This window comes from Pithys albifrons, chromosome Z (genome assembly GCF_047495875.1).
Source record: "Pithys albifrons albifrons isolate INPA30051 chromosome Z, PitAlb_v1, whole genome shotgun sequence".
In the NCBI taxonomy this organism is placed as follows: Eukaryota; Metazoa; Chordata; class Aves; order Passeriformes; family Thamnophilidae; genus Pithys; species Pithys albifrons.
This window is the reverse complement of record NC_092497.1, coordinates 56,665,649-56,737,737: the sequence shown is the minus strand read 5'-3', so window position 1 is coordinate 56,737,737 and position 72,089 is coordinate 56,665,649. Positions and strand designations below refer to the sequence as shown.

The following is a 72,089-nucleotide window of genomic DNA, read 5'->3' as shown; positions in this document are numbered from 1 at the left end:
TCTTTGATATTTTCTAAAAATGCCTTCACATATTGAAAAGATAGCCAGATTATTTTCTCAAAAATTTGTTTCCAAAGCACAGAAGCTAATTGGTTTTAGTTGTTTGATCGAGTTTGAAGTTTGTTTTTCTCTTTGGTTTTGTTTTTTGAGGGTTTTTTGGGTATGTTCAATATTTTATAATTTTAATGTACTTTTATAATAATAATGTAACCTCTTCTTTTGGACATGTACAGATACTGGTTCCTAAACTGTTACATACTATTCCTTTATATCAGGGGATTGCAAAGGTTACTGACGTCAAGAGTATTTTAATGAAATACATCATTGCAAGAAGAATTGTTGCAATATCCTCTATACTAATATGTTTCTTCACAACTCTTATAAAAAGATACAAATAAAGCACTGATATTATAAAAACATTAATTTTATGGGTTTTTAAATATTTAACAAACTAATTTATTCTTTATTTTCTTAATCATATAGAAATAACAGAAAACTTTCAGATGTAAAATCACTTTTGCAGTTTTGATTCAAGTACCAACACTGAAGCTATTTATTTGAAGCAAATTTTAAAAATCAAGCACAAACTGAAAAAGTATTTTAGCAAATGCAGTAGCAGTATATGTGAAAGATGATCCACCTGATAATTTATAATATTTTTCATGCTTAACGAACACAATGCAGCACATTCTTATATTTAAACATATATTCTTATTGTAATGCAGTAATGTAGCTGTAGAATACACAACTTGGACTGACACCCGATACAGTTAAAGTGTTTGAAATTTTAACCCATAACTAGAAATATGTGCATTTTCTATTTCAGTTTGTATACAGTTTTGTATTTCAATAATTATTCCATTCTTTTGTTTCTCAATAGAAGCTAAATAAATTTATTTCAACATGAACTAAAGCTTATGGATCATGAAATGTAGAGTTGCTGTTTGTATTTTCTCCTGGCCTTTAACAAGACATTAAACATATGCTTTAAACAGCCCTGTAAAGCTGAGCAGTAAAAATAGGTCTCAGTAGAGTCTAAGATTTGTTGATGATTTTACAATGAAAAGTAGATGCTCTTGTAAAAAGATCTGAGTTCCAGGCTTTTTGGTGTTTCCAGAAAATGTTCTCCTTCCCATTCACAGCAAATCTGTCCTTTCTGTGACAGCCTAGCCTTAAGAAAAAAAGAACAAAGCTGCTTCTGCTCTGGTATGATATCTCAGACACATGCAACTACTGAAGCAGTAAAAAGTGAAGGTAGAAAGAGGCAAATACAGGCATATTTTCCTTGCCTCCAAAAAGCACGATTCAGAAAGTTGCTCTGTCTACTTTGTCTCTCCTGTTTCACTGGTTATTCCATATCAGTGGATTGTTCATTCCTGAATTTGGTAAGCCCATATGTTTTTCAGGCAAGTCTAGCAATCAATTAAAATTTTATGTTAACTAGAAAACTACTTCCTTTGAAGTCTGATATCTTAATCTGTGTGTGTTATGGCAAGTGGCGGACAACTGTTTACTGTAGATTTCCATCACATATATAACTTTATAGACATTGACTGAGGGGTACATTTCTCTAAGATCATAATGACTACTTTTTTCTGAGTATAATGATAAATATTATTGCGGCTTGTTTCTTTGATTATATTAAAAAAAAAAAAAGAGAGAACTAACAGCTTTGCTAGTTTCCAATGATTTACCATCCTCTGTGTGGCTCAGAGTTCAAAATTTTTAAGTTCTCACTTCCAAAAACTGCCTCTTCGATTTTACCACCCTACTTCATCTACTTGATGATGAAGTTACAGCTTTAGCTCCTTCACAAATCCCAGGGAAATGATTACTTTCCAAAACTCATTCACCGAAGTTCCTTCGGCAGCAGCTATTAAAACCTGAGCAGACAGCATGCACCTGGGTATTTTGCATGCAAAGTGGATAACAGACTGTTCAAACCCACTTTCTCTTCCTAGGGGGTAAACCAATCCTGTGGCAGAGAGACACAAGGAGTAAAGCTCTCCAGCCATGATGTGCTCCCATGCCATGTGGATAAGGTAAAGAGCATCCAATCACAGAATCACAGACAGAGAGTTGAAAGGGACCCACAAGGATCATTGAGTCCAACTCAAGTCAATGGCCCACACAGGGGATTGAACCCATGACCTTGGCATTATTACAACCAACTTTTAACCAACTGAGCTAATCTCAGGGCCAATATATCTTCCTATAGAAATTATTGTATGAAAGAGAGTCAATAAAACTGCATTGCAATCATAGAACAGAAAAACTGTCATAACAAGTCAAGTTGAACCACCTTAGAAAGCCTCATCTCTGATTCTCTTCAGGTGTATTACTACAAGAATTGTGTGCATTTCTTCTATAAACTATGAAATCTTACTTCGCAGATTTGTCAAGAGCTGGTGACATTTATATCTAAAAAAATTAACAAAAAATAAAATGAAAGATGAGTTCCTATTGAGTTTTAGAACATTTTAAACTGACTTCAACAACTGCAAAAATATCCTAGAAGATAAACTCCATCATTTAGATATGACTCTTATCTCTCACTTTCTCAAATGAGCTTCCTATTCATATGAAAGCTTTTGTGGGAACTTAAAAGACCTCTGATAGATTAGGGGACTTTTATAGTGTAAAAATTGTAAGCCATCAAAAAGAAAAAAATCCCACATATTAAAAGCTCTGCAGGCACCTACAAATTTCCCCATGTTTGACAGTTTACAAAGGCTTTCTCAAAACAGGTAAGCACTTCAGTGCAGTGTTAGTTGAAAGCAGTATTTCAGCAGTAGTCTGTTCCAATATTATTATGTTCTTCTAGAGGAATTTCTGACAGGTAAGGTGTTCGTCTGTAGTAAGTCCTGGTTGTAACAAATATTGTGGTATTTCTTAGTGGCCAGATGAGAAATCCAATGCTTGGTCTTTGTCTCTTGTGCCTTCAGCTTGCAAGAACTTTTCTGAAATTTCACTAAGTTTCATATGTAAGTTTTGACTGGCAGTTCTTTAACTAATGTCTTTCTATTGATAAGGAATAAACATAAATCAAACAGAATAGAATTTTTGGTTCATGATTCATATTTAAGAAAGGAAATGGTTTCTGTCTGAAAGTTTCATATGAGAGATATTTATCAAGGGTAAACAGAGATATTTTATTGAAATAAAAATGTTTTAGGAAACCATCACAGTCAAATGCTCTAAGAAGTCAGCAGTTTAGGATTTTAATAAATACCTAATCTAAGTTTGGGGGTTTTATTTTAATAAAAGTAATGTTGAGTGCTTTCCAATGTATCTGTTAAAGGTAATGTTCAGGGACATTTAACTAAGAGTTCTCTTGATCAACCTGATAGAATTTTCTTTCCCTTAGCATTAGCATTTTGCTCTTAGTAGCTTTATTTCTCTGAATAATTTGTCCTTTTAATATTGCAGACACTTACAAAAAAGATGGTTTTAGAGCAGAAGAAGCATCTTTAGTCTCACACGGTTGCAAGTTTCCAGTTGGCAAACTGTATTAGGTTTGGATAAACAGCAGCAAAATCAGACAGCCCCATAAATATTTGGAATATTATACAACTATCCTTATCACTACTGCTATCCTTACTCAGTGTTATTTAATGAATATAATGGGATCTGTGTACATACAGACTATGTGCTTTACTGTTTTCAATTAAGTCCAGAATATACTCAATATATTTCACATACATCCTCAGTATAAGATTTTTCTAATGCTGGTGCCTTAAAATACTTTATATTCTCAGCATCCCCATAGCTTTAAGTAACATAAAAATTAGAGTGCTCATTTTATGCTGAAACATTTTTTATATATATGGAAGTGTTCAAAAAATTACATTTTCAGAAGTGCAGAAATGTTGATATTTATTACATTTGTTTCAACTTTAACATATCTTCTATAAAGCATCTAAAACAACTGGAAACTCATAATGTTGTTGATATTCACAGGCATCATGAAATCTGTATTCCAAAATGTTATCATAGCAAGCTGATGCATAACACAGAGCTTTGCTTTCATATTTTCAATAAGTTCCTTCTATGTGAATAAATGATGCTTCCTAAGACATCTATAATATAACCAGTACTACTTTAACTAAAATGAAATTACCCTCTTAATGTTTTGAACTCCTTGATAGAATAACATAAACCATAAAGAGCATAGAAAATCAGTAAAGCATGAGTGGGAAAGAGCATGTGACATATCTCACTTATATCCTGCAGATATGAAATAGCTGCGGGTTTGGGCAGATTTTTGGGCTGCCTTTGATTATATCAAATGAATAGGAAATGATGGCCACAGACTCCGACATGTTATTTTAGAAACTTCCATTTATCTGTTCAGGCCAGCTCTCTGCAGTAGAAAATAATATTATTCAAATTTTCCTCTTAATTCTCTTTTCTCTCATCCTGTTATTTAACTACATTGATTAAATCAATATAATAACAATATACTCTGTATAATAACAATTTCTAGAGATTACACTGTGTATAAAGCAACAGCATATGTCCTTTGTTAATCTACAACAATCATTAACATTAGAATTTTTTACTTTATGATCAGAAATGTAAGAAAATATTGTGTTAATGGTTCATAAACTAAAATGGAAATGTTATTAATTAAACATTTAATATAGAAATTATTATAAACCCCATCTAGTTATGCTACTCTCCTGATATCAAAAAGGCCAGAAAAAATCCTCTAACACCCCCTTTTCAGTATTAGAAAGAAAAATATTCTTTATTTACAGCATGATTTGTGTGTAGGAATAGTTTCCAAAGTACACATACCACGTTACAGAGCTACTATAGTTTTATACTATAATATCTGACATTACGTCATATGTTAGACCAGCTTCCCAAAATTGTCCATCCCATGGGACCTCTCTCAGGCATGTCTCCTGGATTTCAGTCGGTGGTCATATAAAATCCCTCAGTCCTCCCATCTTCATCTTCATCGTGGTCCTCTGCTCTGCTTGGACCAGTTTTTGAGGCTTCTGAATCCTCTTGGGTAGTTTTGACTGGGTTATATCAAGGAATGGGTTTGTTATGTTCTTCTAGTTACATTCTCTACAAACAAGATGTTCTCTGCCTCGCTAAAAAAATCTGTCTCTTGAAATCCTTGACAAGGAATATTAAACAATATTTCAAAAATTTGGTAGAAAGGGTGGTTAGCTAAAAATTCTATTCTAAGGTGTTAAAAAGCTGTATTAAAATCTATATAACATGCATTTAAGGCATCACTCCTTTTAAATTCCCTGTGCTGGCTTTTATTTTGCTTTTTAGTCAAGTCTGTATTTATTGTTTCCAATAGCAATTCCAATGATAGCAGCTTATCATTCAAATAGACAGGATACTCAAGCTGTGTTCAAATTTGCATTTATCAAAGCAATTTTGCTGAATTTGGCAGTTACTAAAGAACTCATGTTTATGCAAAAACCCCCCGAACCATGACCAGCTCCACCCATTCTGCTTGTCTGCCTTTTTTCTGCTGTGTTTTGGACCATGACATATTGCAAGTAATTGATAGGTTTTAATAGCTTATTTCATTGTTTCCAGCAAAGACAAAGCAAAATAAACCTCTTTCTCCCAAATTCCTAGAGAAAATACCATATAGCACACACCTCACACATTTTTAATGGCAGTTGAGAAGAAAAGAATCCTGCCCCTCTGTTCAGCCCTGGTGAGGCCTCCTTTGGACATGTGCAGTTTTCAGTACAAGAGAGACATGGAGCTCCTGGAGCAGGTCCAGTGGAGAGCCACTAAGCTGGTCAAGGCCTGGAGAATATCTCTTATGAGGAAAGGCTGAGGGAACTGGGCCTGTTCAGCCTAGAGAAGAGTTGACTCAAGAGAGACCTTGTTAACGTGTATGAATATCTTGGGGATATTCATACACATTATCTTGGGGAGGGTGCCAAGAGGATGGGCCAGGCTCTGCTCTGTGATTCCAACCATTAGAACAAGAGGCAATGGGTAGAATCTGATGCATAGGAAGTTCCACCAGAGTATGAGGAAACATTTTGACTGTGCAGTGACCATACACTGGAACAGATTGTCCAGAGAGGCTGTGGAGTCTCCCTCCCTGGAGATATTCAGGAACCTTCTGGATGCAATCCTGTGCCATGTGCTCTGGGCTGACTGTGCCTGAGCAGGGAGGTTGGACCAGACAACCCACTGTGGTCCCTTCTGACTTTACCCACTCTGTGATTCAATCATATTTCTGCTTCAAGAAATATCTGACTTACTTTCTTTTACTCAGCAACTCATACAGTGGGTATGTTGTAACAAGGCAATGTAATTCAATTTGCTATTTAAAGTACAATTCAGGAAAGATTAATCCAAGTAAACTGACTTTTGGAGTGTGCTTCTGTCATATAAAGCTGGAAAACTGTGACATAAGTTTTGTTTGAGAACTTAAATTGAGCTAGACACTTTAGTAAAAAATTTTATTTTCTTCTTAAAGTTAGGAGAGTTGTAATGTATGAGGGGATTCTGTCTGGTTTTGGAACTAAGGCAAAGAGCTAAGTACAGAGAATTAATGTGTAAAACTAATATTTAAGTATTTATGAATCCATAAGTAAAATTTGGTTATATAAAAGAAAAAAAAATCTTGCTCTCAAGAGAAACTCAATCACATCTTTTAAAGTTATGGTTTATTTATACTTCTTTGTGGAAAAGTTAGATATTGCCAACAATAAAAATCACAGTACATTAAAGAACACTAAAAGTTATATAGAGTAGATATGTATTCAGAGCAAGTGAAGTGAAAATCATTGGCTGGTAAATGCCTATCACTAGTCTTATGCAACTATAAACTTAGTGGTAAGTTATACAGAAAATTATTAAAGGAAACTATTTGAAGACTATCTTGGAGGGAAAATAACCCTCTCTTTTTTCTGTTTATTGAAATTCATTACATGGCAGTAGAAACAGTCTTTGTCCTAGAAGTTTAGCCTAGAATTTTGGTTTTAATTTAAAGATTTTATTTTTTGAGTAACACATTAATAAAAGTAGGCAGACAAATACAGTGAACATATTATTTTCAGAATAGTCTATGTTATCAGAAGCAGAACCAAGTTACTGAATAACTAAAACAAGGCAGAACAGAAGGAAGTAAGATGTGTTTTGAGACCTAAGCACTGCTGTGGACGCTTTAGCATTTGGCCACATCTGCAGCCATGATGAGTTATGCTCTGACTCTCAGGAACATGAGCTACAAGGTGCTTTTGAGCCAATGTGCTACAATATCACACACAGGTCAGGTATTTCCACCTGGAATTGACCTCAGGACATCTCCAGCCCAGCCCTGACTATAGCAGGATCAGCTCTGAGGGCACAGTTGGTCCTGGGGAGAGCAAAGACAAATTCTTGCTTCCTCCAAGCAGGGCCAAGTCCTCTCAAACTTGTGCTCTCTGAGGACTTGAGCTTATGGCAACAAGATTTTGACAGCTAACGTTTGGAACAAATATCTGAAGATACCAGGTGTTTGCTCCTACCCTCTACCCATTACCTTTTTGATAGATAGTATTGGGACTTTCAGCAGTACTTAATTGAGCAGTGCCAGGTAGTTCTCAAATAATAAAACTCAAAAAGCTATTCTACCATAATGTCAAAATCTTCACAGGGACTTGTAGGGGACCAGAAACTCTCTTCTAGAACCTTCTCAGGCCCAGTTCAGGAGTTAGAAAGACTCAAAACTGAATCCAACAGACAGCTTGCTATTCTCCTTAGCAAGTAAAATATATTTGAGTGAAAGGATGAAGGCTGTGCAGTGCTAGAGTGACTAAAAGCAGCGCAGGCTGTGTTTATTAACCATATTTGCAAAGGAAATTCCAAAGGAAGGGAGGGAAAGGAAATTTGCAAGGGAAAACCCTTCTAAATGACTGCCATGAATCTGAAAAATCAGAGTGAAAGTGAAGGCTTGTGTCTTTATCAGGGCTTGGTTTTGCCCTTCTGTGTTTTAGTGGTGTGCTACTTTTAATGAATCTGACTTCTTTTTATTCCCTTTTTCTTCCTGCCTTCTATCGCTCAAACTGGTCCCCATGAAAATGAAGATGGAAATCATTATTTTTTTTCCAGTGATCTATTATAAATATGTTTAACTAGAATTTTCTACTTCCAATTCCTTTAACAGTTTTTTGTTTGTTTTTACATAAACATATGTTTAGTGAAACAGAAGATAGTTAAAGCATTTTAAGAAAGTCATCCCAAGTTCCAGTAGAGATACTGCATTAATTCTGCTAATAAAATGTTTACATTAAATAAAATTTAGTTCTGAATGGTTAAATGATTAACCAGTCCCAGCCCATGTTTGTGGTGCCAGCTGCTGGGGTGCGAGTGTCAGTGTCCTCCCCAAATGTGGTGTTCGTGGGTGCACGTGTCATCAGCAGCAAACTTCGAGCAGGAACAGCCAGCAACTCAGGGACCCATAGGGCAGGTGAGGGGATGGAGACAAGTACAAATAAATGAAAATATGAGAGTTTGAGAGAGTTCTTTGGAAACTAGTGGACTGGCAGAGTTAGTGGACCCAACCTGAACACTCAGTGTAACAAGAAAAGGGAGAAAGTTACTTTTACCCCTTTAAATAGGCTTCTCCTAGGACATTGTTTCCATTTCTCGTATCTACATTTTCAGATGAAACAGAAAAACAAAGAGAGTTAAAAAAACAACCCCCGCAAATGTAGTAAAAGAATTGGGGAAAAAACACATACAAATTAAACAAAAAAACCCCAGAGAGATTAAACTTTAGTCTACTTAATTTCTGTAAAAATGGTTTAAAAGTATCTTTATGTCACATATGGAAAAGACCATTGATTCTGTGGAGCTTTTCGGTTTTTCAGGTAAATTCACAGTAACATGAAGTGTTTGGAAAGTGAAATTAGGCAGAATCAACCATGAACACTGGTGCCATTTCCTGGAAGTGCCATCTGGCTCTGGAAAAATGCATCAGGAGAGTGACAGAACCTCCACTACCTACTAATTCAGGGGGAAAAAAATGAAATAGCTAAATAAAAGATTAAAACCACTTGGAAAAAAGAAAGCAAGACTGGAAAGAAAAAAAGAAAATCTAGTCTTACAGTAAGCATTAAGTGCTGGGTGTGATCTGTAGTCAGTGTTGTCTGTAGTGTATCTGTGAAGCAGTTTCAGCTTCCTAAGGAGGTGGTCGATGTCCCGACTTGTCAGTGTTTAAAAGACATTTGCATAATGCCTTTAATACCACACTTTCATTTTGGTCAGCCTTGAATTGATCGGGCAGTTGGACCAGCCTGTCATTACAAGTCCTTTGCAAATGAACTATTCTAATCTATTTTAAGGCCTCATCCAATGCTGCTAATATTGTGTATTACTGTACATCCAAGATATGCTATGTTCTTGGCCAAAATTCATGGCTAATACATCAGAAATAAACTATTCTACTGCCATACCAGATTGCATTCAAAGAGTACAGTCTTTTATCACATTCATGAATTTTCTTTGAATATCTTGTTGGGTATGGGCCTTTGCAAAAAGCCTGATGTTTATTTCAGACCACAGCACATTGAATAATTAAAATACCTAAAATTTGCTTCCACTTCTTAAGAATCTTCTTTACTCAACAATAATTACATTGGAAGTATGGATCCAAAAGAAAATAATTTAAAACTCCATGTTTACACAAAGTTATAACTTGAAATTATTTTGGAACTGGAAAGCTGTTGAGATTTTCATCATGCATAAAAGCTAAAATGCCAGGACTAGGAAGTCTAACAGTTTACAGGAATACAACTCTCTTCAAAGGTCTGCTCACCTGCTGTGCTCACAAAAGTCACCATGGCTACTGTGCAGTATTTTCCCAATTTCTTCAGGAAAACCTTCATACATACATACAAATATACATAATGACAGCTTTGGCAGCTTTATAGGAATGCGCACTCCTAGTTTGGCCAAACAAAAAGAGCAATTCCATATTCAGTGGAACTTATACATTCTAGTTTCCAATGTACCACACCTGCACATTTGGTGTTCTATTTAATAGACTAAGTTTGTTGTTTTGCTTCTTCTCTAGGTTATCCTCTATTTGGCTACCTCTTATTTTCTTCTATTTCTAATGCATAGGAAGGTAATGACTTTGACAACTCCCTCTCTGTGTGTCACACCTAGATGAAATGGGCCAGCATCTTTCACTGTTAAGAGAGGTTAGCAGAAAGAATTTCGTACTCATGCAGATAAAGTGGCCATGGCACTTATTCCCTCAGAAAACCAGGCTAAAAGCAGGAACTTATCCACAATAACATTTCTATTGAAATACAGTGCAATCAAACTGAGAGACAAAGAAAACCAGAGATGTTATTTTTGCAGTTTATGTTTCATTCTACTGGGAATGACTTTTTGCATCAAGCAACTGCGTGACAGACATTATGCAACTTTATGGTAATTGCTATTAAAATAAAAGATGTCTGGAAAAGGTGCAATTTACACACAATTAATAGCACTTACAAATAGCATTCTATCAAGCATAAAACCAATCTTTAAAGTCCATCCAGTGACACTGTGTATTTGTCATATATATGTGTACTTCTATGTATTGTATTATTTTCAAATATATTTTCGAATACTATAGGTTTTGGTAATGTAGATCCAAAGACAAAATACTTCCCATTATGATGATACATCAGTACTTCAGATTTATGTTAAATTCCTAATTTTGAATATTACCTCATAGAAGCTCACACTCAGAACCTCAAATCCAATTTCAAGTGTTTGATGAAGTTTAAAGTACATAATATAACAAAAAAAAAAAATAATTAAAAAATGGTTCTTCAGCAGAGGAATAAATGGCTATTATCTGCACGGCTGAACTGAATAGAAGGTCTTGTCCATTTCTTTCCTCAAATGTTTCTCATTCTGTCCAGCTGAATCATCCTCATATTAAATGCTCTGACAGGAACAGGAAGTATGAATTTGGCAGAATATTGATATTTTTCATTCTTCATTATTCACAAAACAGGTAGGAATTTTACTAAATGTGGAACACAGGAGTGACATGTCTCCTGATTAATAAAATAGTGCCAGGACACTGGGCAGGCTATGGGAGACCTCTTTGTGCCTTACTGTATATGAAATGAAGCATCAGTTTATTCGTTTGACCAGAAATAGAAATGAGTAGAAATTACAGCTCAGTGAAATACATAGGTTGCTTATGTAGTCTTAATTCCTGTTGCACATTCACATAGAAAGCTACTGAATTAATGCCATAGTGTGCATGTATGTGTGTGTTTAAGTAACATAATTAAGAATGGGAAGAGGGGGAATGGCTATGTATGAATAAGCAAAGTAGCTGGGAAACTATTTTATCATGTCCTCTCAACCACTATATGAATTATTTTCTCATTAAATTGCACATTTCGTGAGTGTGGATCGTTGATAAATATTACTGTCCTGTTCACCCCTAAATGCTCACAAAACTACCCTTTTCTGAGACACACAAAGAAATTACTTGTTATATTGTTTAAAACAGCTCAGAGACAGAGAAGAATGTTAAGACACTAGGGTTTTTTTATTAATACAGTAATATTTATCATACCTTTCCAATTTTGAACATGTGCAGACATAAAGAAGCATTTTCTGCCTTGTACGTACGGCCAAACTTCGCAAGCGAAGATTTGGGACGGGCTATCCCCCCCCACGTGGGGTGTGCCCTTCGAGCCTGCGCAGTGCATTTTTCAAGGTGAGGCTCAGCGTGCGCAGAACCCAAGGTCCATTTGCCACGGCGGAGCAAGCTTGGACGGTGACAGTGAAGTCCTCAGGACTGTCTACAGCACCCGGTACTAACTGGGGCTGACCCTGCTGAGCATCTGAGATCTGACGGCAGTGAGGGAGGCATTTAACTGCCCGGTGCGGTCTCCACTGAGACTCGAACTGACGACCTGGTGATCAGAGTCCGGAGTGCTCACCATTACGCTACGGTACCGCCCATTTTTTGCCTTACTAATGTAACAAACCACAATGGTGAAGAGCAAAGACTCTTAGACCAATGTTTGTTTTCTAATATATAGCAGATTACTAAACATGCATTCCAAAGTAACTGGAGTATGACATGCAGCCCCATTAGACATGTGCAATAAATAGAAGGCATTATAAAAGGAGATTTACAGAATCTATTAGTGTTTCCTTCTGGAAAGAAATATAAAATGAAGTCCTAAAGGGGACATATGATAAGGAATTGAATACTAAAAAAGATTGCTTATGCAGGACTTTGTTCCCTAGGGGTCCAACTTAAAAGTAGATCAAACTGAGGACAATGAAGAGCAGATATATAAAGTGCTTAAACCTTGAGAAAGCATGAAAGGCCCTTGTATGGATGGATGGTTTATAATCTGAGCAGCTGCTTTACAAAACGAACAAGGAGAAAGATATGGAAAATAGTAAGAAATAAGATACATTATTTTATTCACCATGAAAAATTCAGCAAAAAGGACTACTGCCTAATGAAACAAAGATAATTCAGAAGAAAAAAGTGATTTATCTTGCTAAACCAATTGCAGCAATTGACAAAAATCTGTCCATTTTTCTTAGTCTGTAAACTTGCTGCAGGAATTGCCCATAAGTCTTGTCATTACTTTTGACAAGTATCTGCCTGCAGAAATTACAGACCCTGTGATCAAAGCATAAATACAATTTACTGCATGAAGAGTTCAGAATCTGCATCTCACCTATGCAGTCCACAATGTTCATTTCAGAGATCAAAAATATTTAAGAAGGTGAGACTCTTTAGGTGTCTGAATGTAAGAATCAGAAAAAAAATGAAAACTGATGAAAAATGTCCAAAGCACAAATATTCCTGTCCTTCCTCTTTGTTTTGATCAGATGCTTCTGACTTATAAAAAACACTGATAATAACGGAAACTCGTGTGAGGTAAAGTTATATCATGAATAGTATAATTTCATGTCTGACCCCCAAAGGATTAATGTTTTACAGATTTTGGATCTGAACCTACAAGCTGTGCTGCAGACTGGTGTAACATGCAAGCATAAAAAATCTGTCTGTAAACTCATAGGTAAACTTGACCTGGAGAAATTGGGCTGCTACACAGATGTGTACTTATTTTTTCATGCAAAAGAATATGAAATTCTTGCCTGATATCTTCAGAGATTAACTCTGCTAGCTGGAAACATTCCCATTCCAAATTGTTCTCTGTCTCCTCAATTTTTCATGGACAGCAATCAGATAACACTCCTGCTCCTGTCTGGAGTAGATCAAACTAACATCCTTCAATCCATCCATCCATCCATCCATCCATCCATCCATCCATCCATCCATCCATCCACCCACCCATCCATCCACCCACCCACCCATCCATCCATCCATCCATCCATCCACTCACCCACCCGTCTGTCCGTCCGTCCGTCCGTCCATCCATCCATCCGTCTGTCCGTCCATCCATCCCTCCATCCCTCCATCCATCCATCCATCCATCCATCCATCCATCCATCCATCCATCCATCCATCCATCCACTCACCCACCCGTCCGTCCGTCCATCCATCCATCCATCCATCCATCCATCCATCCATCCATCCATCCGTCCATCCTCCTCTGCCCCTACTTAATCATAAATAATAAACAACAGGCTTCCCAGGGCAGTGCCACAGCACCAAGACTGACAGAGTTCAAGAAGCATTTATTTGGACAACACTCTCAGGCATGACATGACCCTTGAGGTTGGTTCTGTGCATGGCCAGGAGCTGAACGCAGTGATCCTGATGGGTCCCTTCCAACTCAGCATCTTCTGTGATTCTATGTTTCCATATGAAGTGACGAACCACTCCGTGTCAGAGGGAAATAAAACAAAGTGAGCAGAAATAATATCACATCTCTGAAATCTGGGTATTTGCCCATGCCTTCTATAAATAGAGTCTGCTGAAGTTTTGAACAGGCTTTCAGGTCTTCAACCTATTTCAAAATGAGTTTACAGCAGTTTTTTCCCTCTTGGTTGATAAGCTAGCACCCAGAAGAGCTAATTTACAAAACTTTGCAGAAATGTATACTATTGAAATTTTAAGCATCTGAAGGCTGGAAGAAAGCTTGTACTTGCAATTTAGGCAATCAGCTACCCTTTCAAACTGATGAATGTTTACTCCTCTTCAGTAAAACCCTAATGATTTTTAAACTATGAAATTATATATATTTCTTAGCTTCCTACTCCATTCTTTACCACATCAGTACACAGAGTTGCTGTTTATGAAGGGGTTTCTTTCTGGTGTGTGGTTTCAGTGTTTTTTCATTAGGAGAATGCTTGCCTCATCCTCAAGATGAAATAAACATTTGTTAGAGCACATCCCAGGACATTACAAAGTTAAGTCTACATTCACTCCTATAATCTTCAAGATTTTGCAATAGGGACAGACAGTAGTTCACTGATGCTGAACACTTCTGATCTATTTATCAATAGCTTCTGTCCTGGCACCTTCATTTCTGCTACCTGACTATTAACTAAATTATTGTGTCAGTTCTCAACTGTTATTGTGAAACTATTGCATACCCTAAAGTCATAGATTTGTTAAGGCTGGAAAAGACCTTTAAGGTCATGAAGTTCAACCATCAACCCAGCACCACCACCACCACTGTGCTCACCATTAAAGCATATTCTCAGGTGCCATAACCACACATAGTTTGAACACTTCCAGAACAGTGACCCTACCACTTCCCTGGACAGCTTGTTTCAACTCTTGACAACCCCTTCAGTGAAAAAAAAATTCCTAACATCAAATCTAAACCTCTCTGGTGTAACTTGAGGCCATTTCCTCTCATCCTGTCACTTGTTACCTGAGAGGAGACCAATCCCCACCCAGATACAACCTCCTTTCAGGTAGTGGTAGAAATCAATATGGTCACCCCTGAGCTCCCTTTTCTCCAGGCTAAACAATTCCAGCTCCATCATCTGTCCCTCATCAATCTTGTGCTCCAGTCACTTCACCAGCCTCATTGCCCTTCTCTGGACACACTCCAGCAACTCAATATCCTTCCTAAATTGAGTGGTCCAGAACTGGACACAGCACTTGAAGTGTGGCCTCACCAGTGCCCAGTACAGGGGGACAAACCCTGTCCTGCAGGCTACACCATTGTTGATCCAAGTCAGGTGTCACTGGCCTTCTTGGTCACCTGGGCACACACGGGCACATGTTCAGGTGCTGCCAACCAGCAACCTCAGGCCCTTTTCCAACAGGTAACTTTCCAGCCACTCTTCCCCCAGTCTGTAGCACTGCAGGGCACTGTTGTGCCCCAAGGGCAGGAGTTGGTGTTTGGTCATGTTGAACCTCATCCAGGGGCCTCAGGCCACTGATCCAGCCTGTCCAATCCTGTAGAACCTTCCTGCCCTCCAGCAGATCAACACTCCCTCTCAGCTTGGGGTTGCCTGTGAACTTGCTGAGGATGCAATCCTGAAATGACAGGAGGAAAAAAAGGGAGAAGCTCATTAGGACATAGTCCAAGGAATCAGCACAATGAACTAGCAAAGCCACTTTGCCATCTTTAGAGTGTTTAATTAATAGCTCACTGGTCTATGTCACAGGCAGTGTATGACCAGCCTTTCTCAGCAACATCACTCAGGTTCAATTTTCATATACTAGACAACCTTTGGCAGCAGTAAGTTCTTTCAGGTGACATTCAAAGTGTTAGAAGTACTGAAAAGCCTCAGTACTTGAATCTGGGGTGACAATTAATGAATCAAAAGATACCAGGACTTTCAGAAGTCTGGAACTGATAAATATGATCATCTTTTTGTGGCACATAAGGGAAGGAATACCTGTTTCTTTCCCAGCCTCTAAGTTGCATTCTATTTTGCCTATCTCTTTAGACCAACCATAGCACATACTTTTTCAACATTTCTGCAAGAAGTGTTTCATGTAATTGCTGTAACAGGTTTATGTGTGTGCCGGACATAAAATGGCAGCAGAATTTTTGTCCGTATTGTTGAGTAAGCAATACATAAGCACAGTCAGAGAGCCAAATATTTTCAAGAATAATGCAATTGTCTTTGTCTAAGAAGGGTGAGAAGTTGTGCTAATATAGAAGAGGGGTGTGCCCTTTGAGGGAAAAAGGGAGGGAAAGATAATGGATGAAAAACATGAGTTAAGCAGGATCTCCAAAAAGTGCTGGGAAATGCCACTAAATGCGGAAGCACAAATGATACGTTACAAAGTGATTTCTTGTCTGCAAAATTAATCATAGGGCCAAGGATAGAGGACAAAACCATAAGAAAGGGTATGCTCTTTCTGTATGTAAACACACATACACACAGAGCAAGAAATGCCATACCATATATTTCACATCCTGGGGGTTTCCAGCATCTGTACCCTCCTCCATTTTTCAATTACTAACCCAACGATCACAGCTGAGGTGGCTGTGTGGCCAGTAGCAGGGGAGAGAAACGAGGAAACTGTTTTGCTGTGTTTTTCTGTAATGAGTTTGTCACCTCATCCCCCATCACAGATGAAGCAAAGAGAAAGAGAAGTGAAAGTTAACACCAAAAATTCCAGACATGTCTGCTGCCAAGCACATATTTTTGTTGCTTATTCAGCTCTATTTTAGTATTTTGCACTTAATGCTTCACTTTTCATCTGGAAGCCTGTTTAAACTCTTTCAGGGCTATCTATGAATAGGTCCACAGCTATGTTTTTGGAACAAAAGCCACTATTACTGGTTTTAATAGAAAGTTCTTTTGCTGTGGTTGCATAATCTTATTAAACCTTTGCTTTACTTGTTTCTTAAAAATTTGACCATCAATAACACAACAGCTGATTTTTTCTGAAAATACATCAACTATTTAAGTGACTAAATAGGAATGAAGATTTTTCCAGCTGTGCTTAGCAAAACAATGTCTAGGTTTATTGTAACCACAGCATCAACTTTCTGCAATCAAAACCTCAGACTGGCCTTCAGTAACTGAATGTCATGAAAATCTATTCTAGGCTTGTACTTAAAAGAAACAGACCTGTGGAGTTGGGGGAAAATAAAACTGCTAACCAGGTTATACAAGGGCATTTTTGCTCTTCAGAATTTTCCAATACAATAAGAATTGTTGTTCTGTCAAATTAGGACAAAACTGAAATAGACATTTTTCAGATGCCAATATGCTCTAAGTTTATTTTTTCAAAATTCACTGAAATTTAACATTTCATTACTTTAAAGTTCATTTGAATATTTGACTCAGTATTTCAAATGAAATTTCAAATGTAGTTAAGACCTAAAATGGAATAGCAAATGCCTATTTGGCACTGGAAATTTTGCTTCATATCAGAAATTGGAAAAAGTGTAATTTTTGTGCTTGTAAAGAAAATAAGAGGTATAAAACATTTATAAAAGCAGAAAACATTTTTTTTCTGAAATAAGCATTTTTGATGTAATATTTTAGATTCAATGGGTTATATTTTTGGCTAGCACATTTCCAAACTAATACTATTACTCTGCAATGACAAGTTCTTATTTCTGACACTTGGATCCTCCATAATCATCCCTATATTCATTGAATATTTATTTTCTATCAAATTAGGGTATTTTCTTTTTTTCATACAAAACTTTGACACATGTAAAACATCTATTTGAAAAACAATCACACTGTTCTGGCCCGTTCTCATTCCTAACTATGCCTTAAAATTGTGTGGAGATTATAAAGTAAGCTGAATTCCCTCAGTGACCAGAGAGAGCACAATATTTCAGGTAAGACCCAGCATGTAAACACATTTCTAGAGAATAATTAATATAATATAATCTTGGTTGATTTAAAAGCTACAGGACATGACTGATAAGTGTCAGGTTTGTCTTGAAATTTACTAAATGAAATATTCTGAAAATATGTTCATAGCCAAATGCCTTCACTTCATGCAAAGACTTTAATTTCTTTCAAAACTGTAAATAATAATTTGTATGGACTTTCAACAGTCTCTAAGTATAGATCCTTTATTTCATCCCTCTTGACTTCATAATAGCATAAATATATAAAATATGTGAAGATTCAGAGACTTTGGCACAACATATTCACACCTGAGACAGTTCCCAGATTTATAAATCTGCACCAAGAACATACAGAAAACTTCTGATCTTGCTGACATGTCACACAATCATAAAAATTCTTAAAATCTATTCTTAATATTCTAATGAAAATACAAAGAATTCAGGTGCTCTTTTAAAAAACTGTTCACCTGCATAGAAGTACATTAAACCAATTCACTGCTGGAATTATTGTGAAACACTTTGTAAATACCCAGCCACTGAGGGTACCTTTATTACACAGAAACATATGAGGACTGCTCATGGCTGGCATTATTTTTTTTCCTAAACCAGCAACAACTTCTTTTGAGACAGCTGACAATGGCCTGACAGGTGAGAGACTTCGTTTTGGAAACTGCTCTTTCAGAGGCCTCTGTGTCACAAAATTGATGTTCTTCTGAAAGAAGCAGCTGACCTAAATACTGGCGTTTCTTGCAACTTTGAATCCTACGATCACAAAATGCCTTGTGTTTTTTCTTTTTCTCAAAGGACAAAATGAGCAGCCTCCCATTCTCAGCACCTGGATCCTGTTTGAAAGGAAGACATTAAAGTGCAGCTGCACTTATGCTTCATGTACCACTAAAAAACCAAAAATTTCAAAAGCTCCCACCTAGATTCAGGCAAGTCTGCGTCTCCCATGCACTCAAGAACTGGTCTAACCATGTTTCCTACAGATAGAGAGGTCGAAATTAAGGAGGTTAAAAGGAAGCATGAAACATATGATCACAGTCTTTATTGTGGTCTATTTGAGGACAAAAAGAAGTTCACATTTTTATTACACTACAGAGCCTGTTAGCTCTCAGAAATTAACAGAAATGGTTTCTTGTGTGCAACACTGAATATGACATAACAGATTTAGAGCCTGAAAAATACCTATGTTTCCCAGTGTCTGCTCATGGATACCCCTTTTAGATATTAGCTTAGGATCATGGAAGACAGTCAAGAATAAACAGGTCAAAAGACATCAGTCATTAAGGAGCAGAAGGAGCTGAAGACCAGCTAAACGTTGAGAAGTGAGGGCATAAGAGAGAAACAGAAACCATGGTTTAGAAATGGATTAACAATGAATATTAGTGCTAAAAAGAAACGGGCTTCCCTAAGTTCTGACTTCAAAGCAGTAATGAAACTCAAAAAGCTGGACCATAAATGCAAAGTACAATCAATAACACTGCTATGCTAATTTCATTTTTATTTCCTTGTTCCTTCCTTTCTGTTGTCTTGATCCTTCCAGGCTCGGGGAAGAGAGGGCTGAGGGTGATCCGACAGCAGCCTACAGCTTCCTCAGGTAGCGGGATCAGAGGGGCTGACAGGGCATGAGGAAAGGGAATGCAGCTGCATCAGGGGAGGTTCAGATTGAACATTAGCCAAAGGTCCACTGGGACAGTGGTCCATCACTAGAAGAGGCTTCCCATGGAAGAGGTCACAGCACTTGGTCATACTGTTTAGTTTTAGGTGGCTCTGTGAAGAGCAGGGAGTGGCACTCGATGATCCATCCCCGTGGATCACTTCCAACCTGAGATATTCTGTGATTTTGTGATACATCAGATCCTAATCCTTACCTTTTTCTGAAGGTTTAGTTGCATTTCATTTTACAAACAAAGAAAAGTTCATTCATTTGCAGATTACAGAGTAGCCACAGAAGTAGTTATCACCTGCATATCAGAATGGCATGTTTAGAAATTATATTCTGGTGTCAAACATAATCAAGAATATTAAAATAATTGCTAACTTCCTGCATTACAAAATAGCATGTTTTAACTTAGACATTGAATAAGAATGCTGGTGTACACTAGTTGTATAGAGCACTAGCTGTATCAAAGTATGATTTATTATTTTGCTCAGTGAATTTCTACCTCTGCCTTGGGCTGCACAACTACCAGTACACTCCACTTAGTCAACTTTTACAAACTTCTACAAAAGCGGCAGAATTGCACTTATAAAAGCAGTTCACACAAGAACAGGTGGAGGAGATCAGGTGAACAAACAAGTTGCAAACAACTGCAAAACTGGAATGTATTTGTCCTGACTGAAAAGAGGTATTGGTCAATGGGGTCTCTCAATTGCAAAAGAAAGACTTTGGTGAAGAAATAGATAGTTTTAAAAGATGTATCTTACCAGATTAAACAGAAAAATGAACAAAGTTTTCAACAAAAAAATTAGATCGCAAAGAATCAGGAAATTATAAACAATAGCATATTATTTAAAAGCTAAGGACAAATGCTTTTAAATAAGAATGCAGAACCCCCTACTAGTATCTAAATACAATGACATGGTCATTCAGATTTGGACACTACTAGAAGGAAAGGACTTTGCAAATATGTACTCCATAATTGTGACTGTAAAAACTTTTTTATGAGATGTAGGATCTCAGATGCTCAAATACTGCATGTAAGTTTCTTTTTTTCTGTACTTAAGGCTACAGAAGGCCTAATCTCATCGTGATCCCAATTGAAACTTGATTCCATCTTTCCTAGACTGATCTAGAATGTCAGCAAGATTAATTTCCTTTCAGTTCTTTGCATCCATTTTGATCTACTTGGATGTGAATGAATGATGAAAAAGCACCTACAACACTATTTCCATTAACTGAGTTTACTATCACAGTGGAAAGAAAAGAAATGAGTACAATGTATTCTAGTCTTCAAAAATACTGGTGTTATTTTAAAATAAAAAGCATTATCACACAATAAAGAACTGTAACATATGTGAATAAAAAGCTTTTTTAAAGCAGCAGAGGGTGAAAAATATTTTACTTCAAGGCCACATTTCTGATACATGTAGTCTGTTGGATTTTACATAGTTCTCTTTATTTCACAAACACAACAATCATCTTGTTGGGTGTTTTTCATATGGATGGATGAATAAATGGATTGATTACAGATCCACTGTTACAACATGAAGAAAGGTTTAACAGGTTGAAACAGAAAGTAAAATGAGAGACAGACTACTGCATTACTTACAGCCACTTGTAACTCTGTTATGGCAAGATTCAGGCATGGAAAGAAGGCATCATGTCAGCAGTTGGAAAAAGAGCATCATGTTAAGTTTTAGTGCTAAAAAATCTCTTAGTCAAAAATATCTACTCATTTCTGTAAATGTTCTAGGTCAAACCCCACACTATATTATTTAGTGCAAATTCACAACTAAACCCTCATTTCCAAAGTTTTTCTTCGCCTTCATGCCACATTTCAAAACTGCAAGCTGAGCTACAGGAATTTCCATGTTGAAATTGCAATAAAACTGAAAAATTACATAATATGGAAAATGAATGCATTTTCATATTAATAAAAATTACTTCAGGGAAGAATTGTGCATAGAAATCTTTGTCTACAAAAATAAATATTTGAATATGATCATTCCCTTAAATTGCTTTAGGTATGCCACACTCTAATGTAAGTTTCTATCTCAGTAACCATAAGACATATGTAGTACATTGCCTATTCTTATTTTTCATATGGCACAAAAAAAGAATTGTCAGTTGACTGAAAAAGATCCCAAAATAGGTTTCCTGAGAGATAACAGACTACTGGACCAATGTCAAACAACACATCAGTGTGTTTTCATCCTTTAGTTGTTGAAATGCAAGTCTAAAAAAGCCCAAAACCTCAGCTTGTTTGAAAAAAGAGGAAATAAAGAACTATTAAATATTTTCCATTAACTGATAATACATGAGTCATTTGATACAAAAAAATTGGCCTTGTTATAGAATACTTTCTTTACAATAAGAAAGTATTTATTTAGAAGAAGACACATCACACTTTATTGGTCTAGAAAGCACTAATGAATGCCAAAGTTCCCCAAAATTCAGATATATTGTGCATTGAAGTCTTACTGTATAAGACATGGAGTGGTTATTTTTAATCACGATTCCAAAATAACTCAAGCAGAGTTTCAATAGTCAAGAATACAAATACTCAAGTACAACCGAAGTGCTGCCTCCAGCTTTGTGGTCCCCATCACACAAAGGACATGGACCTGTTGGAGCAAGTCCAGAGGTGGCCACCAAGGTGATTAGAGAGATGGAGCAGCTCTCCTATGAGGAAAGGGTGAGAGAATTGGGATTGTTCAGCCTGGAGAAGAGAAGGCTTCAAGGAGATCTAATTGTGGCCTTACAGTACCTGAAAGGAGCCCACAAGAAAGATAGAGAAGAACTATTTACAAGGGCATGTAGTAACAGGAGAAGGTGGAACAGCTTCAAACTGAAAGAGAGTAGGTTTAGATTAGATATTAGGAAGAAATTTTTGACTCTGAGGGTGGTGAGGCCCTGGCATAGGTTGCCCAGAGAAGCTGTGGGTGTCCCATCCCTGGAACTGTTCAAGACCAGGCTAGAGGGGGCTTGGAGCAACCTGGGATAGTGAAAGGTGTCCCAGCCTATGACAGGGGCTTGGAACTGTGTGACTATGTAATCTGAGTAGAAACACAGATCCCTTCCGACCTGAGCCATTCTATGATTCCATGTTTTGAATAAATCAGCCAATCAAAATAGCATTATCTCTTGGATAAAGGTAACTTCAGGTAAGAACAGTAATGTAATTCAGTAAGTAAAATGTATCATCTAAGTTTAATGGAAATTATTGTTCTCATCCGTACCAAAATATATTGTGACATGTTCCTAGTATCCACTTATTCTGTTATATAGCAAATTCTAGTGTGACTTGGGAAACCTCATTCTTATAGTCTAATACTTGCTGCATCCTACTTGATTTCATCCTTGAAAGCTTGAAGAAAAACTCCTTTCTTTCCCCTGAATATTTATTTTATGCCATTGTCAGCAAAAGTTAACATTATAATTGGGTTTGGGAACCAACATCAAGTTGTAGCCATCTGTCAGAGACTCCCAGAATAATCAGAATTTACACTCGGCATGGGAATCAAGTCTCCAAACAGAAGAGCGAGCTATTAGGAGCCCTACAGTTACATCTGGGACTCTTGGGAGGGTTTGGTGCTCCTCATTTCTCCCTCCAGGTCCCGGTGAACTCCCTGAAACAGAGAGCTCTGGACTTAACGCTTAGCGCTGACACCCTGTGGCCAAGGAAATGACTAAGGATGATCCCTAAAATTTCTATGCTATTACACATCAGAAATATGGGAAATCAAGGAATAATTTTTAATACAAAGAGGGAGGAAGTATTTATTCCCCTGGAGAATTAAACCACGTTTACTTAAAGGAAAGGAAGGAAAAGACTTAGCCAAGGAAACCTTGGATACCAAATAACAAACATAAATTGTTAAACATTGCTGTGACTCAAACCAAGTATTAGTAAACATGCATTGTATTTATTCCACAAAGTTTGGTTGATCTGAAAAGTGGACCTGTGTATACACATCCTTTTTTAAGGATTCAAATTCCTTTCAGAAGGATTAAATCACCAGTGATATTAATTTCTTGCTATTTTCTGCTGCTGCAGCAGCCTAAAAGACAAGCAGAGTTGAAATTAATTGAGTTTAGTTGTACCTTCTGCTGCTTAGGAATCCAAATTTTTTTCAGGACCTCTGACAGTGAGAAGTCTAATGCCACTTCTGGGTTTGTTGTAAGCACTTTTCACTTGCAGCCACTCTAAGTTGTCATGTCTGTGCCAACACTCAAACCAGTTTGACCAACAAGGATTACACTCAGACATGCAAATGGGACTCTGGTGCATTGATTTCCCCTTATCTTTACCCCAGAAACTGGTAGTTATGCCTGGGGTTGATATTTTGAAGCTGTTTCCCCCTGGTCACCACCTGGTCTCCTAACTTGACTTTTAACCCATGCCATGGGTTACACAGATGTGGGCAGGCTCAGCAGCCTCCTCTGGTATTCACCACTAACAAACTTCCCATTAGTCACTATTTTAGGCACTAATGGCATAGTTATTCCTCATTCAGAATAAATTCTTCTCATATTTCATTATTTATCAATGAGTAACTACACTGGTGAGACATACATTCAACAGAATTTGCTTTAGCAGAGGAAGACCAAGCCCAACTGCCTAATTTGTGTTACGTGGTAACATGGGATGTTTCTTACTCTGGTTCAGAAAAGATATTTTACTTAAAACTCACCCTTAAACAAAGTATTTACATTCTTTTACTTCTCATTCATTAATTTAAAAAAACCCAACTTCTGCAATTACTTCTCTTGAGTGGAAGATGAGAAGAGTTTAGACTAGCAAAGAATTTATAATTTGCCCTACCTGATGCAAAGTTTACCACAATTGGTAGTGGACTCTTATAGCCACAAACTGAAGACAGTGGTGTTTCCTGCCTATTATCTTGTCTGCTTCACTTACTTAATTTCTCAGCTCTTGGTTTGTCAGATTTATTTGTAAGCAAACCAGTTAATAATGGTTGGGAAGGAAACAAATCAGGTACCTCTGAACAGAGCACACAGCTGTACCACAACAAGACAGATTGCAGACATCTATCTACCAAAAACTGTAGGAAATCATATCCTCAGACAGAACTTAAAATTTACAGCTGCATATAAATAGTTCCTTCAACCTTTTGCTCTTCCAACCACTAAATTTCTGCTGTCATCCTCAACCAATGACTATTGAATTCTAGATAATTCATGCAGTTCACAGATGAAGATTTTTAAGTTTATTCAAAGCAGATCAATTCAAAATTAGTTTCTCTTAGACAATGAATTAAATTGAAACCTGTGGAAAACATACTCAAAAGACTGGTTTTTCTCCTCAAACATATAATCTCATATGCCCTACCCTCAAAGAAATCCTTCTTCCTTCAGAAAAAAATATTTAATAAAGTATCCCCTTCCAAAACAATTGCAGATTTAATTTAACAGTTCCTAAGTTCATTCTGTTTTTCCCTTGTGATTACTAGCTCAGCTCTCCACAGACAAATAACTTTTCTTTAATCACAGCAGAAGAAAGTTGCCCCCTTGTGCATAAGCACTGCAATACAGCCCTTAATTACAAAATCATAAAGTATTTTTCCCAAAGGACCCTGCTTCATTCAGCATACCAGACAGAGTACAATCAGGGAATGAACCAGGGATGCATGATGAGTAAAGATCTATGGGCTTTATTTCAAGATTAAAAAGAAGAAGAAAGGGAAATAAAATTGAACAATACTGAAACTGATTCCACTCCAAGCTCTGCCAATGAGTTTCCAGGTGATATTAAACAAATGTTTTAACTCAAAATTCATCCAGTTTGTCCTTCACTATGTAGTTCTCATTTGCTGATCAACCAAATAAAGATTCTGGCTCTGATCTATTAAAGTTCTTACAACACAAAAAGGAATCAAACAGCACGTATTCATAACACGTGAAATGCTTCAACATCCTAAAAAATAATTTCTATCTGTTTTAACTGAAGAAAACTTAGTAACTTCACAGTTTCAGTAACTCAACTGTAAAATGGGAATGAGAACTTCTGCTGTTTCTCTGAAAATTGATTCAGTTTATTCATTTGAAGGCCTAAGACACAACTGGAATAGATGTCTTGGAAGAAAGCTCAGAGAAAAGTAGTCACTCTTTATATAGAAGAATGTTTGAATTCAGAAATATGGCCTAAATCACGCAAATGTGTGAGGAAAACAGTACAATTAAAGGTTTATTTATTAATTGTCTTAACCCTGTAGTAAAGAGTTTGGGGGTTTTTTGTGAAAAAAAGAGTCAATAATAAAATATACAGTCAATAATAATGACAATATCTTTATAGACAAAAATTAAAATAAGGTTGTTTAGAAAATATGTATGACACTTTCTAACATTAAGCACTTGATCTTTCATTGCAACTTCAACTATTTTAACTGCTTTGCATGCAAAGTGGACATACACAACATGTGAGAGAACCTAAAACAGGTCAGAGAACTTCTGATTGAAATACTGCCTATAAAAATATTGACAGTGAGTTCTCAACTCAGCAATCAACTAAGCACTGAAAAAGTTTATATTTAAAATGTAAGATAAAAAAAAAAGTCTTAAAACCCTGACCATTGTTACTCTAAGTAAATGAAAAATGGGGAAAAAAACCCAGGAAAACCAAACTTCTGATCATGGAGAAGAAAAAAAAAACACTTCAGGTAACACTAAAGATTACTTGAAACAGATATGGAATTCATGTGAAGATTTCCATCTGCCTTAAACACAGATTCATAGCAAACAAGAACCTCCAAGCAAATTCTTTTATTTTTTAAGATACCACAAAATTTGATTGTTTAAAGAAACCTGTTAAAATTTTCACTTCAATATAAAGGAAAGCACTGAAGCATCTAACCTTCTAAGTACCTGTTGAGGAACATACGCAGTTGAAATGGTTCACAAGTTTTTGATATGAAAGTCATTTCCAAGCTCTTCATGTGCTGCAAGGGATCACTTAAATACATCTACTTCAGAGTAAGCCAGAACTCTATGGTCTGTCTAGTTTCACTTAGTACTATTATTAAGCACACAAAATCTATTGACATAAACAGGGTATAGTGTCCACTTGCATACTTTCCACAGGGATTGGCATTGCAGTAGCCTGGTATAGTTACCTGTTTTTTCCAAACTGGAATTCTACTACTGCAATTTAAAATGCTTCAAGCTGAGCAGAGACATTAGACATTCAATTAAATCCAGTTGACCTCTATGGAAATTAAGCATTTGATTGTTTTGGTAACTTTATTTTAAATAAGTGTAGTAAGAGCATTGCAAGACAGAACTGTGAGTAGTGCAGTTATTCTGGAGTCAAATATGTACACAGCTTGCTAACAAACAGTGTGTCCTTAGTACCCAGTGTTGAGAATGCAGAAGAATCTATCTCAATCAGAGCTCCTTGAGAGGGAATTAAATACATTGTAATGAGGTATAACCTAGACTGCTTCTTCACATCAAATCTAGATTTGAAATGAAAATGTGTTATCTGCCACCTGTCTGAGCTGACATCTATGTAAAATGAGCTTGGTTACACAGATGCAGTCACCTTAAAAAAAATAATCTGTCACAAATACGAGATATGACTTACACAACTGTCCTGTTAGTACATGATTGAGCGACTGTGTCTAGGTCAGTCTGATGCTTTAGTTCAAAGGGTTTATTTAGGCTACACAGTTTCATCTATACGCATAAAACATTCCCACATGGCAAGATATCAATAAATCTTCAGTCATACCTACACTAATAAACCACAGAGGGACCACTAAATCAAGATTTAAGACATGAAACAGGCATGACTTAAGGCAAAACTTGCAAGATCTGCTCTAAGCTTGGCAAGTCTGTTCTGGGCCCCTTCTCACTACCAGCTCATGTTCCCCTCTCTCATCTATCAGGTTTCTTTAAGCTCTGACTTTTACCTTCAATGTCCGCACAAACCTCACTGAGCCACTATGGTGCACCAACCTGTGATTGACAAGGTGAAGGTAGATGAGATAGTTTTGCCAAGTAGAACTTCAAAAGATACCTAGTAAAGCACAGGAGGGTCTGCAACAACTTGGTCATTAAAAAAAAAAAAAAGGAAAAATAATAAGCTGCTGAGTAGTTTCCAGTTGGCAGTTTTTGAGCCTACATCCAATATTGTTAAAAAAATCACAGGTTTACAGGCTGATTCCTTCAACTTCTTTCGCCATAAATTTCTGGGTGCAGGAGGGGTTACATTCCTGGTGCTATGTTTCATTCAGTGACCTCCATTTTCTGAGCTTTTGTTGCAATTCTGCAGCAGGCAACACTAACCTCTGAGGGATGAGCTGCACACCAGTTCAGTATTGCAGAGTTACTGCAGTTACAATGAAGATCTATGGCACTACCTGAAATACTTACTATAAGTGCCACAAAATTCAGGACGCGTAACAGCTCCTGCCAGCCCACAGATGAGAAATCAGAGACTGACATAGAGAGCCTGCAGTCCCAATCAAAAGAACAGTGATGTGACAGCTGAGTCTCGGCAGAACTGATTCATGCACATTCACATTAAGCCTATTGGCTGGAAACAACATTGATGTGTATCAGAACTTCAGCAGTTTTCTCCTTCGATATGCTGGCACTTATTCCAAACATGGAGCATCAACTGCAACTTTGTCAGCAGCACTGCCTTACCTCGGTTGCTCCAGTGGCTAACATTGCTCCAATTCCAATCACCAAAGCTATTGGAAATACCTGGATCCTTAACTTGTGACGTATCATAGAATCATAGAATGGATTGCGTTGGAAAAGACTTCCAAGATCATCAAGTCCAACCCTTGGTCCAACTCCAGTCCCTTTACCAGATCATGCCACTCAGTGCCACAGCCAAGCTCAGTTTCAAAACCTCCAGGGATGGGGAATCCAACCCCTCTCTGGGCAGCCCATTCCAATACCTGATTACTCTCTCTGGAATAATTTTTTCCTGATCTCCAACTTAAATTTCCCCTGGCAGAGCTTGAGCCCGTGCCCCCTTGTCCTATTGCTGAGTGCCTGGGAGAAGAGACCAACCCCCACCTGGCCAGGACTTCCCTTCAGGTAGTTCCAGACAGTGCTGAGGTCACCTCTGAGCCTCCTCTTCTCCAGGCTAAACACCCCCAGCTCCCTCAGCCTCTCCCCACAGCACTTGTGCCCCAGTCCCTTCACCAGCCCCGTTGCTCTTCTCTGGACCTGGTCCAGCACCTCAGTATCTTTCCTGAACCATGAACGGGGCATTTAGGCATCCCCTACACACCAGCTTTGCCTTCTGCACTGGTAGATGATCATGATGCGCTGTACACTTCGTAATTCACATGAAAAATGGCAAACTCATCCAAACTGGTGTCTTGCAGGTTCACTTTGTTGCTGGACAATGATTCTCCTTAGGAGGGCATCTCATAGGAAGGACAAGTCTCACTGTCAACATTTATTACATAAGAAAAAAGGATGAATTTATTGAAAGAGGGAGGAAGGCAAACACTTCTGAATGATACCTATGCAAGAAGGTTCACCTTTCCATTCCTTTCATAGCTTCTTGAAGGCCTCTTCACATTCTACTTTACTCCATTCCAAAATTATCTGGACTCAGGCTGTCTTCCTCCAGTAGCTAACAGCAGAACAAGTAACATAAAAGGCAGCATTTACATGTCATAGACTGCAAGAAAATGAGGGCCCTCCCAAGACAGAAAACCCATGTGTTGTAACCTTCAACTACTTTGTTGCTTCATGAAGTGCCAAAAGTGTACACAAATTCACAAGAAAAGGTGCAGAAATATGTTGGCAGCACTTCACCCATATTCCACTGATAACTGTTTACACAATGAAAGGTAGAGACCTCTTATTTCAGTAGATCAGCTCACAGGGCTTGTCTGCTTTGTTGACCAAGTTCTTCTTCAGCAGCTTCACCGCATGGCTGGAGGGGTCCCTTTCAGGTTACACCAGCCAAATGACTTGGGAAAAAACCCCACAAAGAATCCTAAGTCAAACACATTTCTTGAGTGCTCGACTGATAAGGAAGAGGAAGCCTGACTGATTAGAGTTCAGCTTGGGAGCTGCTGCTGGAGAGAAGTCCATGCCCAGACAGTTAAAGAAATAAAAGAAGCTTGGGCTACCAGCCAGCTTAGCTAAGGAGCAAATAGTAGAGTGTTAAGTAGAATATTCTGGAAAGAACATTTTGCTATTTGGCAGCAATCCCAAAAACATGGGCACTTGGCTCTGGCTGCCAACATAAGTGGATGGATGCTCTATCAGTGATGACAGGATACCTGCTGCCACACAGCTGTGCCAGATGTAACAGTGCTATTACTCATAAATAATCTCAGGATAAAAGCTTGCGAGCCCTTTTGTTTTCATCATTGTTGGTAACAGAATACCGCTTCTCAAATTCAGGCAATTCAGGCTGAATGATGACTCTCCTTCTACATTTCTGCATTAGGCAAGAGAAACTGTCATCTTCTTCCTTCAAGTACCAGCACTCCTGTGAAAGTCTTGCTGCAGTAAGTAGTTTATTTCATAAACTTCTAGACAAGTAATTAGAAAATATTACACTGCCATGATAGCAAAGTTCTTATAGCACACACATTTCATCCCTACGACCTTTTATTAAGACTAAGCAACAACTTAGGTACTAAATCTCTGATTGCTACCTAAGGAGAAAACAGATGTATGTGCACCTTGGAGGATTTGCTGCAGAATTTTTTAAGGAGATGTTGTAGTTCAATGCATGGTCACAAAGTCCTTAACAAGACTGCCATGAGTATTTCTAGGATTGATGTCAAAAGATATAATTTTGAAGGGTGCAGAGGACATTTTTGGTACATGCAACAATGGTCCAAATAGTTTATTAGCAACCCAAAAGGGTCTTGTTGGTCAAGGGGGTTAAACTCCTATATTTGGTGATCATCCCTCCCTGATCTCTCTACAAGATCTCTCTACCCTGCAAGGAGTCCACAGCTCTTACTAGTTTAGTATTGCCAGTGAATTTACTTAATGTACATTTGAATTCTGTGTTCAGATCATTCATGAAAGCATGATGCATATTGCATTTTGTGCTAAGGATACTGCTATAAGCATCCAAAACGTGTATGTCAAAATCCTAAGTCTTTTGGCTCATACTCTTCCAGCTGAAGGAAGCAGGAAACAACACTTAAAAGACCTCAAGATTAAAGAACCTCCTTTGTATCTCTTAATAAAATCTTGAACTTTTCCATCCATCCTGATAATATCTTCTCTTTAAGAAATGTTCTGGTTTTATCATGTCTTAAAATAAGAACGTCTCAAGATGGAAGCTGAACAGAGTGCAAGCCACTGAGTGATGAGCAACTGTGGACAGAGAAATGTAACACAAAAATCTCATCAGAGCTAGATCAATTCTGCAGGGGGTTAACAGTTTAAAATTTGTAACAACATCAACAGTAGTACCGTGAAACAAGGTATCTGTAACAAACAGCAGTCTATTATAAAACTATGATGCAGTCCAGTCCCACTGGGTTTTTGACACCTGAGTCTTTCAACAGGCTTATACATTGAGTCTGTTTTAGAGCTACACAATATTTAATATTTTACCAAAGACTTGTCTCTGCTTCGCCAAAGGTGATCTTATCAAAAAAACTTACTCAACAGTTGTAATCAGCAGATTTAACAGCAATAAGGTGTTGCAATACTAAGTTTTACATTATTATATTGTTTAAAATGTACAGTGTTGAAGTATCACATTAAATGCTAGGAACACGGTCAACATTTTTTATTTGTTCACTAAAGTTTTCACAAAACGTATTAATTCAGTTTAAAAAAAGTCTCAACACAGAGGGCAGCAGTTTGGCTTTTATTTGAAAACAAAAAAGCACCTCCTCAATTAAAATCAAGTTCTAACAATTCTGAGGAGCCCACAGTGGCTGTATTTACTTACAATTTAATATGAGGAAAAAAATAAAATTAACATTTCAGATACTGTAGAAAAAAGTGTACACCACACTTAATGGTATACAAGATTTGTAACAACCAAAAAGAAAAGTTTTACAAGTAATCTCTCTCCCCATAGGCTATACAGTTAGGATCCTCTATATACAAAAAGGTACAACAAATTGATACATTACTTATTGCAAGAAATTAAGGATACCATAATATACACAAATTAAATTAGTCCCCCCCACTTGCATACCCTCTTGCTTCTTATTTCTCCCATGAAGCAGTCTCCTCTGGTTCTAAGATTAAGTTCTTTCACTGAAAGGCACGTACTTCTCTACAACAGAAGAAACAGATGCATTAATCTGAAATGCCCTGTTTCAAGTGGAAATTTAGCCTGCATTTTTTAAGATTAAACATTATGAAAGAACTAAGAGAGATGTGACATTTTGTTATTAAATTTGCCTGCAAAAACTCTTAGTTACCACAGGACTGTGAAGCAAAGTGCCATAAAACTGCATTCATTTAAACCTTCCAAACGGAGAGACAGCTCACTTACAAAAATAAAAAGGGATTTACCACGCTGAGTATGTTTTAGAATTTCCAAGGCTCCTGAATCCCTACTGGCTGCATCTTAGCTCAGTTGGTTAAAACTTGGTTGTAATAATGCCAAGGTCATGGGTTCAATCCCCTGTGTGGGCCATTGATTTAAGAGTAGGACTCGATGATCCCTGTGGGTCCCTTTCAACTCAGAATAGTCTGTGATTCTGTGATATTGAAACTTTAGTAAGTCTTGGTAGCATTCCACAACTGGAAAGCTATACAAAAATTAGGTTAAGTGCTTTAATTTGTGCCTTGCAGCACAAAGCAAGTAGTTTCTGTGTAAAGTCATTTAATGAGGATTGTAAACTACTATTGTGATAAAACTTTGAAAAACAAAGGCGTGGTATGAGTATAGTCTACCTCAGTTAACATGTATGTAAAGTTCTACCATGAGAAACCAAGGGTTAGAATTTCCAACTTGGACATTTAATAGTATGTATGTATGGCCAGACTTTAGGAACACAGATTTGGGCAGGGCTCTCCCCACATGCCCTTCCAGCCTGTGCAGTGGATGTTTTAGGTGAGGCTCAGCGTGCGCAGAACTGGCCCCACCATTTCAGTCCCAAGGTCCATCTGCCACGGCCGAGCGAGCTTGGACAGTGACAGGGAAGTCCTCAGGACTGTCACAGTCCCCGGTACTGACCGGGGCTGACCCTGCTGAGCATCCCAGATCTGACGAAATGGGATGGCAGGGAGGCTTGAACTGCCAGGGGATGGTGCCTACTGAGACTCGAACTCGGGTCCTTGGGATTCAGAGTCCAGAGTGCTCTCCTTTACACCACAGGACCGTCCCATATTTAATAGCACACTATTTAACAAAAGGGCTATAACATCCTGCTCAGGTAAACTGCCCCAAACTGCGGCAGCACAGAGACCAGGACATGGGTGACAACAGCAGGAGTGCCCTTAAAATGCACCTGTGTTACAACAGAGGGCACTGGGGACTCTTTTTGATACAGCTCTTGAACAAAACAGCAACACCCCAGCATAGAAACTGTACCTGGACACCAGCACACTAACACTACAATGGTGATTTAGGACAGAAGACAGTTGCTCTGCCTGGCATTGGAAACATGACAGACTTATAAACTAACCCAGAACAAGCTAATGGGGATTTCTAATATATGCATACTATGCTGCAGATTATCACCTTAAGAAAAACTTGATGTTCAATCAAGAAAAATGAAAGCAGACTGGACATCACTAATAGGTCATAGAATCATAGAATGGATTGGGTTGGAAAAGATCTCTGAGATCATCAAGTCCAACCCTTGGTCCAACTCCAGTCCATTTACCAGCTCATGGCACTCAGTGCCACGGCCAATCTCAGGTTAAAAACCTCCAGGGATGGGGAATCCACCCCGTCTCTGGGCAGCCCACTCTAATGCCTGAGCACTCTTTCTGGAAAGAAGTTTTTTCTGATCTCCAACTTCAATTTCCCCTGGCAGAGCTTGAGCCTGTGCCCCCTTACCCTATTGCTGAGTGTCTGGGACATAAGAAACAAGAAAAAAATAAAGAAATAAGGAAAAAAACCCCATCTATTTTATATGTAATACTTACATAATTTGATGTCAATCATGAATTTATATGAACATGTAGGTTAGAATTTCCTGTATTTTTTAGTGCCTTCCATTACAAGTTATGAGGGAAAGAAACTTAACAAACTGAGTAAGCTGATTTTTGGCAGTAAGTTAAGTAAAACTGAACCGTTCTTTACTCAACAAAGCACTGAACTCAAAAACTGCTAAGGGCCCCTCTTCTCTGTTTGCTAATTAGTTGCTCCAAGCCTGACTATACATTTAAGCTACCTTAAAAAAAAACCAACTAACCATTCCTCTGAATTACTGCAAATGTCAGGACAAATGTAATGACATCCCTAAGAAAATCTGAGTATAATTTCCATCAAGTTGTCATCGGCAACTCTTTGATTACTTATGTATTTTGTACTCCCTTTGGTCCCTCTTGCTCAAGCAGTGACATGAAGACTGATTACCGAACTTCAGTGCAGATGCAAAAGATTTAGTTGAAACAAGGGGAAATAAATCAATTTAAAAAGTACATTCAATTAAGGATTTAAAAAAACATAAATAATTCAAGGACTCTAGTTTTCAAACTTTCCTCCCAGCTACGCCATTGCCTTGCAAAGTTTGGACAGCACTTTATCAAGCTGTTTGTCTACAGAGATTTGTGGAGTGAATTCTCATTGTTCAGCACTGCTTTCCTCCTGCACATGAACATTGTTCCAAAATAAAAAGGAACTCTTAAAATTTTAAGAGCTTCTGCACATAAAGGAGAATAAAGCAAGATCTCAAAATAAAAAAAACAGAGTATATTCCCATTCTTGACTAAACACAACTGAAGCCCTTGTTTTCTCAAGTCCTCAGTATCAAAATAAGGACTTTGAAAATTTAAGCATGTACCTTCTGAGCGATAGTGAAACAACAGGTTACACAATTCTACAATGAAATACTTGATTCTTTTTTCTCCCTCAGACTGAAGTGTTTAGAAAAGTACAAGGCAAAAACAAAAAAAACCCCAGAAATCCACTCTCTGAAAATTATAATTGTACAATACAGTTTGTTAATAATGACTATTATTATCATGTTACTTCCTACTAAAAAACATACTTGACACTTCTCTAAATAAACATTTATAAAGAATATCATGTTAACTGGTCATCAGACATCTAAAAGACTAATAAGTATGCTCAATTACAATAGGAGTTAAAAGGTTTAAGGAATACATTGAGGGAATTCCTGGATAGGATGTGACAATTACTTAATGTATATATAGTTATACTGGAACAAGACTAGTAACATGGAGTAACTGTAAGAGCCACATGACTCTCTAGTAGACAGGAATGCTAAATGAAGATATTCCAACTAGTTTTTTCCAGTACATCAGTGAGAGAAAACAGAAAGATAGACTTTGACTTATGAAAAAAAATTGATCAGAAAGATTCTCCCTAAGGAGACGAAGTTAAATGAGATTTAATCTTTCACTTAGGGTTCCAGAACTGCATCCAGAGTTGTTTCCTGACAAACAGCAAAACACCTGACTTGATACTCCCATTCTTATAATTCGTTTGAGGTGCTGGAGCGGGGCCAGAGAAGAGCAACGGGGCTGGTGAAGGGACTAGAGCACAAGTGCTGTGGGGAGAGGCTGAGGGAGCTGGGAGTGTTTAGCCTGGAGAAGAGGAGGCTCAGAGGTGACCTCAGCACTGTCTGGAACTCACTGAAGGGAAGTTCTGGGCCAGGTGGGGGTTGGTCTTTTCTCCCAGGCACTCAGCAATAGGACAAGGGGGGACGGGCTCAAGCTCTGCCAGGGGAAATTTAAGTTGGAGATCAGGAAAAACTTCTTTCCAGAGAGAGTGCTCAGGCACTGGAATGGGCTGCCCAGAGAGGGGTTGGATTCCCTATCCCTGGAGGTTTTTAAACTGAGATTGGCTGTGGCACTGAGTGGCATGAGCTGGTAAAGGGACTGGAGTTGGACCAAAGGTTGGACTTGATCTCGGAGGTCTTTTCCAACCCAATACATTCTATGATTCTATGATCACACAGAGCATTTGTTGAATTGTTCTGCTTGAGACTTATAAGCAGTGTGATCCAACTGCTTACTTGACTGCAAGAATTCATAGAAGAATGTATTTTCTGATACTTGACACCAGTCCTCACTATGATAATGCTACCAACCTTTTTACTCTACTTCACAACGTGCAGTGTGATGCAATTACTCAATGAGGAAAATTTCAAAGTCTGAATTGTGTAAATTTAAGTTTGAACTGATCATAATGTTTAAGTGTAAGGATAATAAGGAAATGTAACAAAATTTTCCTGTATCTGTGTAGTTTCAAAGAGTGACTTAAGAATATGAATCTTTCAGTGCAGCAGTACCAAATGTAGAACTTGGTGCAGGATCATCATAAACTGACTGCTGACTACTTGAGCAATGACAATGCAGAATGAAGCTGCTTGAAGCAGAACTTACAGGTGAGGGAATACACAGGAAATACTGAGGAGCCTCCAAAACAGGAAAAAAAATATTAAAAAAAAAAGAAAACAAGAAAAGAGAAAGATAAAAGCTAGTTGTCAACTTAATATAAGCTTCAATAATGACAGTGTATTTGTAACAAAAATATCCTACCTTCCTCTCCATTTCTCTGGAATTCACATGCTGAAGACAAATGGTGTTTATCTTCTTGCCCACTAAATTCTTGCCCATTTAAAATTCAAGTGATCTTGACATCCCTTCTCCAACTATGCATATGAAACACAGTAGTGAGCTTTCTCAGAAACACTGCTTACCACCCACACTCCTTCACTTCTATTGCTAGAAGTACATTCAGGTTCTAAACACAAACCTGCGAGGATGATTGGCATCAAACAGTGTTGTATCATCATCATCATCATCTTGCTCTAATGGGGTCAGCTCCATGTTTTCTATGTTTGTGTCCAAAACTCCGTATCTTCGTGTTTTTCTGTTTCTCCTCCTGATCCTGAAAGGGATTTTAAAATATTTAAGTTACATAAATTTTTTCTACTATCTAACTTCAATAATGTAAAACAGCTATTCCTTAAAATACCTTTATATTGATACTTAGTATAAGTTTTTTAAAACTAATGAAAAGTGTACACACTCAGCTCTTTGAAATTCAGAGGTCAGACAATTTTAAGAGTCAACAGTTTACATTAAATGATTAAGGCCAGTGAGAATGTCATTTGTAGTTTTGTACACAATTACCAGAGTGAATACAAAAAGCCTGTACACTTTGCAGCTAAATGTAAGAGCCAAGCAAAAATACATGCAAATGCACCCTTCAAGCAGGTCCTACAACAAGAAAACTCTGCCTTGTTACATATTCTCTATGTGTTTTATGAGACTGTAAAGAATAGCAGATCAAATCAGAAAGAAACCAAACAAAGCCATAGCAAAGGTGTAACACAAGCCCTGGGTGACACTGAAAATTTCTGTTATCATTTGTGCAGTCTTTTACAGATATCAAGTTGAAAACATTGTTTATAATTACACTTCAGAGAGAACTTGTAGAGTTAGTCTTGTATGTTTCACAAAACATGGAAGGAAGAGGCAGTGACTCACCATTTCGGATTAAGGCACAATGCTTATCACAGACAGAGTCACAGAATCACAGACTATTCTGAGTTGGAAGGGACCCACAAGGATCATCGAGTCCAACTCTTCAGTCAATGGCCCACACAGGGGATTGAACCCATTACCTTGGCATTATTACAGCCAAGTTTTAACCAGCTGAGCTAATCTCAGACAAACAGGCTGTATCTGCTTTTCTCACTTTCTGTGGCTTCACTACATGGGCCTACATCCCATGTGAGCCCCTCACAATTCCATTTGGCTTTTCAGAACTGCTCCTGTACACATGGAAGAAGCCTTGCTCAGGATCCAGATCTCAGACCAGCGAACACAGTACAAAGGTACCTGTTTACAGAATGCTGAAAGTCACATTTTACCTTTTACCTTTAATGGATTAATATGGAAAGGGAGTCACTACTGTGAGTTGAGAATAACCTACAACAGTTATGGCAAATATCTAGATTGCAGATAATGCAAAAGAATCTTATCACAAAGCTGGCACAGATTTCTAGACTCAAACTAATCCTGTTGGAAAAAGGATAAACTAATCACTGTGACACAAAAGTTTATATACCAATTAATAAAATACTACAAGTACAAGAATACTGGAGGTGCTTATGCAAGACTCATGTACGGCCACAGCTATGACTCAAAAGGAGTGCCCTGAGTTTTAACAAAAACTAACTTAAAATCCTTTATCCTGTGACTGTTACGAAATAAAATAGTTGAGTTGGAAAGGACTTACAGTGACCATCTAATCAATGGCATGAGCAATTCAGGGCTGACCAAAAGTTGAAGGGTGGTACTATGGTACTGTCCAAATGCCTCTCATACACTGACCCCCCCCTCTAGGAAGCCTGTATTGGTAAAGAAAGACTTCCTAATGTTCAATTTTTATCTCCCCTCAGGCCTCCTTTTCTCCAAACTAGACAAGCCCACCATCCCCATTCTCTCACAAGACAGGCCCTCCAGCCCACCCACCAGCCCGGCTGCCCTCCTGTGCTCATGTTCAAGTGTTCTACTACTCCTCTTAAATTGACAGGCTTTTCACTGCACACAATACTCAAGGGAAGGCCATGCCAATGCTGAATACAGTTGGGCAATCCCTTCTCCTGACCCCCTGGTGTGCTGTGTGTGATGCACCCCAGGATGCAGTTTGCCCCTTGGCTGCCAGGGTACCTTTTGACTCATACTGAGCTGAACATCAACTCACAACGCCACATCCCTCTGCAGGGCTCCTCTCCAACCACTTCTCTCCCACTTGTGTCCATTGTTTCAGCTGCAGAGTCCAGCATTTGTTCTCCTTAAATGTCAAGCCACTGGTGATTGCCCAATGCTCCAATCTAGATGCCTCTGCAAGGCCTCTCATCCCTCCAGAGAGCCAACTGCACCTCCCAGTTTGACCAGTGAAGTGGTGGATTCTCCATCCCTGGAGGATTTTAAGATAAGACTGGATGTGGCACTTAGTGTCATGGTCTAGTAACCATGGTGGTGGTGGATCAAGGGTAGGACTTAATGATCTCAGAGCTCTTTTCCAACCTGGTTGATTCTATGATCAGTGATGCCAAAAGGGTTTTTTATTTCTGATTTTTCATTTTTACAGATTTTAAAAGTACTTGTAGCTGTAGCAAATGTAGATTTAATGTGCTAATATTTCTGGCAGCCTAAGTTCATTGTTTATGTATCCTAACCCTTAGCATTTATCAGTAGCTCAAATTCTCTTAGTTATTTAGACTCTCTTCAAGGTACAAGATTGGAGGATATCAGAAGGCCCGCAGAACAAAACATACACAGGTCAGAGTGTCCCGGAAGTCAGATCTGGAAGAACTCCAAAAGCCCAAGGAAGAAGAGCTGATGAAGACAGAGGGTCTCATTGACCCCCCAGCCCCAAATCCTGGGGGGATGGCACAGAGGTGGGACTGGGGCTGGACTGAGAAATGTGTGAAGTAATGATTGGGTGGCCAATATTATAAAAACCACGAAACCAGTGTTCAAGGGTGCACGAAGATGTCATCAGGTACTCCTAAAAGCCCTAAGCCTGGACATTAAAGAATGTACCTTTTTATCTTATCCCACATTAACTTGGCTCGGAGTCTGTTTTTGGGTTCTCTGACGGCATCATCAGCAAACTTGCTATGGCACATCAAACTCCTGCCTTCGGATAAAAATATAGAACTGAGCTGGGCCTAGAACTGAGCCCGGAGGAGCACCACTGGTGACTGGCTGCAGCTCTTCACTACAACCCTGTGAGCCCTGTCATTTAGACAGCTCTTTGCCCAGGCCACCATGAGCCTGCTCACCCCAGAGCCGGACAACTTGTCCAGGAGGACACTATGAAGGACAGCATCAAAGTCCCCACCAAAATCCAGAGAAAACACTTCCACAGTCTTCCCTTCATCTACTGGACAGGAGACCTGCTTGAAAATTTGCAAAAAAAGCACTGAAGTTTTCATGTCTGGTAACAAGACACATGTTTTCATCCCTAGATTGAACCTTGTATTTCTTATACAACCACTGCAAAAATATTTCAGCTACAAGTTTAAATTACAGAATTACAGAACAACGTGAGGTTATCCTGTTAATCCTGGTTTTGGTGACACCTAAAAGACAATACTCCAGTTTCAAGTGCAGAACCGCAAACTTCCTGTTGCCAAAACCTGAACATCAAGTAATTACGACTCATCCAGCAAATAATGGCAGTGGACAAGAATTTTCCTCTCCAGCTCCTGCAATGACAGGCTTTTGTTTATTTATTTTGCCTTTCTACAGTACTACTCACACCTCCAAATCCAAAGGGCTCCTGTTAGGAGAAACACCAACACTGACAAGTGCCTTTGACTATTTTTACTTGCATAAATAAGATTATGACATTTCCTTTAGGATATTATATCATCAAGATAAGCATCCTAACAAAAATAAGACTGAAGGCTTTTGAAGAATGACCCGTAAGAGCTATGGAGCAATCAAAACATCTTAGTTTACTGAATATCCTCTACATGCCATACACAGCCCACTGTCTTTCAACCACCTTTCTGCAATAAATGATGCAAGTGCTGGGCACAAAAATCATCATCACACCTAACTACAGTGAAAAGTACACAGAGAACTTACTGCATAATTGATATGCCTTATGTATAACCACACATTTGGGCCTTGGACTGAGGAGTTCTAAGTTAAAAGCATGAGAGAGACAGAAGTAAAAAATTACAATGACAAATAGTGGACTTAAATGGAATAGCATTATTGAGCTTTGTGATCAAGTTTCCATGAGAAACAAAAAGGCATCTGACTGGCAGTGCAAGCTTTTTAAGAGCCCTTTCCTTTAAAATGTATAAAATAGATGTTTACTGTGAAACAAACCATAAAAGATGTTTACTGACAAAGACAAGGAAATTCGGCAGCTTGTCGAGTCGGAAGTTTGGCAACATGACAAAAAGCAATTACAGAGCATATAAAACTAAATTCAGGAGGGTGATGGATACCACAGGTGTACCCAGTCGGGGAGCACAAGAGGGGTCGGGAAAGGCCTGGCACTGGTGCCGGGGCCATGGGAGCGTCCCCGGGGACCGAACCCACCCGGCCCCGTCCTGCCCTGCCCAGCTCTACCCCCTCCCCGGCCCTGCTCGACCCTCTACCCTGCCCTGCCCTGTCCAGCCCAGCCCTCCCTTGCCCGGCCCTACCCCCTGCCCTGTCCTTCCCTCCCCTCCCTTCCCCTCCCCTACTCTACCCCCTCCCCTCTCCTTCCCTCCCCTCCTCTCCCCTGCCCTGCCCGCCCTCACCGCACGGTCCGGATCACGAAGTAGACGATGAGGGCCGCGCTCGCCAGCACCAGCACGGACAGGGCGCGCTGTGTCATGGGCTGGCCCTGCTCAGGCGGCGCCGACACCTCGGCCAGGCTGGCGCTGCCGCCGCTGCTGCTGCTCCGCGTGGCCGCCCCGCCCGCCGCCTCCGTGGGCTGCGGGGAGGCCGTGGCGGTGTCTCCGCCGCGGGCGGGCAGCGGCGGCAGCAGCAGGAGGAGCAGCAGCAGCCCCGCCAGGGGAAGGGGCAGGGGCAGGGGCAGGGGCAGCGCCCGCGGCAGCATCGCCCGACCCGTCCCGCCCGGCGCGGCCGCGCCTGCCCCTCACAGCGCCCGCCGGAAGCGGAAGCGGCGCCGCTGCCCGGGGAGCGCCCGCCCCGCCGGGACATCCAGGGATTTCATGGGAACCCGGGCGGCCGGGACATCCATGGATCCTATCGGAACACGCCCCGGCGGGACACCCATGGATTCCATTGGAACCCGCCCCGCCGGGACATCCATGGATCGCATCGGAACCCGCCCTGCTGGGACACTTCACAGCATCCTTCGGAACCCGCCCAGCGGGGGCATTCCAGGGCTGTCCCTGGAACCCAGCGCGCCGGGACGCTCCGTGGATTTACTTGGCGGGGCACTCCGCGGTATCCATTCGAACCCGCCCCGCCGGGACACTCCATGGATTTCATGAGAACCCCCCCCGCCGGGACATCCAGGGATCCCATCGGAACCCGCCCCGCCGGGACACTCCGTGGATCCCATCGGAACCCGCCGGGACACTCCGGGACTGTCCCTGGCCCTCCCCTCGCTCCGTGGGCAGCCAGAGCCGCTCAGGGGCTGCTTGGAACGCAGCAGACACAAAGCAGGTTTTTCATGTAAATCCGTGCCATGATTTGGCGTAATTCTGGCTACGTGCCAAAGAGTGGGAATTTTATAAGTGACTGAAATGACAGCAGGAACCCCCGGTGTGACCACTGGCGAGGCTCTCTGGCAGCGGCACTCCCGACGCCATGGGCTGGAACTGAGGCGTCTCACACCCGCATCTCACACTGTCAGACCTGTTTCCTCACTCTTTCCATCCCGGGTATCCCATGGCAGAGCCGCGGGGTCTCATTTATTCTTGGCGCAGTCAAAAGGAGCTGGTGCCTCCGCGGAGGGGCTTTTAATTCCCCTACGATCCACTCGCGCTTTCCCTCCCAAGCCCCCTGCCCCTGAGGTGTCTCACACTGTCCATCACCCAGCTGTTTTCCAGTGTCCATCCAGCCGGCTGTCTCCCAAACTATCCAAGCAACTGACTGTCTCCCACTGTCCATCCACCCAGCTGTCTCCCACTGTCCATCCTCCCAGCCATCGCCCAATATCCATCTACCCAGCTGTCTCCCAATATCTATCCACCCACTGCCTTCCACTGTCCATCCACCCGGCTGGCACCGCTCTCTGTGCCCTTCGTGCTCCCACCCGGAGCTCAGCCTGCATCTGGCACTGCAGCTGCAAACCCTGCACCAGGTGTGTTCCTCCACAGTGAGCAAAAGGGGCATTTGGAAAAGGGCTCAAAGGCTCCAGTTTTTGACTCAGCTGTGGTTCAATGGAGGAAGGACCAGGAAAGGGTTTTGCCTTGGCAGACCACAGAGGAAGGTGGTGGTTCCAAAGCTTACTGGGCATTTATGAACAGGAGACAGGACCTTAGCACAGGGTAATCCTGCCCACAGAATGACTCCAATTTAAAGTTTATTGTGCCTTGTGTCATGTGTGTTCCTAAACTACGTGCTGTTCTCACAGGATAATTCTTTTATCATTAGAAGTCATCATTACATTATTTTTATTATCTCTTTCTATTTTTGTGAACTGTAAACTACAGCAAGGCTTTCAGGGGTCCCAAGTTCACAGAGGAGGAGAAATCCACATTGGCAATGAGCTCTTTCTCATTTGTCACTGTTTTGAAGGGAATTGAAAAAATGCCAGAGTTGCAAAGGATCTTTGTACAGTTGAAGTCACATGGGCAAAAACCAAATTTTGTTTATGATTACTCTTGTTATCATGGAGGCCTTAAACTTACCAGTGTATCAATCAAGTTGGATCATATAAAATCACATATAGGTAATGTCAACAGTGATTAATTAATTTATTAACAAGTTAACAAGTTTAGCTCTTAGTTAACTTGGAAAAGAGATTCAAGGTTTTATGTCATACATTGAGACAGAATTTGGAAACTGTAAAACTGATTTCAATAGCATGTGAGCCATTAAACTGTCTCTCTTCCCTTGAAAAAAAATGTGGTCCTTTCAGTGGCAGTAATGTTTCAGATTCTTTAACAGTTTTTGCTGAAGGTGCTGTAGGGATGGAACATGTGAGTCAACTTTCTTGATATCTTTTTCCATGATTTACGACTTGACTGATTCAGGTCCTCCCACTCCTAATATATATCAAGCTGCTTCTACCCCATGAATTCCCTTGAGGTGTAGTTTCTCTTGACAAGTCCAACTTCCTTCCAGTACAGTGACTTATGACAGAGAAAAGTGTTATACTTGAAAGTCAAGGAGAGATACCTTTTAGAATGTCCACGGTTGTTAAACTGTCCTAAAGAAATGTCCATGTTGCATGGGTTGTGTAAAGTGTAAAAGTACTGGGTTGCACACTGAGGGTGATGTGGGCTTTGAGACTGTCTCCCATATACTCCTGAAAAAGCTGGTAGCCCTTGTCCTGGACAAGTGTACCCTCTCCTGGATTAAGAGCTGGCGGGAGGGCCGGGCCCAGAGAGTGCTGGTGAACGCAGCTGCATCCAGCTGGCGGCCAGTCACCAGTGGTGTTCCCCAGGGGTCTGTGTTGGGTCCAGTCCTGTTTAACATCTTTATTGATGATTTAGATGAGGGGATTGAGTCCATCATCAGCAAATTTGCTGATGACACCAAGCTGGGAGGGAGTGTCGACCTGCTGGAAGGCAGGAGGGCTCTGCAGAGGGATCTGGATAGACTTGAGAGATGGGCTGATTCCAGTGGGCTGAGGTTCGAAAAGGCCAAGTGCCGGGTCCTGCACTTTGGCTACAACAACCCCCTGCAGCGCTCCAGGCTGGGCACAGAGTGGCTGGAGAGCAGCCAGGCAGAAAGGGACCTGGGGGACTGAGTGACAGGAAGCTCAACAGGAGCCAAGAGTGTGCCCAGGTGGCCAAGAAGGCCAATGGGATCCTGGCCTGGATCTAAACTAGCGTGGCCAGCAGGACCAGGACAGTGACCCTTCCCCTGTACTCTGCACTGGGGAGGCCACACCTTGAGTGTTGTGTTCAGTTCTGGGTCCTTCAGTTCAGGAAAGAGATTGAGGGGCTGGAGCAGGGCCAGAGAAGAGCAACGAGGCTGGAGAAGGGACTGGAGCACAAGTGCTGTGGGGAGAGGCTGAGGGAGCTGGGGGTGTTTAGCCTGGAGAAGAGGAGGCTCAGAGGTAACCTCAGCACTGTCAGAACTACCTGAAGGGAAGTTCTGACCAGGTGGGGTTTGGTCTCTTCTCCCAGGCACTCAGCAATAGGACAAGGGGGCACGATGGGCTCAAGCTCTGCCAGGGAAAATTGAAGTTGGAGAGCAGAAAAAATTTCTTTGCAGAGAGAGTGCTCAGGCATTGGAATGGGCTGCCCAGAGAGGGGGTGGATTCCCCTTCCCTGGAGGTTTTTAAACTGAGATTGGCCATGGCACTGAGTGCCATGATCTGGTAAAGGGACTGGAGTTGGACCAAGGGTTGGACTTGATGATCTTGGAGGTCTTTTCTCACCCAATCCATTCTATGATTCTATACCGCATGGTAAACTGCATGTCAGATGCAAAACATGAGAGAAAAAGGAAAGAGGATTGCCTTGATCAGTAAAGACTGTGTCATGACAATATTTGGATTTTAAAATGCTCTGTTGGCAAAACTACGATCCTTAAAATCTCCTTCTAGTGCACTATGGTCAGGGATAGTTGTTTTTGAAGGGGTTAGGGTTTTTTTTTTTTGTAAATGAGAAGTTAATGCTATTCCAGTAAGCAAAGTAAGGTAGCTTTTGAGTTATGAAAAACAGAGGGAGAGCAATTTGTGTTGTTTGAAATAAAAACAGTTATTAAAGTCTTTGTATATTTCTTTGTTGGTTGTTGTTTTAATCATTGAAATGCATAGATTTCTTCAGTATTCAAGTCAGGTATAAATAAACTTCAAGTTTGTATGCAAAAATTTGCTTTGAGAGAGCTATAAAACAATTCTTTCATGAAATGTGACATAAGTTTGAAATTGCACATTGAAATTGATTTGACAGTCACTTTTTGATTTTTTAAGAGTATATGTTTGTAATTGTCTAATTTACTGGTTGGAGACAAAGACAGGAAAAATAATTTTAAAAACTTGTGACGTTCTGTGATCATCCTGGTACACAGCACCTTGTACAAGACGTGTCTTAGGGTTATATTTCCCCATTCTGAGTGCAAATTGTAGAACTTTTCTCACTTACAAAGGAAATAAGGAACTTTTCACTTTCATATCTTACACCCAGAAGGTGAAAGAACTTGAGTGCTAGTGAAAGTCCTTGAGACTGCTAAATTGTCCATTAAAGTAAATCTACCTTACTTGACTTTTAGCTCTGCGAAAAACAAAATTGGCCAATTTTTTTTTGAATTTGATAAAATAGGCCTTGCAGATGAGTTGAAAGAGCAGAGAAATTACTTTACAAGATTATGTCAGTGTCAAGGATGTCTGGGAAGGGGTCTTTTCATCAGGAAAAGAAACAGTAATTCAGAGAAAGGCACTTAGAAGCTCTGTGTATTTTGTCTTTGTCTCGGTTTTCTCATTCAACTGAAATGTCAGTGTGAGCTTCCTGGGCACCATACAGTGCAAATCTTTTCCCTTTTCCTTCATCTCTATGAGTCTGTTTATATCACAGATTATTCTGAGTTGGAAGAGACCCACAAGGATCATCAAGTCCAACTTCATGAAGTCCTTGTGGAATGACTTTCAGGTGATCTTGAAAAATGAAGACATTAGAAGTGACCATGTGATAAGTGAAAATGCTGCAAAAGAACTGCTAAGAGAAAGGGATTTTTTATTCTAATAGCAGCAAGGTATTTATTGACAACGTTGGAGGCAAGCCAGTTCATACTGGACAAAAACTTGCCTAACTTGTTTGTGGAAAATAAGTTATTTTATAGTCTTAAATCCATAGTTAACACCTTCTAATTTCCATATTAATGACTAGGCGGAATCTTGGGTGGAGCTTTCCTTTTGAATTCAAATTTGGGTAGTGGTCTCCTGACTTCATCCCTCAGGGTGGTCTTGAAGCATCTTCATCACTGCTGGACTTTTGCCTTTTCTTTGTTCAATGAGATGACCTGTAAAACTTGTAAAACCTTGGCTTCAACTCTCTAAAATCTTGGATCTCTACCATTTTGCTCTATTCATATGTCTACCACTACTTGATTTATTGCCTCTGGTTTACGGTACAATGAACTCGGTGATAACCAAGTCCTGGTTGTTGCCGTAAAAGTCTGTAAGACTCCGAGCCAAGTTTTGTAGGAGATAAGATAATGGGCAGGCACTTTAATGAGCAACCCCGCTCATCCAGGAATACATCGACGTGCGTGCGTAAGCTCTAATATATATAGCTTTTATAATATAATATAGCTTTTATAATATAATCTATCCAATCACTACTGTCCACATGTCCAGTTCCACCTCCGTCCCCTCCCAGTTCCCACCCCTGTTGAATTGGGGCTGGGGTCATTGGGACCCTCTGTCTTCATCCACCTCCTCTTCTTCAGCACACAAAGGTTCTTTGGATGCTCTCCAGGGCTTCGGGTCACACTGCTCCATGTTTATGTTCTCTCTGATATTCTTTAATGTGGCACCTTGAGAAAGAGACTAAATAGCTGGCAGATCTTAGCTGCCTGTTCTGGAGCAGGGGTAGAGATAGAAGGACTTTATGCTACAAGCTGCTGAATATTAATTCACTAAAATCTACAGCATTACATTTACTGTGTTCCTAAAATCTACAAAATATGAAAATTGAAAAATCAAAAAACCCCTCCAGCATCATGGTAAAGAGAATAGAACATGCTTAGTGATAAAGATTGAGCAAACAGGCCTAAAACTTCGGGAGGGGGTTTGGAAATCAGGCCTTGCTCCTTCTCACGATGCTTTGCTCAGATAAGAGGCTACCCAGGTGCAAGCTGCCTGCTGCCCCTGTAAGCCATGTGAAACTTCTACACCCTGAATAGCACTGTCCAATTCTATAGGTCTCCAAACCACATCATAGTCACTATTACTTGTGCTCTTCTGAGAACATCTTTGTCCAAATATCTCCATATTTACCCTTGCATAGATCAGAAATCTTTTTGAGCAATCGGTTGAAAAACCTCAGTGTAATTGGTCTCTTTTAATGACTCCTCTCCTGATGATATGCAAACTAACTGTAGACTGTTGTGAAGGATTAAAACAGAATGTGATCTGCAAAGGAGTTACAGATACATTTTGTAAAAAAACACATGTATAACTTTTTAAATGATATTTCAGTGAGGATCAAGGACACCACACGACAATCAGTATGATTTAGGTAGAATGTCCTAGCCCTTTATTGATACACTGCAGATGGTTTATACAGGGTCAAAGCTACATGCTAATTGGCTGAAGTAATCTCACACCATTAAGCTACACTTCTAATTAGTTATAGTCCATATCTCACAAGTCCAGTGTTTTGATGAAAACATCCTGGCTGTTCCCAGGTGAATCTCTAGCGTTCTGTGAGAAAGTCTGGGGAGCTACTGTGTGAACTCCTGGGGAGTGTTTCCTCCCTACCACTCAGCAGCACCTGTGTCTCCAACCATTATTTGCTGGTAGCTGTTTCAGTCTCACAGAGTCCATACATATCTGAATTACTCACATTTCATTTCACTTTACCTGCAACTTTTCTAAGAAAAAGAAAAAATTATGCCTTTTACATTTATGTACAATTAGCTCTAGATTGGTCCTTGACTACTTTTTAGAAAGCAACTGAGTGCATCTTTAGGTTGTGCCTTTAAAAATCTAGGTATAAATCTACATAATTGTTGTTCGAAATGTCTTCATTATCTCTGGATCAAACTAATTGAGCTACTGTGTTTAAAGAACACTTGGTGAAAAAGATAGTAGGACTTCCTGAACGTAAAAATGGTATCTACATTCTGAAGGTAAGGAATCTTTCCAAAGTTTGACGAAATACTGTCTTGAAACCAGGTTTTGAATGGAATTCCAGTGCTTGCACACAGGTGTGCCCCAGAGGAGACACGGAATGGTAGTTCCTGTCCATGTGCAATTACAGAGCCAGAGACTAATGTATCTGGTGCCACTGAAGTAAAACTGTGCTATGTTGTCTTTGTCTTGGCACTCCTGCAAAAAATGCTCATCATAATTAAAATCATTTATTATATTTGTGTACAAGTTTTTGGCAAAATGCCCTCAAGGGACTGAGGAATTTCATTATGTTTAGTATTATATTTTCATATTTGTTTATTATCTTTCCTCCTTGTAGTACCAAAAGGCTCTGGCAGTGCCAGGATCAATTTCTTGTGTTCTAGAACATGAAATAATTAAGGATGCTAAAAAAACCCAAACTTCTGCTTTTTCTTTTAAACCATGAACTTATGAATGCATCACAGAATTTTGAATTCTTTTTGGAATAGGACTTTGGGGTGATGCTTGCTAATAAACTGACTGCATTTTATATACTGTGTTTTTTGCTTTCTTATTTTAAGCAGAGGAACAATAAGAACAATAAACGTTGCTCTTTTATTGTGCTTTTGTAAAATTGGGTTGGCTGAAAGACTGCTTTTATTGTAATGGCAAGTTTCTGCAGGTAGACCAGCTAATTTGTTTCAAAGAAGAAATCATTTTATATACAACTATAAAAGATTCAGTAGTTTATAGCAGCAATAAACTTGCTTAAGGATTTTAAAATTAGTTCCTGTTACTGGTCTGAGCAAATGTTTCTTTAGCAAGTTTTCATCTCCAGTGTCTTCTGGTATTCCAGTGAACAGAATTTTTCTTTCATTATTGTCACATTTATCTTTAGATCCAACAGCTTCTAGCAGTATCTAGGCTGTTTACCTACACATGAAAGATAGAAGGGATCGCAGTTTGTATCATGCCTTGGTATGGATGACCTTGTATCATGTTCTCCTGCTTATTCTTCTTAATTGAATTGATCCAGGTCTTTGGTACCTACATGTTTTTGAGCCTGTGGACCACTGCAACCTTTGCCTCTGTCACAGAGAGACAGTGTAGACCTCCCAGAGGCACACTGTGTCTGGGTGGATGTAAAAACATGCTGATAGCAAACACTGCCTGCCACAGTGCTTCCTGAAAATCTTCTGCTCTCTTCCCCAGAAGTCATAGCTATGTCCTGGCCAACTGATAAGCAAAAGGACAAAAAGTAGTCCCAGTAGAAGGAGCCACTGTGAGCACAATATATTAATTGTTCTCATGGCGCCAGCTCATTTCATTTCCAGACTGCTCCAGTGTACACAGAGGCGCAGCTGCACAGATGTGCTGCTCTCAGCAAAATCTGTCTTGATGTACCCATGGGAGTTCTGTCCCTTCCTGGAAGCACTTAATATTCCCTGTAAGGATGAGTGGCCATATGTCTGTTTCCTGATGCTTTAACAATGTCTGATGGCTGCTGCTGAAAAGGGTTGAAGAACTGGGCTTCAAACTAAACAGGACTGCTTCCCACTTTGATTGCTTCTTAAAAATCTAATGTATTCATTGTAGAGATTTACATTTATGACTGTCATTAGATGGCAGAAATTTACTGGTAATATCCACATACAAGTACTCTCGGTTTGCATGACTATTTGCAATTTAAAGTTACATGTTTGCCTGTTTCTGAAAATTCTGTGTTTGCTTCCTTGCATTTTTTCTTGCAAAAACATCAAGAATTCAATATGTTGTGTCAATGGCAAAGTATACTGTTTAGGGGTTTGATGGACTCCCAAAACATTATTTTTATGAACTGGAGGGGAAAAAAAATCAAACAACAAATAAAACCTCTAAAGATTTTTGGGTTTTGAGGGGTTTGGTTTTTTTGTGTCATCAACCTTGCCCCTCCCGAAAAAAGATTTTTTTTAAGACCAATAAAAATACAACAGTGAAATCAATTACAGAAATGGTACCATGATTTTCTGTATTAGAACTGTCTGGACTGTTTCCAGAGTTAAATCTAAAAGACTTAGATTCTCGATATTATGCACACACCTAATTTCTGTTAATACTCGTAAGATTAGATGCAACTGTTCTTTGAAGATGGACAGAGTTCTTTATCAAATTTTACTGTAGTCCTAGAACAGATGGTGGTCTTAAAAAAGCCAACTCGTTTTCAACATAAAAATGAGTTAGAAATGTTTTCAGATACAGATTATACCAATGAATCAGAGTCTCAAGAAACTGCTTTACAGCTGGACTTTTATCACAGCTTACTCTTTGTCTTCAAATACATGTTAAGAGCACAACGAAGAGCAGAGTATATTGGAGTAACAGTTGAAGATATGGAGAATGTTTGTTTACTGATAACACTTATTGGTAAATATTTGGAGGCGTCACATGTCAACAGTGAAATGCAATACAGACAGAAAAAGAATTTCTATTCAATAACCTTTTCTTGAGAAGTAAAAGTTTAGCAAAAGAGCATCTGAAGTGTGCCATATCAAACAAGATGCATCCAGAAAACAGAGCCTTAAAGAGTGCAGAAAATTTCATAATAAGCCCTGTCTAGACAGTGTAAAAAGAATTAGACATACTGTAAATCATGGGGTTTGAAGCGGTAAACTTGCCAGAGTGTCTTGTACATTTATATTGTGTTCTTTCACTAGATACTCATATTATTGCAGAAAAGCAAATCTATAATTGCTATAAATAATACCTACAAAAATTTCAGTCCTAAATTGTGTGATTAAATGCTGTAATACTTACAGTAATTTGTTATGGAAAATAATTTGCTATAGTGAACTTCCTCTTCTATGTCAGCCCTTTTTATCACTAACAGCTTTTCCAATATGAAAGAGTCAGGAGTGTCTTTGGCAATTTTTCTAACTCTCTTTAATGTACAGGTTCCTTACAGACAAATTTAAAATGAAACTAATGACAGATGACATTGCTAAATTAGATTCTCAAGAGTCATAGCACCCATCTTTTCCATCTCAAATAGATTAGCTGAGTGCTTACAAAAAGGGGTGTAAATGAACACATTAAAAATATAGTCCCTTATGTGCAATTTTTTTTTTAAAAGTGCCTCTCAGAAAGCTTCAAAGTATCTTTAAAAAGGTAAAATCTTTGTGATCTTTTAATACTGGTGAAAATACTGATTCATGTATTTGAATCTGATACTTTATGATAGAAAATTAAACTTGCAACCCTTTAACAATTATCTGTCAGTTTTAAATGAATGTTGTAATACCTGTTTTTTCTGATGTAAGAGAACATGTGGTATCAGAAGAGATTTAGGAGAAAAGTGAGAGAATGTCTTTCATAAGTTTTCTCTGTGGATGGAAATAATGCAGAAATATGTTGACTGTAATTGATGCCTGTGGTAGGGATTGCTTTTCAGAACATACTTCATACCCCATCAGAATTTTGTATCCTAATCTCGTCAAATGATTGTCTGCCCCTGAGAAACTTGTGATAGCTTCTATATATGTATGTCATTCATGATAAAAATTTCAAAGTAAAATTTTAAATAGTGATTAGAAATTTTTATTTCTAATGAAATAAAAAATAGCATTCAAAAAAATTTTTTACTGCGGTGAGCAGGAGCCTATTACAAGCCAATATAATCCACTATCAACTCTTGTTAACATATAGAAAAGTCTGTTTTGGATTGGTATGAGAGGCCAGTCCCCACTGCTGTTGCCTCTCTTGCCTGCAGGAAAGCTGAGTAGATGGTGATGATGCTCATAGCTTTGGCCCTCCCTTCTGCACCTCCAGGCATCATCAGTCTCCTTTCCTCAATATGGTGTGCATATTTATTATGCCTGATTTATCAGCTCTGTCTCTTCCCTTCGCTTATTGCATCAGAGGGCTGCATGCAGGTTCCTTGTTCTCTCTCTGGAAGAAATCATAGGGGTTAATAAACAGCATCCTGCTCTTGAGTTCTGAGAGGCTCTGAAGAGGAGGAGGCTGGTGGCAGTACAGGTGACGTTAGTAAAGAAAGGGCCTATGAAGAGAAATTTCCTGTGTGTCCTCATTCCAGGTGCCTGACTGACATCCTGGGTACAGTGAGCCAAGGCATTACAGAGGGACAAGGGGATGTAAAAAGGTAAGAAAGAGTTCTGAGAATACAGACTGGCCTGGATGTTGTAATGTTTGTTATGACATGGTCTGTATTTAGTTGTGTTTCCTCCTCACAAGCCTCCTAACTGCTGTTACGCAGTGATAACCTGCCATCTTCACTGCACAGTTTTTTTAGAAAGTGGAGCAAGGCCTTAGTGGAAAAACTGTTAAAACTGTCCCACAATCAGCTCTGGTGAAATTTACATTTATGTTTTATCTTAAGTTATTTTCATGGTTTAGGAATAGTATTCCCTAATTCAGTGACCCCATTGAGACTCTCCAAAACCACATATCTCTCTCTCTCTCTCCCCCTTCCCTCCACTTCCTGCTGTGAAGGAACAGAGTTGAGAATTGGAGGCACAAATGTTGAAGATCATGAGTTGAGATAAGGACTATTTACTGGAAACAGCAATGAGGTTAAGAAAAACAAACAGTAACAGAAACTATTAATAAACAAAGTATATACAAAATAGAGTGATCCACATGCAAAAATGCTCACCGCAGAGCCCATGACAATAAACTGAAATGTTCTCTGAACATGGTCCTGTGATGCAAAGAGAAACCAGCTGTTCATAGGGACCTTGGGCTGTAACCAGTTTAACCACCTGCTTATTTTCAGAGGCTCAAAGCAGCCCAACCCGTCTTACACATAGGGGCCATAAGTCTTTTCTTTCTCTAAGGTGAGCAGTTCAGAATCTGTCTTGAATAAAACAGGCTTTCAGAGTGAGTGAGTAACTTGAATTACAAGTGATAATTATCAAAGGTCATGGTGCAGGTAGAGTGTGACTTCTGCTATCCAAGTGCAGAGATATTTTATATAAGAACAGGGATGAGGAAAAGGTGATGTGATATTTCTATTTTTCATGAGAGGATTTTTAAGTTTCTGAGGCATGTGTGTTTCTGTAAACATTCTTGTCTTCCACAGAGTACAAGAGCTATAGCAATCCCCAGCAGCAAGAAATCTGTCAAGGCAAGAGACCAGCATGGCTGAGTCAGAGCCTGCAGGTCAAACTAAAGGGAAAAAAGCAAATGCAGTGGAAGCAAGGACAGGTGACCTGGGAGGAGTATAGAGACAAACTTCAGTTGTGTCAGGATGGGGTGCGAAAGGCAAAGCTGGAGCTGAACCTGTCAAGAAATACAAAGAATAACAGGAAGGCCTTCCACAGGTATGTCAACTGAAAAGGAAGGTCAAAGAAGGTCTACCCCCACTGGTAAAGGTAAGGTCTACCCCCACATGAGGAGTGGGCTTGAGGTAGTGAACAACCCTTTTGCCTCAGTCTTCAATGGCAACCGTGCCTGGGAAGATCATGGAGCAGATCCTCCTGGAAGCTCTGCTAAGGCACATGGTGAACAGGGAAGTGATCTGAGAAGCCAGCAGGGCTTCACCAAGGGCAAGTGCTACCAGACCAACCCAGTGGCCTTCTGTGATGGAAGGATTACACCAATGGACAAGGAAAGGCTTATAGGTGTCATTTATCTGGACTTTTGTAAAGCCGTTGACATGGTCCCCCACAACATCCTTCTCTCTAATTGGGTTTGATAAGTGGACTGTTAGATAGGTAGGAGTGCGATTGGATGGTCACAACCACAATGACTCCGAGTTCTACTGGACATCAGTGACAACTGGTGTTCCTCAGGAGTCCATACTGGGACCAGTGTGTCGCAGGTTTGGCCTAGCTGTTACCAACCCTGGACTGGCCCCCCTTCCCCCTCCCAGAACTCTCCCAGTTACTTAAATTTTCACCAATGACACAGATGGAGACATCCAGTGCACTCAGCAAGTTTGCAAGTGACACCAAGCTGAGTGGTGCAGCTGACACACCAGGAGGACAGGATGCCATCCAGAGGGACCTGGGTAGGTTTGTGAAACGAGCCCATGGGAATCTCATGAGATTTAATAAGACCAAATGGAAGGAGCTGCACCTCAGTTGGGGCAACCCCCAGTATCAATACAGGCTGGGGAATGAACAGATCAAGAGCAGCTCCACTGAGGACTTGTGAGGGTTCTGGTGGGTGAGAGGCTGGACATGCTCCATCCATGTGCACTCACAGCCCAGAAAGCGAACTGTCCTGGGCTGCATCCAAAACAGGGTGGGCAGCAGGGATTCTGCTGTGGGAGGGGATTCTGCCCTCTACTTTGGTGAGCCCCACCTGCAGTGCTGCATCCAGTTCTGGGGTCCCCAGCAGAGGAATTACATCCACCTGTTGGAGGAAGTTCAGAAAGGGGTCATCAAGAGCGATGGAGCACCTTTCCTATAAGGAAAGGCTGATAGAATTGTTTTTTATCAGCCTAGAGAAAGAGGTTGCAGGGTGACCTAATTACAGCCTTCCAGCACCTGAAGGGAGAACCCACAAGAAAGATGGAGAAGGACTTTTTGTAGGAGCATGGAGTGACAGAACAAGGGGGAATGGATTCCATCTAACAAAGGGTAAGTTTGAATTAGATACTAGGAAAAAAATCAGAAAAACAAAACATGAAGCACATTAGAAAGACACTAGGAAGTCTCTTAGGTGGAGTGTTTTATTAAATAGGTAGCAAGTAATCAGCTACAACAGCGCTTTGACTGTAATGCTGCCAGGAGTTTTGTGTTCTCAAGTGCAAAACTCCGCTTCATTTTTGGCAGAGTTATTTTGTCTAAAGATTATTAGCTTTCTATGGGGGCCTAAATACCTTCTAAATTTACAACTGCTAGCATGCTGAGAGGCAGGCAGATTTTACAGAGAAGAACCTGCAAACAGATTGGTGTGCCTGCACCAGCAAAGTCTAAGAATCTTGCTGGAAATTCCAACTGGCGCCAGGTCACCTGCGATACTGATCTTCTTCATATTCCATGTGATTTTGGTTTTCAGTGCTTTAAGAAAGGAAATAACAGAAAGGAAATTGGAAAAACAAAAAAGCAAAACACACTAAACAAACTAATAAAAAGCCCAAACAAAAGAAAGCCCCAACAAGCCAAAAAAAGGCCCAAAACCCCACTCAACAAACAAATCCAACTAACCAAATAAAACCAAACCAGAAATATAGGTACGACACCACTGACAAATGGGTAGGAGCGAATTGTTCATTAAAAAGTGGGTGTTCATAGGTTAATCTGTTAAGTAAATATACAGTGTAAAAAATGTCATTATTTATTCTTGATATCCATGGTTGTTTGAGGGTGGTAGAAATATAATGTACTTGCTGCCCTTTCTTGTATCATAGCAATATGGGTTTTTTTCTAGCATGATCTGCAGGAGGTTCTGCTCAAAGCCAGTGTTATTCATGAAGGATCCATTCAGATAAATCTTTAAATAAATAAATAAATAAATAAATAAATAAATAAATAAATAAATAAATAAGCCTTAAACTAACTGATCCAAATCAAGGAAACACATTAATTATTTAGAAATTCTCATGCCCTCTAATAAGACTTTTTATTTCCTTTTCACTTTAGGACACAGGAAGTTAGAAGTGTCACATAAATGTCAGTAGGAGAGTGTAAAATATCAATTGCCTGTTAAGGAAACTGCAACTACACTGAACAATTTTCTGGGATGGCATGGATCACATGATTTCCTTGTATTCAGAAAAATATTTTTAAAAAGAGAAAGATTTAACAAGATAGCAGTTTCTTCAGTCACATTTCTACAGGTTATAATTTAAAAAAAAGACAGTCTGGGTACATTTCTGCTATTTAAAATAAAAATATCAAAATACTTAGATTACAAAAATGCCTCATTTGTATTTGGTCTAAAAAAATCATGTTTTATTTCCATATAAAATAATCACAATGGAATATTTCAATTAAAACATTTCTGCTTGCAATCTTACCAACTGCAAACACTCCATAATTGTCACATTCTGTGTTTCTAAGTGTCATTAAAAAACACTGTCTTCTGCCTACATATAGGCTTTCATGCTTGTGCTGATAATAATATCATTATCAGGGACTGCAAATAACAGTTTTCTCTAGCAGAGCAGTTTGATAGACATGATCTATCTTTTTTGTACACACAATCACAATCAGTAGAAAAATGAACTAAAGCTTAGGTTTATTGACAGAAAGGGATAAGTGAATATATGAAAAGCATCACACACATGAACAGTAATGTCCTTGGCATCTCTAAGTTTATATAAAGCAATATATGGTGACGAAATGAATTAACTGTAATATTTAACTATAATCAATAGTCCTTTAGAAGTATGCCTAGAACTTAAGTTATCTGAAGTTTGAGAGTTTGCTATAATAATATTTCTTGCTCTCTAATACTTTAAATTATGATGGTTCTCTATTATCTTTAATCTTGGGTATAGTACCAGATTTAAAGTGTCATCAATTACTATGGCCCCTTATCCTGTAGCTTCTTAGTAGAGTTTACTTTTAAACATAATTCTTTATTAAATCACTAAGATACAGGCAGACTATCTGTGATGCCCAGAGGCCACTTTAACCAATCAATTCATAAAGCAGGTTTAATTTAGTTTAATTCACAGAAGATCAGAGATGTACAGATTTTATCATAACTGTAAAAATTCTCTGGTCAATACAGCAAGTTGAAAAATTATGGTTCAGAACTGTTTAGAAGTACTAAATTATTCCATATTGAATACAAATTCCTGCCTGCTTGCTTCAGTAAGAAACCATGATCTGTCAGAATTAAACAGTAGCATTCGATCTAGAGCACCTTAATTGGCTCATTGTATTTACTATACCAGAAGTTTTCTTGTCTCTTCTACCATTAGCTTTTGAAATCTTCATTATTTATACAAAATCTCAGTATTTTGTTGAATTTTCCAATTCATACTCGTGTCTTACATTCTGCAAAGCATCAGACCTGAATTCTGGTGCACGCTGTTGCAGACTGGAGAGTCTGGGACAATTCAAAACACAGTAAAGTAGAAATCAACTACATTTTTCACTTCCTTATTTATTTAATCAGTGTCTTGCACTGTTTCCTTGGAAGTTAATTCAGTTTATCATAAACCATTACCACACTTCCATTTTCTTATGTGCATGAAGTTTCTGGACTGGTAACACAAAGCTTCCCTGATAAGGACCACAGATTTGCAGACTTCAGTGGCTGTATAAGGAAAATCTGGCCTGTAACAAAGACAATGTCAGAGAACTTTGGGGTCATCAATGTCTTAGTTGGATGGTTTGACTAGAATCCTCACCAACCATACCATTAAGAAATACTGCATTGTAATTTTTAGTTTCCCCTTAGTGCTCCATTTAGATTATAGGGGGTGTAAATCCTCTTCAGACATCTTGTTTCAGGCTGGAAACAAGCATATCTGTAGATTTATGGAGGAAACACTGAACTGATTATGAATTCTGTGTGATGCTCTCCATAACAGCATTTGCATGAAGACCACAGGAAAGACTCTTTTCTGTATGCATTTTTTCAGTCCCTGTCATTGTCATTTCCCTGAACAAAAGCCTCAGGTTTTGCACCACAATTGCAAAAGCTCTTGGTGAAAAATTATTTCCCAGTACCACCCCATATACTGGGGTAAGTCATACCCTAGGCCTGTAATCTCTTTGTCATTCGGTGAAGTGCCAAAATCTCTCTGGGTTTTCTTGCAGCAAACCAGTACTGCTGTTCTGCACAGTGAGCTGAACACAAAAGCCTTTGCCAGTGAAGGGGAAGTTGCAGCAATCCTGAAGCCTCTCTGAAGTATGCAGTGATTGCGTTCCAGGAGTTAAGTCCTTGGAGACTCTGCTATTCAAGTCATTCTGGAATATGACTCTGTGAGCTACCAACTGTAATACTTCAGTTTTATACAAATATCCAATTTATCCCCATCAGCAGGGACCATTTATCTCTAGAAAGTCAACAACCCACAAAAGAAATGTTTGTTTATTTAAACATTGCTTTTCTAGTAAGTAATACTGACTGTAATTCCGAGATAATTTGCAATCCTAGACAATATTGGAATTCATACCCTTGGACAGGGGGTCATTCTTTTCTAACTGCATAATAACATACGCCTTTGATTTTAAAGTAAGTTTATTGATCCATATTGTGCAAATTTTGTACATTAAAATATATATATGTATAATATATACTGTGTATATAAAATAAAAAGGCTCTGCTACTATTTTGCAGCCTGGAAATCAGTGATTATGTGACTAATCAGTGGTCTCACATATTTTCCATGTTAATTTGCCTATTTCTTTGAATTTTTTCATCCATTAAAACCTGATGTAGAAAAGCATGGGTTTTTTTCCTTGGCAATGTCTAGGGATGTACAAAACACAGGGCATTTGAAGGAGCATAAATCAACCACTCTCTCCATGTACATTCTGCTTTACCCATTTTTCAAAATGAGAGGTACTTTAATAAATAGCAGTTCTTGTCACTATACAGACACAGTGATGTTGAAAAATCACCCTTAGTCTGGGAAGCAGATTTGCAGTTTTTTTAAGAAAATCAAACTCCAGTTAACTGTATCGCTGCTGTCTATTTACACTTAAAATATGTTTTCCAGAAAGGTTTTGTAAATAAGTCTAAAAAAACCCATTAATTTAATTCTTTTTACTTTTATCTTTCCTTCTAGATAAGATTTTAATACATATTTGTTTCCCAAAGACACTCACCAGGAACTCGAAATTTCAGAATGAAATTTTTGTTGCACTTCATTCATTGGTAAGATCACACATTGTTGTTCCTATGTTTTGTCTACACAGTCCAAGAACCTCTGTTTAAAAGTATAACAGGAATACTTGATGGTTCTAACATCTTGGTGCCACTAGTGTTCACAAGGGTGTTGTTGGTAGCTTTCAGCTCCACTGAAAATCAGCTCTAGACACTTAATTTCTATTAGTAGATAGGCACAGAACTGCCTAAATTTTGAAAGCTTCAGTTATTGCAAAGACTATGTTGTACTTTAAGTTTTAGTATATTATGTGTTTATCCTACTGTATATCCTGAAGGATTTTATCTGGGTAGTAAGTTTTGATACTTCTTACATCTACATAAAATTAAGGCAATACTCAATATTGTTACCATTACAATATATGAAACACTCAATGGTTTATCTGAAAATATTTCTGTTTTCAAAGCAGATCAATATGTCAATGCAGAAGTTTTATCCATTGGGCTGTGGGGCAGCATTCTGTACCTGCTTTATTTCTTTGAAGGACTGAGAGGAAAGGCTGATTTGTTTTCTGTTTAATCCCACAAGGCAGTTTGCAGCTGCAGATTGAGACACCTGCCACTGAAGTGTTGGTGTTGGGTCTGTATTTATCTTCAACCTTTCCTACTCATTAGCTTAATATTTCCTTTCCTGCTAAACATAGATGCTTATGTGGAACATACTGTGAGTGTCCAGCTCCCTGCTGAATTTTCCATCACCTCAAACAGGCAAGAGAACACCGAAGTTTACTTGTGAGGAAAGCTGTTCATTTATGGAAAGCTGACAAACATGCTGACTCAGTCTGATTACAAGGAGAGTGGAGAGCCAGCACTTTACTGCACACAGTCTAAATATGAATGATGAATTAATAATGTTATTATTAACATATTACCTAAAGTTCAGGTGTCAAATTGGAAGTCTTATAGGATCAAAAGTTTTAGAAAGACCAACTTTTTTTTTTTTTAATCAATTACTAATTGGAAAAAAATAGGTTTGCTTTTGTTCTGAATATATCAAATTTGTCTGTTTCTTCTAAGTGAATCCGTTTCTCTAGGAAAAAGATATTATATTGTACTGGGTTTGTGTGACCAGGTTTTGGCAGTGGGGAGAGGGACTACAGGGTGTCTTCTGTGAGAAGCTGCCAGAAGCTTCCTCCATAAACCAACAGAGCCAATGCCAGCTGGCTCCACAACACATCTGCTGGCCAAGGCCAAGCTCATCAGGAATGACAATGTATTTGAGAAGGAAAAAAGTTATTGTGTAAATGTAATTGTACTCAGAGAAGAAAGGAGTGAGAACACGTGAGACAAACAGCTCTGCAGACACAAAGTTTGATGCAAAATGAGGGTCAGGATCTGCTCCAGGAGCCAGGGCAGAGATTCCCTTGGAACCCCTGATGCAGCCCATGGTGAGGCAGCTGTGCCCCTGCAGCCCAGGCAGGACCTTGGGAGTGCAGAGATCCACCTGCAGCCCTTGGAGGATGCCACACCGGAGCAGGTGGATGCCCAAAGAAGGCTGTGACCCCATGGGAAGCCCAGGCTGGAGCAGCTGCTGGCAGGGACCTGCTGACCCTTGGAGAGAGGAGCCCACACTGGAGCAGATTTCCTGGCAGACTTGTCAGCCTGTGGGAGACCCACACTGGACCATCCTGTGCCTGAAGGACTGCACGCTGTGGAAAGGGAGCCACACTGGAGTTGTTCATGGAGAACTGTAGCCCATGGGAAAGACTCACACTGGAGAAGTTCATGGAGGACTGTCTCCTGTGGGAGGGACCCCACACTAGAGCAGGGGAAAGACTCATCTGCCTGAGCAGAATGAGAAAGAACCTGTGATGAACTGACTGTTATCGCTCCTCCTGTCTCCTTGTGCTTCTAGGGGGAAGGGGGAAAGACGCAGAGCCTGGGAAGGAGGGAGGGTTGTAGGAAGGTGTTTTTAAAAATTGCTTTACTTCTCATTATCCTGTTCTGATTTTGATTAGCAATAAGTTCAGTTAATAATCCCTATCTGACTGTTTAGCCCATGATGGGAATCAGTGAGTGGTCTCTCCCTGTCCTCATCTCAACTCTTGTGCCTTTCTTTGTATTTTCTTTCCCCTACCCAGTTGTGGAGGGGAGTATGAGGTGGTGTGTTCTCATCACAGCTGCAGCTGCACATGTGACTTCAATGTTTCTTATGCTTTACTGCCACTACATGTAAAGTGGTCAAGGAAATGAGCTAGGAAGGGTCATTAAAACCATGTCACATTGACATTAATATTTTTAGCATACATTCATTGATATTTTTTCTGGTTTTGCACAGCTGTATTTCAAACAAAATTTTATGGGTTAGCAAAGTAGGCCTAAATTTAGGCTTTAAAGTTCAGACCAGGCCTGGGATTGTCAGCTGACTTGAGCTGAGCTGGGCTAGCTAACAGCTGACTTCTAGCCAATAATTTTGTATTCCATACCATATTACATCATCTCAAAAGGGGTAAAATCCAGTGTGTGGGAGTGGCTTGGTAAGTTCCACCATGCCTGAAGTACAGACAGGACCTGCTGGAGTTGTTTTGCTATGCCAGGCCTTGCTGCTCCTGCTGCTGCCACTACTTGCCTTTTCTTTGAGTTCAGGGAAGTAGAAATACTGTGTTGTTACTCTTTCTGTTTCTTGCAGAGTGTCTTTTAGAGTGCTTGTGAATCTAGAGTAATAGTATTAACTGGGGAGTGGGAGGTTATTTCTTCTTATATATAACTTATATGTGTGTGTTATAGTTTTACTTTTTTCTGTATAAATACATATAGTTAGTTTCAGCATAAACCTGGTTTAGAGGGTTTTTTTCCTCTCCCTCTTCTTTTTTCCCTTAGCTGGCTGGGGGGAGGAGGAACCCTTTCACTCTGTCTTGGACACTTGGTGTTTTGCCAGCTCAACCCAAGACACAAATTAATTTGTAGTTAAGGTGTGTGTGTCACCATCCACCACAATAGACACAAAGAAAGGGAGCTGCCTTGGCAGGGAATCTTAACCTAACAGGGTAAACAGCTCTGTGTCATACTCTAGCTCATATAAATGTGGTTATTCTCACCTCATATATAACAACTACCACTTTGCTCTTGATGACAATTGTTTAGACAGAGGAAACGCTTTTTTTTTCCATAACATTTCTATGCATGAGTTTTCTGTGCACAGATTTTAATGTAATAGTCTTCTAAAGTGCAGGGACTTTAAAAGGTTTTTTAATGAAGGAAATAGGATATTATTATTATTATAGAGTATAAAAAAAACTGTTAGAAAACTATGCTCAGCAATACTGAAGATGTCATGTACTTTTATAACTGAAGTCCATCAGATGGTTGATTTAACATATATAATCTGTTCAAAATGTCTATACATATTCTCTCTGTTTAACTTGAAATGTCGTGACTTGAAAATAAGACATTTTATTATTTACACTATTGAACTCATCAAAAGAATACATTATATATAAATATATGCCAATATGTATATTTATGAATTCAAGTTTCACTTGTATTTTTTCTACAAAACAGTCATATAAAGCCAGTTGTCCTTACAGCCTGTTTCATTCAGATGTAGGTATATTATTCTTTGCCACAAATATGTATTCATATTTAGCAAAACAGTATAGATACAAAAGATTAAAATTTTAATTTGATTTTTCTCCAAATATATTTTTTGTTTTTATCACTTCTTTTATTTCTTGTAAAAAGATTAAGTCTTGAAAATTTGTGGTGGATAGACTTTCTCTGTGGTCCATGGATTTGCACACTATAGGAGCAGGAACACAATGGGAGCTCAGTGCACAACTTTAACGGAAATATGAAACAAATGGTGCAGTAGCACAGAGGTGCTGGAGTCTTGCTCTCTTGAAATCACTGCAGATATGAATCCAAGATGGAGCAAAAGAGACCTGTTATGGTTATTCCCCATCAAAAACAATCCAGCTAATGGGAACTAAGCCAAAGGAACTATCCAAATGGTAATCAAAAGCTGAACTTTACTTCATTAACTCAAAAATACATGTTACTCCTCATGTCCCTGTGTATGCTAATGCCTAAAGTAAATCAAACACCACCCAAATGTGAAAGTACATCAATTGTAACTTTATTTTTTCCCTTCCCTCAAAAAATAATATAAATAAAGTTTAATTTGGGAGAGAGGTCAGAGAAGCCTCCATGTAACTTCTGGGATCACAACCTGTCTCTCCCCCACAGGGATGCCTGTTGGGTAAGAAATGTACCCTGTGTGTGCTGACTGTCTCAGGTCTGCTTTCTCCTATAATTAGATGTTGTCTGTATATCACTTTCAATTAATTTTTGCAGTCAGTGTACTATTAACTATAAGGCAATGTCTGAACCTTAACCTGTCATGGTCTTCTATTATCACTGTAGCTAATAAAATGTGTTATTCCATGAACTGTTCATAATGAGTTCTTCGAGGGTGCTGGCAGTGGCCAGAAGCACAAAACATACTTGACAAAACTGGTAATATGCTAAGAGTGGGGGTGCTGTCATTGTGTGACCCTCAACAATTTAGTCAAACTACCCTCTGCCACCATGGGCTCTTCAGTGGGTTCCCCATGAGTGGGCCCTGACAGGTTGGTCAGGCACATGGGGCTCATATACCCAGGGGTGCTGATAGCATGGTCAAATATAAAGCATTCAAGGAACATTCCGACCTTTCTCGTGACACTTGAAGTTTTCCAATGCCAATTTTATTAATTCTGTTATTTTCCTATTACTTTTGGTTGTGACAAAATCAAATTTTCCAATTAAAAAAAAAGTTTTAAAAACACTCTCATTCTGCTTTAACAAATTTAAACATATCCCTCATCGACTACTGTACTGGTTTTTGTGATAACTAGTGAGTCAGAGGTATTAAAATTTTGAATCTCCAGAGCTTCTGCCCCTAGAATGGTCACTAGAGTTTCCTGATGGTATCAGTGTTATTTGTCATTCCAACATATCAAAATGATTTAAGGTTACAAATTCTATAGAGCCCACTACATCACAAACAATAATCCAGATAATTTGGGAGCCTTTTGTACTCTGCTAAGAACAAAAGATAGAACATCAGCAATATCCAGCACAAAACAAACATCAAGGAGAGGATATAGTGAATGATGACCTAATTCAGAGACTGAGTAAAACTTCCAAGAACTATGCAAGAAAGGAGTTTGCAATAGTTACACTTGAGATTGGTTGGCTTTAAAGTTGCAGAGTCAAATTTAGCATTACTACGTTTTAAAAAGCTAAGAAAATATTCTGCTAAAAATATTGCCTTTGTTATCTTTAAAAAAATCAGGTTAAACAAAGGAGGTCCTGTCTACCTTCTTATCGAATTCAAGATAACGGCTACAGGAGTCACGCAGATACTCAATTTTTCAGCAAAATGTAGTTGCTGTAGCAACTGATCCTTTCTTGGTTTCATTGGGATTTTTTATTGGAACAGTAGCAGTTGAATATATTTAGCATGCCACAAGAAATAAATACTGGAGAAAACATTAATTTTGTTATGGAGAATGATTTTGACATAGTAAGGAATACCTCCTCTCAATGATTCCTTAAGCTGCTAAAACATTTTTTAAAATGTTTAAAATGCTTGTATTTAGTTTAGAACAAAAACATACACTAATGGACACTGAAATAAAATGATTTTTCTGGTTTGAAAAATACTTTCAAATACTTTCTGCTGAGGGGATTCTTTGAATTTTATAAGCACAATTTTTTTTCTGAGAGGTACAAATGAACTGTAAATGTAGTTTCAGAGGCAGAGCATAAATGTAGATAATGTTACGATGGGAAAAGGCATTTTGCACTCTTGCTTGGATATGGGTTCATAAAACCTCAGAAGTACAAAGTCATCCAAATTTATAAAATTGGTCTGTGGGCCAAATTGATGTGACACTAAGTTTGAAAATAGGTAGCTGTTAAGATTGTGCATTGCAGAGAAAAAATTCTGTGCAAAATAGTAACCTTAGTTTTCAAGTTGTCACAGAGTGTCGCTCTGTTACTTTTATTTCAGCTAATTAGCCTCTTTGCAACTTCGCACGTATATGATATTTCTTCTTATTACAAATTTACACAACATAAGCAACCACTCAGTCTTTTCCAGGAATGTTTTTCGAGAAGCAGGAGGTCTGTATTTCCATTATGTCCCCTTTTATAGACTCCTTACGAAGAATATAGTAGTTGACTCTAAATAAGCAATATTTTGACTTTCCAGGTTATTTCTTTCGCTAGCAATGTAATACACCACAGTGTAAGGCCACAGTACATTTTCTGTAATCATTCCTCCAATTCAAAAGTAGAGCTTGGTTTGACTGTATTCATGACCCTGTTGTGTTCACTAGCTATGAAATGCTGAAATGCCCGATAGCTAGCTGCATAAATACCCCTAAAAATAAATTGTTAAGGTTGGCTGCTTGAAGATAGACCCAAAATGAATTTTATATTATACATTTGATTTTAAAATTGACAGGTTTGCTCTTTCAGCTATACTTCTGCATTGTGCTCATAAGCATCCTGCCCAAAATCTGACAAAGTAACATGACATGTTGAGCTCATGTTTTCCAGATGAATTATTAATTTCTGCTAATAGCTTGTACAATACAGATTTTTCTCTGAAGAAATGTGTGCAAAACTTATGGAAGCAACCAATCTGAATGTTCTTCCATTCCTTTCTGAACAATCTGCAAACCAAGACGAAAAAACCCACATTGGCTGGTACTTCTGCTGCCAGTTAGACAGTTGGAGCATTTTATGTTTCATCTCCTGATTTAAACATGTCTCTCTCTGTTGTGTGTGACTGGTCTAAGGAGAAATTAGCAACAGTTTTCTATCACAAGTGCACCAAGTTCATAGGACAGCCATAATCTAAGCCAATGTAGCACTGCTGCAGAAGCCAAATGACAGTAGTCAGGACTGAGACCTGAAAACAATTGATAATTGTGTCCTGACTTTTTTTTTCCCCCCATACAAAATTGGGATGGGTAATGGCTTGATTTTTGAGGCTTAAAAAAACCACCCCAAACATACAAAAAACCCAAATCAAAACAAAACAAAAAAACACAACACCCCCGCCCCAAAAAAAAAACCCTCAACAAACCAAACAAACAAAAAACCCCACAAAATCAAATAAACAGAAAACCAACCAAACAAAAAAACAGCAACCCAACCAAACAAAACAAAGCACTAAAAAACCTGATAGTTGGATTCACCTCTGAGTCCAGTTGGAATCTAATCCCATTAATGACCCAGATAGTATAATTATTGATATCCTTAGGAAAAAGACAGAAATGTTCCAGTGCTTCCCATTTGATTTCCAAGATCTCTTGTTGCCAAGGACCTGGGAACTGGAGGGACCTTCCCTAGACTCTTGATCCAGGACTGTTTAGGCATTCTCAGGTTTAGGCTGAATAAACTTTTGTTAGGAAGTAACCAACCTTGTGATTTCACTGCGTGGTAACATGGGATTTTCCAAAGGATCCAAACTGACTTGAAAGCCTGAATATCACTATTTTTAGCTCCTCTAGTGTGGAATAAACTTGTAGATAATGACATGATGCCAACAGACACCTTCTTGGCATTCAACAGATGTCAGAAGATAATGGCATGTACATATCAAAGTCCATAGACAGCAAAGGTCAAAATAAATCATGATGTGATCTCTTCATTTTGTGAATTGAAAATAATTGGAAAATAACAATCTCTATTTGTTAGCATTTCTACTGTTCAAAAAACCCACTAAAACTACCACAAAAAATCCTAAACATGAGCTGAGAAAGAAATGCTCTTTCTATTTGCAGTTCTGTGATAATATTCCCCTCTTCTGCAATTAAAAATCGTATGTAGCATTTGGTAGGTTAATTCCTCCAGTTCTGTGTCATTACACCTCTACTGTCAGAGTGATCTAGTGTTGATTAGCATATATGAAGAGTTTCAGATATCCAAGTAAAGATTATGTGTGTGTCTTGAGTAGTTTGTCAAAAAGTTTAGGCATCAAAACCGTGTCAAAAGCAGGAGAATGAGGCACTTAGTTGGTATAGGGACCTTCAAAATTTCACAGAGCAGCTGTTCCATCGTTGAAATTCTGACCCTTTCAGTTTGTTGGAAGTAAGATGCAGGGTTTGATTCAGTTATTCATTCTTGATCTGAAAAATATAGTGTTGGGGGACAGGCAATCCCACTGAGGAAATACATTATAACTGCAATGCTGTGTGGATGATAAATCTCTCTTTATACCTTCAGAAACCCATGTGAAATATTCTTTTGCATATTCTGTGTTCCACTGTCTACAGCAAATCAACAGGGAGAGAAAATAATAACTCTTCAAAAGCCATTCTTGCTACATAGTGGAGATTAATTTTAATAACATGAAATAGCAGTGAAAATGTCTTGGAACAGATTTTAATACACCAAAGGTAGATATTCTGCTTTTTTATTCCCTGAACTGCACCCAAAAGAAGGCTGTGCTGCTGAGTAAAAATAAATTGTATGACATATTTTCCAGCCATTAAAACCTGATCTACCACCCTCATGCACATCAAGAGATACTTTCTCTAGAATTCTTTATTTAGACCCCACTGCCAAGAAAAGTTTTATACTGAGAACTGGGGGAGACAAATTATTTCACAGTTACATGCTGTTAAGTCAGATTTCCTTCAGAGTTAGAAATATTTTTTTTTGTGTCTAAAGTGCTCAAATTTAAAGATCATTCACCACCAGCTGAAACTATCCACAAACATGAACTTCCTACAAGTGATTATTTGCTCTTGTTTTATACTGTTAGATTGTTTCTGCCTTTCTGATTAGTAAGAGATGAAGAAAGGCACAGTAATCTTTAATGAAATGTATTTTACTTGTAGTGTGGTTATTGTCAGCAATTTGCTACACTGACAGGGTAGACCACATAATTCCAAGTTCTGTCTCCAAGAGTATCAGCATATCAAATAAAATGAATAAGCACACTTAGGAAGGTAGATTGTTTCCAGAATAAGAGTAAGCTATAGCTGAAGTTGGAATGGGTACCCTGCAAAAACACACACAGAGGTAACAAGTGTTCCACACCCACATCCATGCAGAGTGAGGCAGTGTGCCTTGGCAAAGACAGACATATCAGGGGTCTGGTGTAGTGCAGCAGGGGTGTCAATCTGCTATAATTCCAGATAGAAATGCTCCCAGACTCTGTAACATATAAGTAAAAGTCTGTTTGTTATTGCTAGCGCTATAAGGAAGGTGCCAGGTACCCGGGGGAGTTGTAGCCTTACAAGCGTCTCTGACCCATGCTGGGCAGAACCCACCTATCAAAGGGATTGTCTCATTTTGTTTGCCTCAGATATTATGGGTTTTTCTCAGAAGAAAACAACTCTCAATCATTTCTACTGTCAAACAGAAAGATTGTCCATGTTGGAACTCCTTGCTGCACCATTCAATGGAGTGAAGGAAGTACAAGAGGTATAATCTCTGGTACCTGGCACAACTCACCTACAGGCTCCTCTACTACCGTGAGCTGGCCGGGCTTGTTCTGGGACCAAGGGATTTGTGCAGCACAGCAGGGACCTGCAGGTCATCATGTACAAGCAGCTTAGTGGAGCTCAGCACAGTCCGAGGAGCACTCAGACAAAATACAGTGGCTTTGATTCATATAACAGCTGTTTCACTGAGGTGTAAGTCTGAGGTGTAACAACAATATCAAATTGAAATGAAATACAAGAGCCAGGGAACACAAATCACATACACACACACACATATGCAGAATGGGTAAGTTTTGAAGGAACCACAGTGTGTCATCTGGCTAGACATCCCTGCTCAAGCACAGTCATTCCAGAGCACATGGCACAGGATTGTGTCCAGGCACTTCTTGAATATCACCAGTGAGGGAAACTCTAGGACCTCTCTGGACAACCTGTTCCAGTGCACAGTCACCTGCGCAGTAAACTTCTTCCTCATGTTCCTGTGTTTCAGTCCATCTAGAAAAGTTATGTCAGATATGGGAGACTAGAGCTTCTGTGGCTTTAGGTAGTTCCAAATAGGTTGTTGTGGCTTTTGGCATTGTTGGTACATCATCTACATCCAACACAACAACCATGACAACACTTTCTTCCTAACAGTCTAGGATGGGTCCAGCTGCCATAGACCACAACTTACAGTTGTGGTGACCTCCAGCATGTGTGAGATACCTCTGGCCAAATGATGTAATTCTTCATGGTGTGTATCACTACACTTAAAAAACACCTCTAGTGAGTCTGCAGTTTCTACCACTACATCTGTGGGAGTTCTTTCTGTAGGGATTCCAGGAGAGACAAATGGATTGCATCTCTGTTTCCAGGACACAGGTCTCAAAATCATGCATCCTTAGAATTCACTTATGTATCTATTTATATGTAAGAGATATATACACCTATAACATTTTTTCCCCCTTTCAAGTCATATACATGACAAGCAGCATGAGAGAAAACACCTTCAAAACTTGGAGCTATTCACAAAATGCCCATATAGACAAGTTTAAGCTTAAGAGAAGTTACATATTAAATCTGTGCTAATGATTCATAAACAATAAATTATCTAATCAATATAGGGTGTATTTTGCAAATCATCCATGAAATATTTTTGATTATATCAAATGTAATTTATTGCTTGATTTGGTTAATTTATTTTCAGAATAATTTATGAAATAGTTAATGGTTGATGGATAATAGAAGTAATTCACTGGAAGTATTTAATATTCAAAATTCAAGTGGCTTTCGTGACTTTTAATTGGAAATAAGACTGAAGCTGTTTCAATTCTTTATCTAAATAGGTAATGCCTAGAATCCATTATTCATGTAAATATTTGCACTCTTAAATTGTTTCCTACTTGTAATTCTGAATATTTTCCCGAAATTTACTCTTCCACAAAACAGTGGTTTTTCAAAACTCAATACACATATTATTTAAATAAAATTTATTAACATGGTGCCAACTACAATGGAAGGTCAATTTTTGGGGGGAGTTCAGACAATGTTCTCAGTGACTATTAAGTTATTAGTGGCATTCTGATAGTATCGATGGTTCATCTGCAAAATAGCTTAACATGCTTAAACGAGTAAGTGTAAAGTAGGTTTAAAACACTGAATAAATGCCACCACCTCCCACCTTAAAACTGTGCTAAGTCAAGCACAGGAATACAGGGATAACTGACAGCTTTTTTCCTTTAAAAAGAAAAAAAGCAAATAAAATCCTCCATATATTTTATTGTTGTCCTTCTATGATTAAAAATAACTGAATAATGTAGAACATCAATGTTTTGGCACTGAATGACTTTTGAAATTACTTCTCACAGGCAACTAAACTGCCATTTAACTGGAATATTATTTCCCAGGCTTAACTGCAGTTGTGCATAATCCCAGAGCAGTGTCCTTAACCTCTTGCATAATTGGCTGCTGTACTGTCATAACATGTCAGACAAATTCCAAGGCTGAAACAGTTCAGAATTTAATGGAATTCAAATGACATTACTGTTATTTTAGTTTTTCAGACTATTTTATGACAAGGTCACTGACTTTGCACACTATCCTAAGTCTACTTTTCAACATTTATTTTTCAAAATTAAAACCATCTGGTCCTCACCTGAGAGCCACATTAGAACCTCATCTGCACATGTCACAATAGTGTCACCATCCTAGAGATTTACTGAATGATTTTCATCTTCATTTCTGATAATTTAGATCCGTGACTTCATTACAGATACTTTGGTATTTTTAATCTAGCTCTTGGTGGTAAAAGGGAGAAGCTCTACTGTGCAATCTTCATGCTTCATATGAGTTGCTTCACAAGAGAGAAATGGTATATCTGGCTTGCTGTGGACAAATTATTTTTCAGTGAAAACAAGCTAAAAAATAAATAAATCAGACCAGTCTTGATACAAGCAGAGTTTCAGGATTTCCAAGACAAACAACAATTGCACTTGCCTATATGGGTAGTTCTGGAGTCCACAGGCCATATATTTGATATATCTACTATTTTTAAAAGGTTTATGTACCTCAACTGTACACTGCATGCAAGCATATTTCTGTCTGGAAAATCATGAATAAACATACAGCAGTCTCACTCCTAAGAAACAACAGTTTCACATGGAACTTTTTTCTTATGTCTTTGTACAGGAGGAAAGGAAATTTTGCTACTTACATCTGCTGATACAACAGCAAGTATAGCAAACCTTATATGTAAAGATATATTTTCTTTAGTTGGTGAATCAGTTTCAAGGTATATGAGAAAGTATATATTCAGAGTTTCATGGTACCAATAATGAATTGTTATCACACTTCTGTAATCTAGACAGAAATACACCACTGACAGAAATTCCAACTTAAACTATATTATCCTGCAAACAATTTATACAAGTGAATATAAAGGATTACATAAACAGTGTCTTCATTGCCCCAACACCAGATGAAAGGCAGTCGAGTCATTATTTTTATTGTTTTATTGTAGATACTGATTCTATTAGTCCACCTTATCACAACTTCATAATCTTAAAAATGAGACAACAGAAGAAGTGTAAATGGTGTGTAAGGTATGTAATAGTCTTTTTATAATCATACAGATATGTTGTGGCTTAATATATAAAGCATTTAAAAGTCTTAACATCAGTTAGGAATTACTTATTTTGAGCTGCTCAAATTCAATAGAATTCAGAAAAGCAATTTTAAAACAAATTAGGCTATTAATTTTTTGTGACTAGCTGATTAGCAATATGTGTAATGTCTGTTAACTAAGAAATCCGACTTAAAAATCCATCTGAAGGGTTGTTATTGAAGGATTTTCTAGTGGACTAGACTTATTCAGAAGGTAGTCTAGACCAAGCAAGAAAACAATATTCATATATGCAGACAATAGTAATAATTAGTACTATGCAAACTCAAGGAATACGAACTCAAGGAATTAGCAGGTACAAAATTTCCTCTGCAATAGTAACTTGGCTCCTTTAGTGCTCTGCACAGTGGTTTTGCCTTACAGGTTTCCTTCATGTTCAATGTGACTGATATAAAATTATTATGTTCAGAGGGCTTTAGATAGTACATTATTTTTGTCCTTTAATGGTTCTAGGCCTTGGTTCACACCAACTACTAGAAACGTCTCACTGTAGCATCAAATATTTAACTATGTTCATGTAGTCTCTTACGTCATATTTATATGGCACTTTTGCACTTCACATGGATTCATTTAGCTTCACAAAAGTTCTGTGAGAGGAAGGCATAGCTCTGCTTATTTGCTGGTGGCAATCTGAGACACAGAGATAAGGGTGAAAAGTGCTAAATTATTCAGAATATCTCATCAGAGATGTACAACCTGATTTTAAAGACCACTTAGCATTTCATAGACCTTAAAAATT

General features: G+C 38.9%; 1 protein-coding gene across 5 annotated transcripts; it reads right to left on the bottom strand.

Moving 5' to 3' along the window:
- Window positions 1-13,592: 13,592 nt before the first annotated feature.
- Window positions 13,593-41,135, bottom strand: FAM174A (family with sequence similarity 174 member A). Of its 5 annotated transcripts, XR_011699990.1 has the most exons (5): window positions 40,791-41,135; window positions 36,266-36,400; window positions 36,049-36,161; window positions 31,559-31,639; window positions 13,593-15,427 (listed from the first exon to the last, which is right to left on the bottom strand). XR_011699990.1 is itself a non-coding variant. In XM_071581259.1 (3 exons), exons 1-3 carry the CDS (start codon window positions 41,090-41,092, stop codon window positions 15,388-15,390), a joined length of 477 nt encoding a protein of 158 aa, XP_071437360.1. In that variant the 5' UTR covers window positions 41,093-41,135; the 3' UTR covers window positions 13,593-15,387. The 5 variants fall into 5 exon arrangements, 2 of the variants coding, with proteins under 2 accessions (XP_071437360.1, XP_071437362.1); XR_011699991.1 differs by lacking the exons at window positions 13,593-15,427; window positions 36,049-36,161 and adding an exon at window positions 30,704-30,720; XR_011699989.1 differs by lacking the exon at window positions 13,593-15,427 and having other exon boundaries at window positions 31,202-31,639.
- Between the last annotated feature and the right edge of the window lie 30,954 nt (window positions 41,136-72,089).

Bases quoted from the DNA above. Each gene is read 5' to 3' on its own strand.
- FAM174A (XM_071581259.1), bottom strand. From the start codon at position 41,092: ATGCTGCCGCGGGCGCTGCCCCTGCCCCTGCCCCTGCCCCTTCCCCTG. The intron at 36,401-40,790 runs GTGAGGGCGGGC...AATCCCTTTCAG, and splicing joins TTCGTGATCCGGACCGTGCG to GATCAGGAGGAGAAACAGAA. The intron at 15,428-36,265 runs GTTTGTGTTTAG...CTGTCATTTCAG, and splicing joins GATGCCAATCATCCTCGCAG to GATTGCATCCTCAGCAAGTT.